Raw genomic sequence first — 72,089 nt, 5'->3', positions numbered from 1 at the left:
CACTGAACGAAGCGTCGTTTAGTGGGTAACGTAAGGGCAACACGCGCGTGCAGCGCAAAATGCGCAATGTTAGCCCAAAACGAGTAACGTAAACTCACGACGCGCAACGTTAACCTAAACTGCGTAACACACAAAACTAATGCAGCAATTTGTTGCAAAACACGATTAAGAACCCCGAACCCAATCAAAATAAGTGATAAAAATGTGATGTTAAGTGTAAGTGCAAGTGTAAGAGAATCAACGTAAACCAAAACAACATCAACTCAACTAACAGAAAATAACGCTAAGTCTCAGTTTAGACTGAGTTTGTTTTTGTGTTTGTGTAGGTGCCAAAAGCAATTGAAAACGCAGCAAAAATCTCCTGCACAGTGCCAAAATAAACGCGCAAAAGATGGGAAATATATAAACATAACACGAATGTGCGAGATTTGACCTGTCGAAAGACAGTGCGGTGGGGGTAGGGGGGTCAGTTATCCATAGTTAAAGCAGACGCCGTTATATGTAAACACGGAGCACCGCAATTTTTGATTTGATTTCTCATTTGTTTTTATATTGCGTTAATTTGCGCCCTTGCAAGCACTCTGTGTGTGTGAGTAAAATTCAGCGACGGCTGCTGCCACAAAATTCAACCCCCAATGCCCCCGCCCCAGACGTAACTTAACAACAACAGCAAAAACATAGCAGTAGCAGCACCAACAACAACCACCACCCCCTGGCAATAAAGGCAACAGCACCCTCGACCACCCTCTAAAAAATGACTCGGTCGAACGAAGGTGATGTGTGTTGATTTTGTTGTTGCTGCTGCTCTTGGAGTGTTAAGCTGAAATAACAAGCAGCAGAAGCAGTAGCAGCGGCGCCGTAATTCAAAAACTGTCCAAATTAAACGGCTCTGCGCTCCACTTACTTTCCGCTCTCTTACTCTCTCTCTATCTCCGTCTCGCTCTTCTTCTCCCTCTCTCTTTCTGTCTGTCGCCCACTGCTGCGCGTTTGGTGCTTCTGCGACTCTGACTCTTGTGACGCTGCATAGTGGCGCCTCAGGCCAAAAAAAAAAAAAAACATTGCCAAAATCAACATTTTATTAAATAAAATTCTTAAAGAATTTAGAAAAACGCACCCAATTTGAGCAATTATTATTATAGTTTAGTAACATTTTTTTTTTTTTGGCTTACAAAATATCTATATTTTTGGAGCGCAAAAAGTCAAAGAGCGACACTGTGGCCAAAACTTGAGCTCCAAGCGCGCTGTCCTTTATAAATTTCTGTTCGCCTCCGTATGTGTGGGTGTGTGCGTGTGTGTGTGTGACTGTGTGCGCAAAGACGTATAAGTGTAAGCCAAAAGAGAACAGGCAACGAAAAGTAGTAGAAGCATAGAATAGAACAGGCAAAAAAAACACTTCAGTGTTGCCATTTCCTATAGTTGCCAATCTAATGAGAGATTTTATTTATTTATTTTTATTTTTTTAATTCTTTGCATAAATTCGCAAATATGAAAAATGTTAATTGTGCTGTGTTGAAATTTGTTGATTTAAATTTCCGCAAAGTGAGCGCTGCGCAACACCGGCCGGCGAACGTTTGGCAACACTGTTACTGTTGTTGTCGCTGTGTGCAACCCTGTGTGCCGCACACGAACGAATGTGAGTGTGAAAGCGTGTGGTCGAAAATTAAGAACAGCAACAAAAACGTAAGATTGAAAACGGCTCTCTTTGTATGAGTGTAGGGCAGCAGCAGCAGCAGCAGCAGCGGCAGCGGTAAAACAAAAAAAAAAAGAATGCTCGCGGGGGAGCAAAGCAAATTGACAGCAGCAGGAAAGCAGCGCAGCCGCTAATCTTTGCCGTCGGTCGCGTCGCAAAAGCAAATCACGCTGAGCAATAAAAAGAACACAAATTTCCATACCCAAAAATAACCGAAAATTTTCAAGTTTGACGTTTTAATGGTGTGTGAAAAACGACACGGGAACAGGGCGCAAAGGAATAGGCCACATTAAACTAAACTAAAAGCAAAGCTAAAGAACAAGGCGCAAGCAAATGAAGAAGAAGCAATTGTAGCAGCACCAGTGAGCGAAAAGCGTGCAAAGGCAAAAGGAAAAAGGTCAAAATATGTGTGCGAGATAAAAGCAGAATCATCGAATCAATGAAAATGGAACAAAAGTGAAAAACTTGTGGAAAAGCTAAAATTAATTTTTTTTGTTTTTGTTCACGCGCGCGTATTTGCCATTGTATGTGTGCGCCTGTTGTCTCTTCATATATATATATATATGTGTGTGTGTGTGTGTCAGAGTGAGTGAGAGAGCAAGAAGAAATGAGCAGAGAAGAGGGAACAAATGAATTTGTAAAACGCATTTACTTATTAAATACGAAAACAAAATGTGAACAAATATTTATAGATATGTGTAAATTTAAAATACTCGCACAAATTGCATAAAATAAAAACAGAAGCAACTACACAGCTGCACTTGATGAACAACAATTCAAAAAGGAAATCAATAATAATAATAACAATAACAATAAACGCTTTTAGTGGCTCTTCTTCCTATAGCAGTTGCATTGTCTTTACCCCAAGCAACAGCAACAACAAACAAACAAACAAAACAACAAAAGATTAATATTTGAAAACTAAAAATAAAAAGAGAAAGAACAACTAAAAAAGAAAAAGACGAAAAAAAATTCGACATTAATTTGGCCGCAGCGGCGCAGCAGCAACGGCAGCTAAAAAAAAATGTGGAAAGACAGCGAATGTGCCGCAGCAGCAGCAGAAGCGCCAACAAGCGTCGCCGTCGCAGCAGCCGCCGCCACCGCGTGGAAAGCATCAAAAAGCACCGCATGACCGACCGATGCGATGAATAATAAGTGAATTAAAAACATATACACAAATAATAATAATAACACACAAATAACAAAAAAAAAAAGAAAACAAAAAAAAAACGCCAACAACAACAGCAACAGTGTGAACATAGAATAGAAGTAGAGGTAGAAAAACAAAAGCAAGAAGAAGCAGAAGCAGCACTGTAACGTGCACTAACTACAGACAAATACAACAGCAACAAGAGAGAAAGAGAGAGAGAGAGAGTGTGCGAATAAGAAGTGGATAGGGGAAGGAAGAGAGAGAGCGAGAGAGAGAGAGCGCAAAAACACTCCAACACCTCCGCACTTTCCATCCCCCCTCCCCCACCACCATCCACTCAAGATTTGATTATTGTTGTTGTTTGCCGTTGATGTTGTCGTCGTCGTCGTTGTTGTTGTTGTTGCTGTTGTTTGTGCATTGTTGCTGTTGTTGGATATTGTTATGAGGATGGCCAGCATCAGCAGCGTTTTAAATGCAGCCAGCGTCAGCAGCAGCAATAGCAACAGTAACAGTAGCAGCAGCATTAGCTCCAACGCAACCGGGCTGCCATCACTATTTGCCGGCAGTAGCAGCAACAGTGGCAGCAATAGCAACAGCGGCAGCAATAGCAGCTGCAGCATCGGCATAGCATCGGCAGCAACAAGCCACAACGCCGTGAACCACAACCACCAGCACCAACACCAACCACAACACCACAACAACAACGTTGCCGCCAAAGATATGGACGGACTGATTGCCATCAATGATAGCGCATTATCGCAACAAATCGAATTTATACTACAAGATGCTCCCATGGAGCAGGATGACGAACAGCATCATCACCATCATCACCATCATCGTCATCATCATCACCATCATCTGCAACAGCAGCAGCAACAGCAGCTCCACATGGCAACGGCAGCGAAGCTCGACAACCACCCACCGACAACAACAAATGCAACAATAACGACAACAACAACAAACAGCGCTTCCGCATACATCAACCATAATAATAATAACATTAACAACAACAATAATAATAATAATAATAATCACAACAACAACAACAGCCTGAGTGTTGAGGATCAACATCAGCAACTGTTGCTGCAGCAACATCGCGCCCAACAGCAACATCAGCCGCATACACAACAACATATGGTTAATGGCCGCCGCGTTGTAATACAAACATCAGAAAATGGCACAACCACTGGCGTAATGGACATTAGCGACATCAAGGTGGAGAATCAAGAGGTGGACGACGAACAGCTCGACGAGGAGGAGGAGGAAGATCCAGAGCTCAACGATGAGAATCTCCAGGATATTGAAGAGGAGGCGCAGGCAGCCGAAGCTGATGAGGAGCCCGAAACGGCGACACATTTGCAACATCAGCATCATCACCAGCAGCAGCAACAGCATCATCTTCAGCAGCAACATCATCATCAACATCAGGAGCAGCAACTTCATCATAACCAGCCACAACAGCAGCAGCAGCAACAAGAGCAACATCTTCACACGCAGGTCAAACTTGAGCTGGAAGATCTGCCCGAAGATGAAGAGGACCAGCGGGATGAGAATGGACAAATGTCACAGTCAGCACAGCAGCAACAACTCGAGGTATATAATAAATAAGACAAGCAGCTAGAATAATCATTACTAATGGCATTTAATTACTTTAAGATATCAAATTTTATTTTATTAAATGTTTGCCAGACAAGATTCGACCCTTCTTCAGATGCACCAAGAATGCAACAAGTACTCCTAATTAAAAATTCAGTTCCCATCAAGTAGCATAATTTAAAAATGTTATTTCAATGTTCAGCTAATTGTTGAAATGCTCGCAATATATTTTTATGTTGGTTACTAACTCCTCCTGTTGAGCAACAATTATTGTTTTTATAATCGACAAATTGTTAATCTGAATGTTCAATCTGGTTTGTTGTTTTTCAGCTACAACAGCAAATGGATTATGCGACAGCGGCACAGCAGCTGGTGCTGCCCACCGGCAGCATAGTGAGCACCACAACGCGTGCCCCATTAAGTGTGCCCGTTTCGGAGGCGGCACTGGTGCAGCTGCAACGTCGGCCCGTCTACATAAGCAATGCGACAATGAGCAGCCTGGCGGGCGCCACATATGTCCGCATGCCCACAGCGGCTGTGATCAGTCGCAGTCCGATGACGGTGCTCAATGTGGTGCAGCAGTCGGGTGCACCCACTGCACAGCTGATCTTGCAGACAACTGCTTCAGCTGCGGCTGCAACTGGAGCCGGAGCTGGAGTTGAATCGGAAGCAGCTGTTGCTGCCGCTTCATCGTCGTCCAGCAGCAACGAGCAGCATCAACAAATGGCGGCGCTGGCATTAGCACAACAACAACAACAGCAGCAACAACAACAGCAACAACAACAGCAGCAGCAACAACAACAACAGTCCATTAAGCAAGTGACGACCACAAACACAGTGGTGGCATCATCGACGACCAGCTATCAGTGCATGGAGTGTGTGGAGAAATTCGATTCGAAGGAACTCTTTGACATCCATCGCAGCGGGCATGCGAACAACATGAAATGCGCCATCTGCAATATGGTGTTGAAATCGTTGAAGAACTATGAGAAGCATTGTCTACGCTGCAAGCCCTACGAGTGCCAGATATGTGGGCGTGTCGTACGCTTTCGCCCCAATTTCATAAAGCATATGCGCGTGCATACGGGCCAGCAATCGGAGCGGCATAAATACAAATGCGAGGTGTGCCACAAGGAGTTCATGAGCTTTGAATATTTCAAGGTGCACAAGAAGATACACAACGAGAATGTGAATCTCACGTGCGAGATATGCGGCAAGGTGTTCAGTGCGCTCGCCTCGTTGCGCGGTCACTCCAAGCTCCACTCGGGCGTTAAGCTGCACAAGTAAGTAACTTTCAAGACTTCTTCTTCAACTCTAATTCACACACAATATCTCTCTCTCTCTCTGTCTCTCTCTCTTCATTCTTTCTCTATCTGTGTGTTTGTCGTCTGCAGATGCGATGTGTGCGGCAAAGGATTTGGACAGCGTTACAATCTGAAGATACACGCACGTACGCACACCGGTGACTTTCCGTTTGAGTGCAAGGTGTGCAAGAAGAAGCTGCATACGCAGTCCTCGCTGCAGACGCACATGCAGGTGCATCTGCGGGATCAGCCCAAGGGTGGCGCTGCTGTGGCCGCCACTGCTGCCGTTGCCGTCGCCGCCACAACTACAACAACCACCGCAGCCAGCAATGTCGCCGTCAGCAGTAGTAGCAATAGCAGCGGCAGCAATAGCAACATTGTTGTCACGCCAGCAACAGCCATTGTCAAACTGGAACCGGATCTGGAACAAGCCGGCACAAGTCTGCAACAGCAACAGCAGCAACAACAACAACAACAGTTGCAGCTGCCGCTGCCGCACGATATGGATATGGACGATCAGTCGGGTGTGAGCGATGAGGAGACTGAGAGCGCTGTTCATAACTTGACCAATAATCGCTTAACCGGCGAAGACTCCTCGAATGGGTCTTCATCGAATGCCTCGCTACAGCAGCAGCAGCCGCACTCCTCCTCAGCCAGCTCATCACAGTCGCAGCAGCAACAACAACAACAACAATTTTTAGTTGGAACGCCTGCGCGCTCCATTGTCATTAAGAATTACATGCAACAGCAGCAGCAGTCGTCGTCGTCGTCGTCGACGACAGATCAGTCAATTGGTAATGGCAATAGCAACTGTTCGAGCGTGTTGCACACACAGGTCATACAAAGCGGTGCAGGCACCAGCAATGGCCATCACATCATCAACAATAACAACAACAGCACCACCACCACCACCAACACCAGCACTAATAGCAACAACAACACCACCACCAACATCAACAGCTGCAGCAACAGCAGCAGCAATCCGAACAGCAATAGCAGCAACAGTTGCAGTTCTGCACTGCCAGCAACAGCTACCTCGGCCAGCAATTTGGCACAGCAGATGCTGCGCAAAACGCCAATCATACACTCAACGGGCACGCTTAGCTCGGCGCTGGCCAGCGTCGTCCAGCAGACGGGCGGTAAGTGTAAGTGGCAACTGGCAAGTGACTTGCAACGTTAATTAACAATAAGTGTTGCTCCTACGCACAACTTACTTGCTAAATAATATTATTTAAAAAAATATCAAATCTTTAAAGTTAGCATCTGAGTCTGTTTAGCCAGCTGAATGAATTTCACGTATTAAGTATGGAATAAATATTTCCTTATCATTTTATATTGTATAGGGTAAACAAAGATAACGCATAATATTCTAGCAAAGTTGAATAGAAGTGTCACAGGTCATCTATCGATTGTCAAAGCTCAATCAAAGATCATTTTGTATTTCATTATGATGTTGATGTTGTTATTCTTATGCCCAGATATATATATATATATAAATTAGAAATATGGTAGTTTAATATGCGATTGTACATGTGACATGTGACAATATCACTAATGATTGGCTTGATTTGCTTTTCAGTTGGTTCGCCAGCGCAGTCGCCCTCATCGTCATCCACATCATGTTCCTCCACCATGGTGGTGTCCAAGGCGACGTGTGTGCCAATGTCAATTGCCTCATCGGCGGCGCTGGGTGGCTACACAATAATTCGCAGTACGCGAAGTCATCATCATCACCATCAGCAGCAGCAGCAGCAGCAGCAGCAGCAACAACAACCACAACAGCAGCAGAGCAACTGTAGCAGTCAGCGTGTTGTGACTGGAACGCAACATCATCAGCAGCAGCCACAACAGCAGCAGCAGCAGCAGCAGAGAACCAACCACCGAAACCACCACCGACGTCGACATCTGGCTGATATGGACGACGAGGATGATGATGACGATGATGATGAGGACGAGACAAGCGCTCAATTGCGCGCTGTATCCAATGGACATCATCCTCATCATCATCAGCAGCAGCAGCAGCAGCAGCAGCAACAACAGCACCTGAATCAAAATCATAATCATAGCCACAGCCACAGCCAGAGCCACAATCATAATAGCCACAATCATCAAAGCCATCATCACCATCACAATCATTTTGATGATGATGATGACGATGAGAAATCATCACCGTCCCTGGCCACAGCGGCCATTATCAAAGTCGAACCGAATCTCTATTCATCGGGCTCCGGCGACAATTCCAACGACATGTTCATCAAGGAGGAGGTCATGTTTGAGGATTCAGTTGTGCCGCATTCACCACAATCGCCGCCCAGCTCCAAATTTCGCATCTCGAATTTTGACAGCGATCTGGTTGATCATCATGTCGATCTCAATCACTCGCTGCCGCCATATGGTAATCTATTTGAGTCGCATTCAATACCCGACAGCATACCCGTACAGCTCTATCCGGATGATGACGATGATTTTCGTTTGGATCACAGTTCGCTGGGTGGCCTGCATAATACCTCATCATCCACCACCGATGGCGATTTCATTAAAAAGGAATGGGTCTATGGCAGCGGCACCAGCAACTATGCCATGAATGGCAAATTCGATGATGACAGCGATGCACTTTGCGATGCCGCCAACTTCATCTACAATTGAGTGGTCAGCGGCGTGTGATGAAGACGATGACGTCTGACAATGTGACGATGTGGCCATGTAAGGTGTACACCTATGCTGACATATAAGGATATAAGGGGGCAAATGCATCAAACGGGTGCAGCAGCAGCAGCAGCAGCAGCAACAGTAGCAGCAGTAGCAGATCCAGCAACAAGTTCGAATTCTTGACGCACAAACCATAAACAAAACACACATTTACACACACAAACACACACACACCTACACGACTTATCCTTTATATGCATATATATATATATATATATATATATATATATATATATTTGTGTGTATATTGCGAGATTCTGTTTTTTTTTTTTTTTTAATATATATATATATACATATATATGTATAATTATATGTATAGTAATTTGCTATCTCTGTCGCGCTCGTGATCTTAACGTGATCTTAAACTAAATCAATGTGTAAAACGTATTTATAACTGTATTTTGTAGTTGTTTCTATATAATTGAAAAAGGCAAAACAAAAAAAAATCCAAAAAAAAAAAACAAAAATAATAAGGATGTATGAGAATGATGCAGTCTGTCTCTTTCACACACACACAACAAACAAACACACACACACACACACTCGTAAACACAGTGTCTGTCTGTCTTGCTCACACACTATCTCTCGTCTCTGTCTGTGTCTTTATACAGCTCGTTTGTCTTTCGTTGCATATGCAAAAAGTTGTCTGAAATTTTTACTTAAAGTAATAACTACACGATATAGTTATATACCTTCTATCTCTGTCTACTGTCTCTCTCTCTCTCTCTTGCTCTCTCTCTCTCTTGCTCTCCCTCTCTGTGTTCTCTATGCACGCCGTTTTAAAATTTTAATTTTTGCTTTGATCTCGCTTCCAGTTGAAATTTAACGCTATTTTTATTTTTTTTTTTGCATATTCTCATATATACTCAGTCCTAGCTATATAGACGCCTTGAAATGAACATAAGAAAAATAGGAAAGATATTTGCTTATACGAATTCGAACACACTGTCTTTGGAGCGTGCAATGTATCTAAAAGATTCTGTTTGCGTTTTATTTTTTTTCAGTATTGATTTTGATTTAATTTATGTATGTTTTCCTTGACTGTATTGCTTTCGAAACCAAAAATGCATCATTTAGTTTTGTAACTCAATCAAAAGATCATCAGGAAACGCGTTCCAAAATTCTCAAATATATATTTTTTTTTAAGTATCCCTTTGTCAGTATTTTTGTATATTGTTATAAACCTCAAACAGTTGCGCCGTCACTTCACCCTCCTGCTGATCGCTGCTACATGTCACAGTAGACTCTCCGAATTGTTGTTGCTGAATTTTAGTGATTTAATTTTTTTGATATCGATGAAATTCTGTCCAAAAGGCGGCATCACAATACGAATCTTAAGTCAGTTTGGTATCGCTTTATTTACAAAATATATATATATATATATTTTAATTGACTTATTCGGGTTAGTTTTCTTTTTGGGCGACTTAACTGTTTCCGAGAGTCTACTGTATACAGATTGGAAAGGATTTTCTTCATTTTTATTTCAATCCTATGTGCAATTCTCAAAACACGCCTGCAGCTGATAGAAAACTATTCGAATTAATATTAATGAAATGTGTATTATTATCTAACTATAAACTATAACAAGAAGAAGAAGAAGAAAAGAAAGCTTCAAAGTTGTTGTGCTTTAAAACTTGAATTGAAATTATTGTGGTTTCCTTAATTAGCAGCTAAGTTATAGGTTTTAATTAATTTCGCAAAAAAACACATACATATACGAATCCATATATGCTACTTATTTGTCTAATACATTATATATATATATATATATATTGCCAGTTATATATGTATATATATATATATATATAAGCACCTTTTTTTTCATAGTCATAAGCTCGAGAGCATGCTTTACAAACACACACGTACACCCACACATCCACCCACACATACACACACACACACACACACACACACACACACACACATACACACACACACACATGCACATACACAGACCTACGCAAGGCAACTCTATACATACGCATACATACATATATATATATATACATATTTAGCTTATATAATATTAATAGTTAAGTTCATGATCTTTACATATATAATACATTATATATATATATATATATATATATATATATATAGAAATATATAAAAACTTATGTTTTGCATTTAATGAAAATTAATTTTGCGAGTTCTTTTAACTAACGTTCTTTTTTTTTTTTGTTTTGTTTTTCTGTGCTAAGTTTTGCTTCGGTTGAATATTTTCATATAATTTTTGTTTTTTGGAAGCATGTATATTTACTCCAAACAAAATTGCATTAATTATATATACGTACAAAGAAAAGTATATATAAAAAAAAAAAAAGAATATGAAAAACGTATAAGTGTATGCAACATGTAGTAACGTTTACGAAGCTGCGTGAAAACGCGCAAAACTTTGACAGGTTGACACGAAGTATTTTAGCGCAAATTGAAATTAACAAATTTATTCAAAGCATTTAATGTTAAAATAATATACGAAAATAAAGTTATTACAAGTAAGAAGATGAAAAAGAAGCAGACACATAATTATCTCAATGTTCGTTTACATATATATATATATATATATTGGACGCAATTCTTTATTTTACAATTACAAAATATGAGTTTTTTTTTAGGGACCTGCCTGAAAAAATAAAAATCAAATAAACGAATACAAATATATATATATATATATTTGTATATATATATATATATATATAATATAGTTATCATAATTATTATGTAGCTGCAAATTTAGCCTAATAGTTGACCACACCCACACACACACACACACACACATATATATATATATATATATATACATATGAAATGTTTCTTTTTCGTTTCCACTTTGTTGCGCCATTCTTAAACGTTTTAGTGTCGCTTCGTCAAAAGAGCATAATTAAGCATAATCATGTTTGTTGTTGTCTAACTTTTATTTGTTATGCTAACGTTAAATTAATAATCATTGTTGCATTTAAGCAATGCTACACACACATACACACACACGCACACACAACTGCACTTATGCATACGAGTATATGTATTATACGAATGCTTGCAGCATTTAGATGCTTGTGGCATCTAAAGCCAGACACTTGCTGTGGCATAAGGCTAGTTCCACGCACCCTCAAAAATACACCCACCCACACACACACACAGAACATGGGTAGTCTTTGAATGTCTTCCGCACCGTCTTAAGTTGCTTTTTAAAGATGGTTTGTTAATGCAAGTTCAGCGCAAAATGAGACAGACAAACACACGTCTGTCTGCCTGTTGAGACACATATGGGAAAGAATGTACAAAATACGCTTAGTGTTCATAAGCGGAATTCAAAAACAAGCAATACAATTTAGAGAAATAATCGGCCTTTGAGAACTTTACGATTTGGTTATACCAGAGACAGCTGTTTGATATGAATGTTATTTCTCCCCAAACTACAGATATGTTCCGATCTTCGCCAAGTTAGCTATGTAGAAAGTACAATATGCCAAGGTATGCCAAGATACTTATAGAATGCATGGACAGAAGAGCAGTACACACTTTAAATGTTTCCAAATTGGCTACATAATACCTATAAATAGGTAAAAACATTTCGTAAATAAGCTCAACGTTTTCATTATCACATCTGTGTCGTCTATCAAATATTTTGAACCGGTTCGGTTGGCTCCGCCTTAAACTTACAACTGTACCGACTTTCATGAACATAGCTTTAACGAGAGACCAGTTAACATAGAAAATATGGATGAACGGATACATATAACTATCGAGTCAGCTTGTCATATGGCTCAAGAATTTTAATCAAGGAAATGACTTGAATAGGTTTTTAAATGAAAATCGTTAATCAAGAATCGATTATATATTTTGTGCAGGATACTGAATGTGTACTCCTTTCATGCAAAAACTCCTATATTTCATCAATTTTATGAACTCGCAATCAGTATCCCGACAATTAGCACACAAAGAGAGAGCGAGAGAGAAAGAAAGAGAGAGAGAGAGAGAGTGAGAGTGAGAAAGAGAGCGGTGAAGCGATAAATCGAGTTGCAGACCGCATTCTGACCACACACACTTGAAATACATTTGGTTTTACACAAAGAAAATAATTCATACACCAAACAAAAGAGAAAAAAAAAAACAACTCATTTTGTATATGAAATCTATTTTATATACTGTGACTAGAAGGAGAGGAAAACGCAAGCGGTGCAACAAAAAACTAATAATGCAGAAACAAATCTTTATCTCGGCCCACTGTACACACCCACACACACACACACACACACACACACACACAGACACAGATACAAAAGCCCCGCCCGTAAACACCACAAAATACTTGAACCTGGGCAACAAGAGGATGGTAAAAAAAAAAAATGAAGAAAAAAACGCCAATGAATCTACGAAATTCTAGCACCCAAAACAAAATAAACAACAAGAAGATAAATCTCAACGACTGCGCACACAAAAAGTGAACAAATTTTTTTGTATTATATAAAAAAAATCGAAACTAAACAGAAATTCTCGTAAGCAAAAGCAAAACGAACACCTTAACTGTAATACTATAAATGAATGAGAAAAAATACTATTTTTTAAGTGTAAACCAAGCCTTGAAATTTAAAAAACAAAAAGAGGCTTGGATGCCAAATTTTTCTGCAATAAAAAACAAAAACAAAAAAAAAACAAAATGAAAAAAAACTCAAGTATGGTAACAAAGCGTAACAAGAACTTTATAGGCATATACATACATACATACATACATGCATACAAATATGTACAAATACACGCACACTCACACACTCACTCACACACACACACACACAGTCAGTCGAAAATAATGTACTTGAAAGCTAATTTAACATTTTGTGTAGTTTTTTTAACCCAAAAACAATGGGAAAACTTGAGAACTAAATAGTCTAGCAAAAAAAAAAAATAAAAACAGTACCCGCCCGTAATGTAACGCCACGCCCCCTATAAGAACACACGAATACATTAGACGAAGCGCAATATTTTATATTCAATTTGTTTTCTTTTTCTTAAGTAAATGTACCTAACAAAATTTCGAATGAAAAAGAAACACAATATTGATGAAAAATCATAAACAGAAAATAAAAAGCAGTAGTGAATGGAAAGAAACGAATAATTCAATTGAAAATAGATGTTTACACAATCACAAATTGATACGTCTTCGATTTGGAATTAAAAAACAATATATAATACTAAAAAAAAAAAAATTAAAAATTTATAAAAATAATATTATTCATATATACACATACAAATAGTATATACATACATACATTTAATTAAATGTGTAGTTTCGAACTAAAACGTATATATATAAAATACAAACAAAAATCGCATATACTTCTATTACATATTAATAATAATAATAAAATTAACGTATAAAATTGTTTTTAATGGCATAAGATTTATAAAAATAATGATGGAAATTGGTAATTGACAGGCGCAAGCATGAAAATTATTTTTAAATGAGCTAAAACATAAACAAAATTTGTTGTTAAAAAATACTATGAAAAAATGAAGAAAAAAAAAATAGCACAAAAGTCGACAGCCCTGAAACTTGAATTTTGTTGAAATTTATTATGAATATTTGTCACAACTTTTCTAAAATCTTTATGTTGTACTTATTTTTCTACACTGAAAAACAAAAAAAAAAGAAATCAATTGGCCTAATTTGCTCAAACAAAATCTAAAAAAAAATAATTATCAAAAGATTTTATTTGGAAAACCCTTTTTAGTTATACCGTTTTTTTTTAATAGTTGAATATTTGAAGCATTTAGTTTAACTAATGAAAGGCAGCTCCACACAAAAAAAAATAAACACACATGCTATTATAATATATAACAACAACAAACAACAATATACATATATTAAAATTCTTGATAATAAAAAATGATATATAAAATTATGTGAAACAAGCAACAACAAATAAAAATGAAGAAAATTTAGTTTTTATTGTAATTCCGTGTCTGTGTGTGTATGTCAGTAATTAATGTAAAAAATATAAAAACTACAAAAAAAAAAACACAAAATCACAAACAAAAAAATTGAAAAAAACAAAATACAAACAAACAAAACACTGAACATAAAACATAATGAAAACTAGCAAAATAAATAAAGTGAAAACATTTGAAAAAAAATGTTACCCGACTTTTGATTGTAATGGAAATTTATTGGCTTTTATACTCTGATATCGATATTATGCTATATACTACTAGGCGATCCGTCCATACGGGGAAAGTTATCGGTACAATAAAATTCCGTTTTTTTAATCTTCGAAGTCTGTTGTTCTTATAAAATGTAAAGTTCGTGATTTAATGGATACGAACATGCATAAATCATCTCGGCTGATAATGAATACATATGTTGTACTGAGATGAATTCGAGACTTGGGTTCAGCTATCTCGACTACAGCTGAATTTATTGTAATTACGTTGTGATGCACAAAACGATAGTTGACGGAGACGTTCCTGATCAGCATAACTAGTCGAGTCGATATAGCCATGTCCGTTTGTCCTGCATCTGTAAGCTTAAGCTTATAACCTTATTATCAAAACTAAACCGATTTATAAGAGCAGTGCCTTCCTCATCAAGTTTTATCGACTCTCGAATAATACTGCGTTCCAATTTGGAAACACGATTTACCTTTGGAATTTCTTGTATCCGAAAGAAATCACAATTATGGATGGGTCGAGCACATAGGCGGACCAGTAGAAGATATTGTTTTGATGCTTCTTGGCTGAAACTATACAAATTTGAATTTTCTGTTCGAGTAAAAAGAAAAACTTCGTTCGCTTTTGTAATATTCAATATTTATTATATATATTTTGCATTTCATAAATTTTTATAGTATACATATAATAATTATGTTAAGAAAAAAAATGTGTTTAAAACTAATTTAATGAATTCTCTTATACGAATTTTGGATACACTTGGTATTTAATTCAAATTTTGACAAGTGTACTTGAAAAATTCAAATGAAAATTAAATAAAAATTTGCAATATTCTGTTCTTTCATGGAAGTACATAAAGTATATGTGTGTAAGTGTTAACATATAGTTAAGGCCGTTAAATTACAGTTTTCGTATGTTTTTTTTTTTTTTTTTTTTTTTTTAAAGCTAAGTAGAAAGTTGAAAGAAAAGATGGAAGTTAACTATTTGTTATAGCTTAGTGATATATAAACTATATGTAAATAATTATGTGTGTGTGTGTTTGTGTGTGTCAATGAGTAGGTTGTTTGTGTGTGTTTGTGTGTGTGTATTTTGAGGCACACGCCAGTGCGCCGCTGCTGATGCTAAATACGAACTATAGTTATTTATATGTATTTATTTTTTTTCTTTTTTGTTTTAGACCACACCAAGCGATTGCACAAATAACCCGTTGTTGCTTAAAGTACTATGCAAAAAAAAAAATTATATAATTTTACTGTACGCGTGTGTAGTGAGGGAGGGGGAAGAGGTTGAGTGTGGAACCTATAAATTTAATGTAGTTGATAACTGTACGGAATTCGTTAGCTCCATAATATGTTTCAAAGATTATGCAATGAGTTATGATTGCATAGCTTATCTTTTCAAAAAGCTGTTCACAACAAAGTAAAACTTTTAAACAAAACGACATATATATATATATATAAATATATATAAAATATTACAAATATAAATATATATATATATATATATATATATACATAAAATGTTGAAATCTTAACTAATTTATAATGTTCTTGTTCTTTCGTGTTCTCAGTACAAATTGGTGGTTGCTCCAGCATTTTTATTTTGTTTTTAATAACTCGAAAACTAAAATAAAATATTAAACTAAATTCAATAAATGTGTGTGCGTTTGTGCGTGTTGAGAGGGTGTGTGTGTGTGTGTACGTGTGCCTTACAAATACATAATAATTAAGATATGTTACAAATGTGTGTGTTGTGTGTTTGTGTGTTGTGCTTTGACTTCATTTATGAACAGCATAATTTACCATACAGAGTTTTTCTTCATCTTAATTAATTATTTAATAAATCATACATTATTAGACTGCTTTGAATAAACTAATTATTCTTACATTTCATCATTGTTGTTTAATTTTTTTTGTTTTTTGTTTATGCCTCTTTATAATTGCATTTTCTCGTGAATGCTCAAAGTTTCTATAAAAATAAGTACAAATACAATGCAATATTATTTGTATATATGTAAACTTAAGATCTTAAGTACTTGGACTTCTTTATATATGTTTAAATAAGTATAAATTTTTCTCTTCTTTTTCTTTTGTAAATAAATGCAAGGGTTTTGCAGCTTGTTCATTTAGCTAAAACAGTAAACAGCATATTCAAAATGTGAGAGAGTTAAAGAAACTAAAACTTATTCGTTCCTTACTCGATACTATTCCAATATTTGTTATGTTTGCTTAAAGCATTTTTTTTTTAGAAACTAAGCTTAATTTTCAGTGCGACAAAATGTTGAAATCCAAAAAAAAATATATAACTATATAAATGAAAAAAAAAACTTTGACTATGAGCATAAAATTAGTTTTTGGACTTGCCAAGAAAAAAACTTACGATCTAAAAATTGTCCGTTTTTGTTTTCAATATCAAACTAAACGAAATGAAATATTTAAAAATGTTATCAATTATTCGTTTTTTTTTTGTTGTTTTTTTTTTTTTTTGTTTGCACAGCAAAGTGTTAAGGACGAAAGAGAATGCTTGAAAATGAAATTCTTGAGCTAAACTAAAAAATAAACTTTTCTTCGCTTACGCATCTACTATCCTAAATGAAACTCTCTCTCTCTCTCTCTCTCTGTCTTACTTGATACATATATATATATATATATATATATGGATATATATTGATATGTTATTATACATATACAAAACATTAATCTCTCCATTTTCGTGGGGCAGTTTTCATAAAACTTCAGCTTAAAGTTGAATTTGCATTTACGGTACGATTTCCGTTAGTAGAAGTAGTAATAGCTTATGTTTAATCTTAATTTATGTTATGTATGTAAATTTAATATCTAGTTAGTTATGCACCGGCATCGGCAGCTGGCCGAGCAAATTGTTGGCGAACTGTGAATTCGTGAACTTGAAGTGACGCTTGTCGTAAAACTTCAGCAGCGCCGGTGAAAATGGATGATTGTCCTTCAGATGCAAATAGTGGACCTCCGGCTCACAGGTGGTGTGACCGCATTCCTCGCAAACGTACATCTGCACAAAGAGGAGGAAAGGCGAAATATATTAAAATTGTTTAGCAGCAAATGATTCACAGTTCGCTTCAAGTCACTTCAGATATTTGAATACATTTTGTGCTAACATTTTCATTTAGGTAGTTTGGCGTTGAATTTGCGAATGTGACTCACCTTAGCGCGTCGCTCCTTGTACGCATACTGATGCTGTACACTGTGCACCTTCTGGCAGTGTGATTCGAGTGAGCAGCGCTGCGTGAAGCTCTTCTCGCACAGGTTACACTTATAGGGACGTACCCCTGTATGGGTGCGCGTATGCCGCTTCAGATCGAATGTATCGTTGAATCCCTTGCCACAGAAGGTGCACAAATATCGCTTGATGTCCGAGTGGCATTTCATGTGGCGATTGAGCAGCCGCTGCAGCGAGAACGTCTTCATGCAGACGCGACAGACGAACTTGTTGTTCGCATCCTCGGCCCCACTGTTGTTCGGGCAGAGGGAGTCGTCATGGTTGCTACTGTTGCTGCTGACGCTGCTGCTGCTGTTGTTGTTGTGGTGGCTGCGATTGTTGCTGTTGCTGACATTGTTGCTATTGGTATTGTTGTTCAGTGAATGCTGGCTAAGCGAATGATGCTGTGCGGCAACAGCAGCCTGTTGCAGCTGCGACTGTTGCTGCTGCTGCGGCGAGTGTTGCTGCTGTGGCGAGTGCTGTTGTTGCTGCTGCTGCTGCAGAGATTGCTGCTGTAACGACTGCTGCTGCAACGACTGCTGTTGCAACGACTGATGCTGCTGCTGCTGCTGCTGCGACGGGTGGCCATGCTTGAGATCATCGATGCAATCCATGTTGCGTATGCGGTGGTGATGATGGCCCCCGTGCGTATTCTCGACGGCCAACGGATTCTTAATCCCATGACCTCCATTCACAAACTCCAGCTGCAAATCTGGCGGCAGGCCCAACTACACAGGATAACAAAATATAATTGATAAATTAGCACAATGTTGTTTCTAAATACATCGATACAAAAGAGAGACGCAGAACGAGACTACTGACAAACAAACAAACAAACAAAACAAACAAACAACAACAGACAACAAAACATAGGATAACGAAGTGATGCAGGTAGGTGGAAGGTGGGCAGCATAGAATAAACAAGACTTACGGTAACTTCAAAATGTCAACACGAACCTAAGAATTACAAACTAAAATTAAACTAGTTGGAATGACGTTAACGGCTTCTCTTAAGTACAGTTTGAATAGTACCTTAGATAAACTGATCATGCTTTGAGCTGATATATATCAGAAAAAGCTAAAGAATTGTGTTTTTTAAAAGCTTAACAAAATAAAGAAAATAATATACAAATCAAATGATTTGCTATAAAAATGGAATATTGGAAACATCTATCTAAAGAAATTATGTTAACAATTATTGGAATTAATATAACTAAGCACACATATATATATATAAGTCCAACTTCTCTATCAGTTGACCTTATCCATATATAAGTTTCATTGGAACAGTTTGTAGAAACGCTTAATATAAATTATTAAACATTAAATGACAAAATGATTGAAATCTGGTAATTTTTAATTTAGCATATACATAACGAGTAATCTGTAAAATGGCAAGGAATTCAGGAGGCAAGGATGAAGAACAGAATCAAAAGACGAGACAACAATTAAACGGAGACAGCAACAGAGTCGAATTTTCATATAGGGAACAACTTTGCTACGATAGAGTTATTCCACGTAGGAATTGATGAAGTTTTCGTTGCTATACGAAATTTCGACTTTATATACACATACAATATAACATGTAGGGGTAGCCCCACCCTCCCATTCCCTTCTCTCCCTCCTCTCTCACCCGCCGCTGTAGCATTTTACTTTCGTTGAGCACCGAAACGGTGGGCGATGGTGGCAACAGACCCACTGCGGTTGCAGCCGCTGCACTGGCCAAGGAGCGCAATGTGGTACGATGCACATGTTGCTGGGCGGGCATCTCGAACGAGTGCTTCACCGTCGAGACGAACGTGACCATTGTGGAGCCATAGGCGACGGCTTTGGCGCGTCCGGTCAGCTTACTGGTATTGCTATTACTGCTAACGTTTCTACTCACGTTGCTGTTGCTGTTAATGCTCATGTTGCTGTTAACATTCATGTTGCTGTTACTAATAATGTGGGTGTTATTATTTGTGCTGTTAATGTTAGTAATGTTGCTGTTGCATATGCTGCTGCTGCAAATGTTGCTTATGCAAATTTTGCTTGTGCAAATGTTGCTGTTGCAAATGTTGCTGGTGCAAATGTTGCTGCCACGAACAATGTTAGTGGTATTTTCGCTGTTTAGAAATGTTGTTGTGTTGCTGATGTTGCAATTGTTGCTAAGATTGTTATTATTGTTGTTGTCGTTGCTGCAGCTGGTGCTCTTATTAAGCACCAGATGATTCCGCGGATCCACGTCCACCAGCTCAACTGGTGGCTCATCGCTGACGCATTCGATGGACTTTAGTATCTGTATGGAACTTACGCTTTGAATGAGCGGCTTTGTGTCGAGCAGTGCGGCAGCAGCAACAGCTGCCGTGTTCGCATCGAGCAGATTTGAGCTGCTGCTGCTGCTGCTGGACATGGGACGTAGTGCTGCAACAGCAGCGGCTGCAGCAGCAGCAGCTGTTGTTGGTGACGGCAGCGATAGATTGCTGTTATCGTTGTGGCTATTGTGATGTTGCTGTTGTTGCTGCTGCTGCTGTTGTTGTTGGTGTTGCTGGTGCTGCTGATGGTGTTGATGATGATGCGCATGTTGCTGTGAGTGATGCGAGGGATGTTGTTGCTGCTGCTGCTGTTGCTGATGGAAATGATGTTGTTGCTGCTGCTGCTGCTGTTGTTGTTGTTGTTGTTGCTGCTGCTGCTGTGCATGATGTTGCTGCTGTTGTGCATATAGATTATGTTGCTGATAGGCATGCTGTTGCTGCTGCTGGTGATGTGAGTGATGTTGCTGCTGCTGCTGTTGTTGTTGCTGCTGCTGCTGCAGCAATTGCTGCTGCGCCAGCTGTTGCTGCTGCTGATGGTAACTGTTGTTGTTGTTGTTGCTACTATTATTGCTGCCATTATTGTTGCTATGTTGCTGCTGCATTTGCAGTAAATTGCGCGTGGCATGCTGATACGATGGTGGCGGCTGTTGCTGTTGCAAATGTTGTTGTTGCTGCTGTTGCTGTTGCTGCTGTGCATTGACATGTTGCTGCATATTGTTGTTACCAACAACAGCATGTTGCGGAGCGCCATAACCATTGTTGCCGTTGTTGTTGTTGTTGCGCTGCATGTTGTTGGTGAGCTGCGTCAGCAGATTCTCATGCAACGCATCCAACTGGACAGCATGCGGCGTCACCGACACCGACACCGACAACGCATCCGAATCGGGCGTCAGAAATGGCGTCCACACCAGCTCAAAGTCGTGGCGATGATGGGGACTGTTGTTGTTGGTCGAGTTACCGTCATCGTCATCGCCATTGACATCGACGCAGCTGCGCTGCAGAAACGAACTGAGATCAACGGCATCCGACAGCTGCTCCAGCAAATGATCCGTCTGTGAGCTGAGCATCAGCGTTGCCGTAAATTGCAGGGGATCAACGACGGCCGCACCCCCTCCTCCGCCGCCGCCACCTCCACTCACATTTGGACACTGGGCCGCTGCTGCTGCCGCCGCCGCGGCCGCACTGTTGGCCAAATCGGACATGATCGCATCCTCGTAGGCGCTCGCCGAGAAACCATTGCTGTTGGCGCCGCTGCCAACGCCGGCAGCGCTACCAACGTTACCCATTGTTGCCTGTATGATATTCTGGGCAAATGTACCAATATCGATTTTCGCCTCATCATATTCAATATCAGGCTCATCCTTGAGTATTATGCCATAAGCTGATGGATTGCCACCATAGAAGGGATGCGTCACATTTGTGCAATGAAATTTGGAATTGGAATTGATGTCATTATAATTCGAGTTGCCCAAACCACTGGCAAAGTTCAAAATGTTATTACCATCGATGTTAACAGCAGCATTTCCTCCAAGTCCACCACCTCCACCTCCACCTGATCCACCACCGCCGCCACCTCCTCCTCCTCCGCCGCCCGTTCCATTGTTGCAACTGTTATACTGCTGATTCGACATTAGATATGCAGCGGCTGCGGCGTTCTGTATGAGAAACTGTGAGTGCGAATTGCTGTGCAACAATTGTTGCACATTTCCAGTGGGCGTCGTCGCCTGGCCGTCGGCACTTTGGCCACTCTTTAGGCTCTCGTAAAACGGTGGCAAGGCGCCGGTGGGCGGTGAATTTGGTCCGTAATTGCCGCGACCGTCACGACCGCCGCCCATGCCTCCTCCCCCTCCTCCGCCGCCGCTGCCAAAGCTGCCAGCACCGCTGCCGCTGCCGCTGCCAGGTGAACCAGCACTGCCGCCGCCACCTCCGCTGCTGCTGCCGTTCTGACCACCACTGCTGCTGCCGCCGCCGCCGCTGCTGCTGCCGCTAAAACCGTTATTCGTTTGAAAACTCTGACCAGAGTTGCTGCTGCTGCTGCGACCGTGTCCGGCAGCCGCTGCCAAAATGCCAGGCAAACTGCGCACAAGTCGCGGATTCAGCTGCAAGACGCGCGCTGCCAAATAGCTGCTGCGTCGACGGGCCTCTCTAACGCTCTCGCGACGCGCACGCTGCAGTCGCAGTGCGTTCAGCTCACTATCGCTGTCTCGCTTCGGCACGTGATAATCGATCGGCTCCTGTTGCTCCGGTCCCAGCTGCTCAAGGTCAAGTGTACGCTGGTATAACAGTTCACGCTCACACTGATATAACAGTTCCCGTTCACGCTGCTGCTGCTGTTGATGATGATGCGGTTGCTGTTGTTGTTGCTGTTCTTGTTGTTGGTGTTCTTCTTGGTGTTGTTGGGCCTCTCGCTGGGGTGCACGCTGTATAACGCTGCAGCGAACGGCGGGAATGCGGGGCGGCGGTGGACTGGGTCGCTGATCGGCACTGGGTGGTGTGCTGCGGATGCGCAGCGACAACGGCTGGTCGACGGGCAGCAGAGGCTTCTCGTCAACGATTAGCTTGCAGCCGTCATCAGAATCGTCGTCGTCGTCGTCGTCGCTGTTGCTGCTGCTGCTGTTACTAACGCTACTAGCGCTGCTAATGCTACAGTCGATGTCGACGTCAACGTCAACGTCGCTCGATTTGTTGTTCTTGTTGTTGCGCTCAAGCGGATATTCTTTGCGCTGCGCCTGCGTTAGGACAACGCCAGCGCCGTAATAACGGGGCTTTGGTGTCTCAAGACCAACGTCTACGTCGACGTCAACGTCAACGTCGTCGCTTTCAGCTGGCGGCGCAGTCGGACTGTAGGCGTTTTCTTTTGGTATGCTGCTTGTTGTTGTTGCTTCTGTTGTTGTTGTTGCTGCTGCTTCTGTTTCTGCTGTTGACGAATTTTCGTCGCAGTCTTTTGTGGCTGTTGCGGGTGGGGTTGGTGTTCTGTTGTTGGTATTATTGTTGGTGTTGGTAGTGGTAGTGGTAGTGGTGGAGGTTTCTGCTGTGGAGCTGCTGCTGCTGCTGCTACTGTTGCAACTCAATCGCTGCAACAACTCTGCTGGCGTTAAACAACCATATTTTTCTGCAAAAAAATAAGGGGAAAAAAATTAGTTAATGAAATGCAGAAAACTTAAGCAAATTACTCAATATTAATGGTTATTTTATATATTTTCTGTCTTTTGAGAGCAGAGAGCAAAATCACTCCCAAAGAAAATAAGAAAATGGTGATGTTAATTGCATTCGTGTAAGTTGAAACATTATTTAACTATCCTGCGTTTAATTTCAGATACTTCATTATATATTTAAGAGTTATACTCATTAAAAATGTTTATCGCGTATTATGTATTGGATCAAATTGGTTGTGAATCACAGCATTTATGCTGTGCCTATAATTTTACATACGAGTACATTCTGAATGTGCAGTTAAATTTGCAAGAAGCGGCACAAAACGAAACTGGAAAAATGAACTAAACGCGAAACGCGAATCAGAAAATCGAATCTAATATTGAAGACAAGAGCCGAAAATAAACCGTGCGATCGCCACGACGACTATTTGGTAACTGTAAGCGCATCTCCTTTATCTATTCTATGCACCCACAATATTTTATCAATCCTGTCTCGCATCTCCGCCTCAGCCCCTGTAGCAGATACTATAACTAAGTCGTCAAGTTTGTAACGCATTAAAGGATACATCTCTGACCATATAATATATATATATATAAACCTATTTCAAAAGTTAAATTCACAGCTTTATATATATAGATATATATATATATTTTTGATCAGCATCATTAGGCAAGTCGATATAACCATGTCCATAATTCTGTTTCTATGTGTACATTAGATGTGTAGTTTGCAGGGGTATCTTATTTTCGGCGTGGCTTGTTCTTTTTGTTTTATTGATCACAGTCGACAGTCACACAGCACTCAGAGTGCGCACCATAACGGTTTTTAAGAAAGGCAGCTGGCGTCATGTACACTGCAACGATAATATTTTTATTTTTTGCCGCTCTATTCGTGGTCTACTTTACCGTAGAAAGTACACATATCAGGATAAAATTCGTTGGCAAAAAAATACATAAATAAAAGTTCAATATGTAACTTAAAAAATCTTAAAACATTTTCTGTCAAAAGTGGCTTTGAATATTATATTTTGTGTGCGGGAAAAATCAGCTTTCGAATTCTCTTTAAAAAATATCCCATTTTCGTCAGTCAAATCAAGAATGATTTCAATTTCAAACATAAACGAAGCACCGATTTTTACAAGTGCTGAAGATCACTGGCGCCACAATGTAGCAAAGTGATCGAAGGTGTTGAACACATAAGAAACAGAAAATGCAAAATTGTTCATGTATTTGTGACTGCTTATTCTGAGAATCTCTCTCTGTCTCTCTCATTGTAGTTGCTCTCAAGAAATTATTAAAAATCATAAAATATTATATATTAAATTATCGTAAATTAGAGCCACATGTGACTGTACGCAGTATGTTAGAATAGCGCACAATATATATGCACATACATACATTCATACATCATACATATGTATGTACGTATGTAAGGTTTTGTTAATTCTGCCGCGCTTATTTCTGCGAAGGATAATATACGATGAAAAATCTAAAGAAAAACGCATAAATTTTGTGCCCTGTTTTAATGTGCTATTAATTAAAAGGAATAATAGGCCGCCCACTGTCTTAATAGATGCAAATATGTAAATGCAATCGCGAAATTACAGAAGAGCAAGTACAAGTGCGAGGTGCCATTTGCGGTCGCCCTCGACGTCGGCGCCGTCAAAATGGGCAAAGACAAGGTTGGCCAACAAATGAAAAACTTGTCTTGGCTGCAAATCAAATTAATTCAAGTGTAATAAATAATAGCAACAACAATTGCTGTTCGCTGTTGCGCCAGCTCTGTATATGTATAAGTATATATATATATATATACATATATAAATATATGAGTGTGTGTGTGTGAATGTACATATGTACATGTGTATGTACTACGTTCATGCGATCAAGATCAAGGCTTTTTGCAATTGCTTCGAGTATGTGTGTGTGCATGTTTGCTGTAATGCAGCGGCATTTGTCAATGAACAAGTTTGTGTGCGTGGGCGTTCCTGTTGTTAGCCCTTCATAAGCACACATGCATTCACAGATACATACATTCACAGATACATACATTCACACATACATACATTCACACATATATATGTACATACATACAAACATTTTTTTTAATTGCATGCAAAGCGCGCAATAATAATAATTACATGTGGTAGCACTGGCTGGCGTGTGTGTGTGTGTGCAATTTCAAATGCCTAACACGCACACCACGAGCATTGCTGACGCTGACGCTACCTGTTGGTCATGGTCGCCAACACGTGCAGTGCGCAGCTCAGTCAGCTGCGCTGCTCTGCTAGTAAATTCTAACTGTCGCATGACACTTAACAGCGCTCGCCTGGGCCAGTTAACAGCATAGCCTTGGGCTCGCAGCCATTTAACATTTGACGTTAAATTAGTTTTGCACTCTATCCCTCCCACCGCCCCCACACACAATGATTTAGCATAATTGATTATTTCGTGTTTCTGCTTTGGCACATTTAAACGCATATTTCGCTATGGTTAGATATACATACATATACATATATACATGTACATAAATGAATTTAATTTGGTTTTAATTCATTAAATTCGTATGCGAAGTTCAGCTGTCAAGCGTTTATATTTAAATTGACTGTAAAAAGTTGGCTCGGCCATTTATCTATTAATAGAGCCACCCGCTAGCGAATTCCATGCGAATGCCACGCCCATTTACTACATTAGTAAAACCTACTTACGTAATGACGATCTGCCAACTTAACATGCTTGCAAACTGCAAACTGTAAACTGTTCTACATACACACATTCACCTATCCATATATGGAATTTAACATGATCAACTGCATAACGAGCTGTTAAACGGCTTTTGCCTTTCAGTATGGTTGTTGTAATTGGTGTAATTTATTTTATTGTGTTAAGGTCAAGGCAATTGTACAATGCTTTATAATTACATACATATGTATGTACATATGTTCGTTTAATATATAGTGAAATGCGAATATGTATGTTATGCGTTTGTTTCTATTTGTTTTGTGTTTGTTTGCTATGAGGAAATGAATTACAATTGGCATCTACAACAACAACAATTACAGAAAAACGTTGACCTCGCTAACAACAAAAACCAACTAGAACTCAAGTTGACGAAAGTACACACATACATACATACATAAATACATACATATGTATGTGCATCTTAACAGCACGCTGTAAACTAATTTCAACTGTTTTTTTTTGTATCATTCTACGCTCTGCTAAGTTCAATGCACGTTTTATCCTTTACACGCTAATTGATTAACATGCGTTTGTTTTGTCTGCTGTCGCAGCGTGTGCATGAACTCTTAAGATATTCGCGTTACTTTTACGCTCTTTCCCTTTGTCTAGCGCAAAATGCGTCTTAACGAAATATCTATGTATGTATGAATATCTGTATATTTACATACGCACACACACGCACACGCTCATGCACGCATAAGCGATAAAACAAATCAAAGCAAATACATCAAATGTCTTGTTGCTGTTCTTGTACGTGTGTGTGTGTGCGTATGTTAATGTACATAAAGCGGCGTAGTTGTTGCCTAGAATTTGTAATACTTTTTGCGCCTTTTGTTTTTCTATTTTTTTCTTTAATGCCTCTGTGCAGCGATTATGTTGGCAACATTTAATAATATGCTTCGTATGTAGCAAAATACATAATTTTTATATGCATGTCGATTCAAAGCCCTGTTAACAGGACTGTGACTGTTAGCGTAACAGGGCAAGTTCAAGCTGCTGTTTTGCATTCGTTAAGTGTTTTTGAGCTTCGACTGTTGGCAAGACAAAACTATTCTGTTTGGTTATTTTATTTTATTTTATTTATTTATTTTTTTCTTTCATTCCATTCATTCCATACTTATGCGGGTGTTGTGTGAATGTGTTTGTGTGTGTGTGTTTTGTTATTTACGAGCCGCCCACCGCAAACAGCTGGGCAGCACCCCCCATCCCCGCCTCAGCTGTAAAATTAATACTTAAACGAAACTTATACGTAGTAGGTGTATGGATGAGTTTTTTTGTTGTTTTTTTTTTTTTTTGATGTTTTGTTTTTTAGCGGATGCTATTATTACTGTTATTGTTGCTGTTGCTATTGCTGCTGCTGTTATTGTTATGCTTATGTGGGGGCAAATTCCAAACGCATTCTGTTGGTAACATATATGCACACATACATACAAGCATATGTACATATGGATGTACATGTTGAATTCCCGGCATGTACATACAATGGATGACAACACTCCTCGCTGCGTCTTCCATCTATCACCAAAAAAAAAAAAAAAACACCAGCAACAAAAATACCCAAAGCTTAGTTTAAGCATCTTTTGCTTGCGGTTGTTGTTGTTGTTGCTGTTGCTGTGCGTTCTCTGTGGCATTGCAAATGCTAAACACGTAGTCGAGCAACTCTGCCCATATATAAATTATACACACAAATACACACACACATGCAAATGCATACAATGTAAGACACACACACACACACACACACACACACACACACATCGACAGAAATAGACAATATGAGCAGCTTCAAGGGTCGAATTTTGTGTGCTTTACCAACTCATCCAGAGGGGTTAAAGTGTCTTTGTCATGGGTTAATGCAAGCAAAGTTGCCATATCTTTTGCATGCCATTGAATAATTCATATGCACATAAGTGCTTTAAGTGAGTTACGTTTTCTTTCCGTTGTTTTTTTTTTTTTTCGTGTATTTTGTTTAAATTGACTTTTTTTTTTGTCTTGGGAAATATATTTTGAAGCGCTTTGGATAAAGGAGAAGCTGCATCAGAGATCTCATCGCTCTAGTTGAGCGACTTGGCAGCTTAGGCAATCTCTTTCAATTCCTTGCAGCAACGCTAAATGGCTTTTAGTCGCTTGAACTCGTGGAATAATTGCGCCTCTTTTTGTGTTTTTGCATAACCCATAAACGCTTTATTAACAATGTCAACTGTAGCTGGCATCTTGACATCTTGGCCCTGACCCGAAAGGCATCGAATTGTAACTGGCAAAAATGTTGACATCTTAACTAATCGGCGACAGTGCAATGGGCCAACTCAAGCTACACACACCCAGGCACACCCAACTAATGATACAAAAAGAAAAACAACAAATCCAACAAAAATTAAAACCAAAAATAACTTTGCAACTCCACCCAAAAAAAAAAAAGCATAAAAACCACCCACTTGTCCAGTTATTTAATAGAGCATGAAAAGCACGCAACGTTGACAGCTAAATTGAGGCAGAGGTAGAGAAAGGAGGAGAGGCAGAGGCACATGGAGAGGGAGAGGGGGGCAGCAGCAGAGGTGGGTAGATTGGTAGTGTCAGCGATTAGCCGACAGCTAATCAATTTCGCTTGTACGTTGAGTGGTTCCTTTGATCCGCTGATCGCGCTGCGGAATGACAAGTGCGTTTTTTCAAATGTGCAAAAACTAAAAAAAAAACCGAAAAAAAAACAAAAAACAAAACAAACGAAATATGTGTTGTTGCTGTTGTGTGTTTGGCCACCTTTTGTTTTGGCCGGTGGCAGATGCTCGACCCTTGTCAAAGACTGGGCGCATGATTTGCCAAAAAAGAGACGCACACACAAAACTAAAAGCAGGCGAACCAGGAGGTAGAGTCTGTGGCTTCCTGTTTGGCTGCCAAATTGATGAATGCATCCGTTTGAATGAAAGGAAGTTGTGTTGGCCACATTTGGCAGGCACAGGACGTCTAACAGGTGCTTTTTAGCCTTCATGACCAAATGACCTAATGCGAATCCAGCGATCCTTTGCAACGATCCTTGCAGCCACGGGTGCCACAAATTATGTAGTGCTGCTGCCACTGCCACTGCCACGGCCACTGCCACTGCTGCTGCTGCTGCTGCTGCTGCTTGGTGTGTAAAAGCTTAAACAGCGCCCCTATTTTTGCCATTTAGCAATTCTAATGCCAGGCCACATATGATATCTGTGATCCTTTTCCCCCTTTTTCTTTTCCCCTTTTTTGTTTTATTTTTGTTTTTTACATATTGCTTAAGCTGTCTCTCTTCGGTTTCTAACTGCTTGAGGGCAGTCTATAAATTTATTGCCTAAGCGATCCAAGCTTAAATGAATTTGTCTCTAACGCCCCAGCAACAACAACAGCATTAACAACAACAACAACAACAACATCTATAAAACGGCTTAAAGGTTAGTTTTTTTGTTTGGGTCTTACTGTCTGGGATTTGGGGTTTTTTTTTTGTTGTTGATCGCTTTGGGTTCAAGTTTCGGGGCAGCTGTTGATAGTTCGATTTCTAAGGGCGAAGGGGCCGTTCCAAGGTCTTTATTAGTCTCAATACAGCGCACACACACACACACATACATACGCTGTTGTGTTCTCAGGTTTCGGGCGCAAACTTTAAAATGCATTAAGTGCCATGCAATTAAGTTTATCGATGCGCTCAAATCAGCCAAGTCAAATTTAATCTTGTTTTTGCTGTTGCTACTGCCTCGCTCCATCATCTTCATCATCATCATCTGCCTGCTCATCTTCTTTATTTAGTTCTCCTTTTTTTTTTTTGGTTTTTTTCACTTTTTTTTTTTTTGGGAGGTTTATAAATTATACATTATAAATGCCGACGCGTTACTTTTTGGCAACTTTATAATTTTTGGTGCAATTTGTTACTTTTGATTGTTGCCGCCTCACATCGGTGGCCAGAAACTACGTGATCAATAAAACATACATATGTATGTATATATATACATGTATGTATTATGTTAAGACTGATGCCCGAAACATTTAAATCAAAACAGTTTTGTTGTTAAATGAACAACATCTAAAAGATATTCTTTAGCATATTATCACATCCTTGGCCCATGTACTCGTCTCTCTCTCTCTCTTTCTCGCTAATGCTACTGCTCATTGTGCTGCACATTTCAAGTTCGTTGCCTAAGTCTTTTGTTTTCAAGTGGCTCAAAGCAAAAAAAAAAGACTGAAAAGATTTAATACAACGCTTAACTTAACATTAACCCAGTAATTCCAAATTGAATGACACAGCAGCCTTGCAGTCAGCCACAACCCACGCCCCCCTCCCTCTCCCTCCCTCTCTCTCTCGCTCTCTGTCCCCCTCTGTACATACACAGCCTACACACAAATTGTTAACTGTTTGCAGCGCTGCTGTCGTCGCTTTTCAAGGTCAAAATTGCAGCGCACATGCAAGTTGAAATACTCGTATGTGCACACACACACACACACACTCACACATATGTAGCACCTAATATGCTTGCGTGTGTGTGTGTGTGTGTGTGTGTGTTGAGTTATCGACAGCATCCAAATGCCATTGCTTGATAGATTCGAAGCTGCAGATGGTGACTTGACACTGAGTTGGCGAAGCCACGACTGAAGACTAAAGATTGAAGAATCGAGATTCCAAGATTGCCAGTTGTTTTGCTCGCATCTAAGGCCTCAGCTGCTGACTGCCGTCAGCTTTCAAGCTCAAAGCGCGTCTTAAATTGCAAACCACATGCTTGACAACAACAATAACAACAACAACAACAGCAGCAGCAACAACAATTACAACAACATGTGCTACGTTTTGTGCAGCTGCTAATTACAGTTGCTTGCTTTTTTTATATTTGTTTTTTTTTTTTTTGTGTTTTGTATTTGTTTTTCCATTTGCCGCTGTATTCTAGCTATGTATGTGCTTCAATTTGTTTGTTTGTTTGGTTTGCTTTTTTTTATCGTTGTTTTTTTATATGATATTTTATTTTTTTTGTTCTTTGCGGTATTAATGTCAATGTTAACCTTGCTCTGTTTCATTTTGCCTCGTTAACTCGTTTACATTGTTTATTAAGTGGCCAGGCTTTTAATTTTGCTAACGATTAAGCTATTTTTTGTATACCCTGTGCCGGATGCGATCAACGGGACTATTCGTTCGCATTCAGTAAATGCTACTGCACTTGGTATGCTATTGATGCCTAATCCTAACAGCTACAAACTCAATTCGAAATTGAGCTGTTTTGCAAATTTTGGACAACATTTGTTAAGGGATCAGTTGTTCGTCCTACGAATGTGAACTGAATGCGCCTCATACTTGAGCAGCAAGGCGGCAAGGCCTCAAATGCATCGCTATCAGTTAAAGGCTTTCGCAATTGTTAATGCATTTCCGTTAAGCACGTTGCACAAACAATGGGGCACATAAAATGACAGCAACAACACTAGCAACAGCAACAGCAACAGCAACATCAGCACCAGCAGCAGCAGCCCGCAAACAAAACGCAAATGAGTTTGTCAACATATTTCTAATTCGACACGCTTCAAAGTCACCAATACTTGCACACATTCACACACACAAACACACACACACACACGCACACACACACACACACACACACACACACGCACACACATGTGTGCGACGCTTTTAGAATGAATATATTATATGCGTTGACCTAAATTTTATGACTGTTGCTGTTTACCATTTAGTTGCAAAAAGCAACAACAGCCACAATAAATAACAACAATAATAATATCTATTGCAATTGCTTCATACGTGTGTGTGTGTGTGTGTGTGAGTTGCTCAAAGAAGCATGCTAAATAGCTACTAAAATACAATGCGACTGCTGCAACTGCAACAGCAAATGCAAACAATAAGCGCTGAATGAGACGCAACTCATGAACTGACCGACTGACTAAATGACTGACAGACTGATTGTGGCGTTGTGACAATGTATGTGTGTGTGTGTGTGTGTGTGTGTGTGTGTGTGTGTGTGTGCATGTGCTAATTGCTAATGCCAATATACATACGTCTATATGGGGTACAAGTCTATTGACAATTGACAATTGGCAATTGCCATAATTGCACACTATCCACCTACGAGGGTGGCTCATTTTCGAAATTGTCTCTTTGGCCTGGCATCCTTAACTGAGTTGAAACATTTTTACTGACAGGTTCTTTGAAATTGTTGATGAAATCATTGCTTTTTTCTTTGCGTGTTTTCCTCCGACTTTCTTTGAAGTGGTCGATGGAATCATTCTTCGATTCATTGCTTAAGCATTATCCTTAAACATTTGATGGGCTTCAGCTTTGAAATGCCTCTGTTCGAGCGCCACAACTGTTGTTTATACAACCTCGTTTCAACCTATACAACGTGTGTGTGTGTGTGTGTGTGTGTATGTTTGTGCGCGTCGAGTGCATATAGTAATTGAACATTGCGCATACAAGTCCATTGGCCCACAAGTCATAGAACTGCACCGTCGCCTCGTGCATGTCTCATTAACATTTACAACGGGGCACCACAGAGACAACAGCCTCCTCGCCCAATTGTTGTTATTTGTGTGTTTTAGTTGCTTTTTGGCATAACAAGAACAACAACAACAACAACAACAATAATAACAAATCATTTAACGCAATTGCGTTAAAACGTTGACCATTTCAAACAAAAGTTTCGTTTCGGTTTTAGTTTCGGGCATTTTATTTTGTTTGCTTTTAGATTTTCGCGTCTTTGTTAAACAGTTTGTTGCACTTTTTGTTAACAACGGCCTCGATCTCTTTTGTCTCTGCCAGCTATTGTAATATTGTTGTTGCTATTGCTGTTGCTGTCGCTGATGCGTTGTAAATAGCTGTCAAGTATTTGACTCAGTTTTCGTTTAGAACTGAATCTGAAAGCTTTATATTTGTTGTTATTGAATAACAAAAACTCGAGAGTGATCTCGCATCGAAATTGAAATAGCTTTCAAGTGAGCAACCACATTGAGTTTCAACCAAATGACTTTCAGAATTAAATAGCATGTTGTTTGTAAACTACACAGCACATGTAATTGAGCTTGAATCACTTTTGGGTAAATATATATCACATCATTGAAGAGTGCACAGAGGTTTTCCTCTTTGTGTGTGACTCAGCTGGCCGTGGGTGGATGGGTATCCAAAAATTGAGAGCCTCAGTTGAGTGACATTCAATGAATGCACTTGCCTAATTGATAATCAGGTATTTTCAGTTCAGCTGGTTGAAATGAAAACCGCATCTGGTTGACCTTCTCAACCGTTACAGGCGTTGATGATTACAGCATCAGCCTTTATGCCATATACATATGTGTCAATATACTCCGCATACATATGCATATATGTATATGTACATACATGAAATATATGTAAATATGTATATACATTTATATGCGAAATTAGCAGAATTTAATTATGATGATCATCATGATCATGATGATGAGCAACGCTTCGTTTCATTTTAATTCGTTGCCGTTGTTGCCTTAATATTTATTGCTACACGGACGACAATTTGCAGTGTTTGTTGCTTTTAACTGTAAACATATGAAATGATGCAGGCGACCCATTTTAAATATATTTATATATATGTATATGTAAATATACTTGTTGTTGTTGTTGTTGTTGTGCGATCTACCTACCTGTTTTGACCCACATTTTAAATGCTGTTGTTGCCACCAACAGAAATCAATGGGAAACAAGTTAAGCATCCCAACAACAGCAACACCAAGCTACAAATTTGTATTAAGTAAACTCCCACTTACAACATTATGCATATAAATGAAGCTATAGCTGTCGCTATCTCTATCTCACCCACTCTCTGTCTCTCTCGCTCTTTTACACTCTTTCCGTTGTATTTTGTTACAAATATGAAATTATGCGTAAAATTTGTATTTTTTTTTGTTTTTGTTTTTTTTTGTTTTTGTATCTGCAGTTTTGGTTTCAGTTTTTCAGTTATTTTTTTTCGTTTTTGATCAGCTTCCAAATGAAATGAGCCAAAACCGCAACAAGCGCAACAAAAGTTGTCGCCATCTTTTGCTGTTGCTGTTGTTTTTGTTGCTGCCGCTGCGTGTGTTGTTCATTTATGACGTAACTCTTGCTGCGGCTGCGGCTGCGGCTGCTGTGATTACGGCCCGCTGTTAATACAGTTAAAGCGGCGCCTAACCTTGAAAACCGGTAGATTTTTTATTTCTTGACTTTACTCAATTTCATGTATGTTGCGGCTGCTGCTCACTGTGAGTGAGTGTGTGCATGTGTGTGTGTGTGCGTGTGTGTGAGAGTTGTGCTTGCCTCTTAAGGCGTACAGAAAATCAAAATATTATTTATATATATGTATATATTTATATATGTGCATAAGTATACACATAATTCAAAAGACTCAAATTTATAAATAATATTTATTAAATTTAATGTATTTTTGTTTATTTATATTTTGTTGTGATAATTAATTGTATGTTTTTTCTTTTTCTTTTGCAACTTTATGCAAAGCATTCAATTAAACATATTTATTTTTGGAAATTTGTTGATTTTTTTCTTTCTGTTTTTACTTATCTTTTGTGCAAATTTCACTTGATGAAAACAAAAGACTTAGGCAACGAACTTGATATTGATATTGAAATTGCTGACATTGCTAACATGATAGCTATTGCTGCTGCCGCCCTTGTGTTTAATCAATTGGGGTGTGGTCAAGCAAATACGCACAGCACTTGGAAACTCCAATTGGGCAATTCTGTTGCGCTAAAGATTTGTACACGAAATTAGCAGCAATTTAACTAAACTGATTTTCAAGTGTTTGTTATGGCAACTTGAAACGCTGCCTCACGTCTTGTCCATACAATCAGACATAATTCCTACACAGTAAACAATTAATAAGCTGCACTTAAATTTGTCCAAATGTGTGTGAAGTAGAAAAGAAGTAGCAGCTATTAATCCATCAGATGTGGATCAGATATCGGAACTACAAATTGCTGACTATGCTCTGATATGAATCGCTTCTATCATGCTACTAATTTGCATAGGGTATTTGTCTAGTCGAACACACGCTCGACTAGATCACTTTTACACACTTCATTTACTTTCATTCGGGCCGGATGACACATCATGCGCCATAATATTGAAACTGCCGTTTTATGCTAATCTTATCGACAAAAAAAAGAAGTCAAATCAAAAAAATTTCATATACAAATTTCACAAATTCATAGGTCAAATATTGACCAATTCAGGCCGCAAAACTGTTCAACGGCGGGATGTGCAAAATTACACAATTCCCCCCAAAGCGAAACGAAACGAAATAAAACCAAATGAAACGAAACGAAACAATGGGAATGAAAACAAAGCGCAACGATTTTTTTTCGTTGAAATCTCCGGAAAAATTTCACAGTCACAAAAAAAAAAATCCAATTTATTGAATGTTGTTTTAATTTTTTTTTATTTTGGGTGATTTTGTGATTGCCAAAAAACAAGAAGAAGAGGCTTTTGGTAAACAATATGACCCTAATGAGATAGCACCACCCCTTCACCACCTCCCTGCGCCTTAGCCAGTTGCACTTTAATGTGTGACTGGGGCATCTGCAGACTTATTGTTGTAGTTGCCAGTTGTCAAGTGCATAACCAGTTGAGACTGCATTGGGAGCGAAAGAGTGAGTGAGTGAGAGAGAGAGAGAGAGAGAGGGAGAGGGAGACTGAGGGAGCTAAAGGGAGAGGTTGAGCTGTGTGGGGGTAGCTCATAGCGGTTCAGCTTTGTTCATACAGTATAGCTACAAATTGTCAATGTTTTAGTTAGTCGGGCACACACACACATACACAGACAGACAGGCAGACACACACAAGCATATGCATACATATGCAGCAAGAGCGGGACAGTTGGTGGGGCGCATTCATGCATTCAATTCATTCATTCATTCATTTAGTCAGTCACAAGTCAACCCTGACCTGAAAATACATGACACTAGTGTGTGCATTACATGTGTATATATATATATATATATATATATAATATATATATATATATGTGTGTATGTGTGTGTGTGCATGTAGGTGTAGGTATGCATGCAACCGCTTTTGTAGCTTCTGAGCTGTTTAATCTGTTTATGTTGAGAGTCATGTAAGTGTGCGTGTGCATGTGTGTGATTATTGAGATTGTCATTAATTTGTTGTAATAGCTGTTGTTCTCCATCTTCATCATCTGATATCAACTTGTTGTCAGACAATGCATGACAATTTCTTTGGAATCTTTTCTTTTACTTAAGCTTTATAATGTTTAGATAATTAAATATGATATTCGTACTTAGGGAATATCTTGTAAAGAAAGAAATCAACAAACAATATGTTTATCAACTGTAGATCGGAGATTTAAATTATTTAAAATCCATAAGAAGCTTATAACAAGTAGAATCAATTATTTTATCTAATCAACGCCCAAAACTCTCTCGTAATGAACAATTCCATAACAAGTAAAACATCTTCCCTTGATGATTTCAAATTGAAATGCACTTGACATTGACATTAGTCAGAGCGGAAACTGTTTAGCATATAGCAGCCATAAATCATGCTAAACGAGCCCATGATTTGCTTTAGTCAATAACTAAATGCATTTAATGGTTATTTAAACAATGCCATTTTATGTAAGTATTTATTTTTTACTCAATTTGCATTGTAATTACAGCAGCCACAATAAAATTTGAATAATAATACAATTCGCACACTTGAATTAAACGTAATAAAGCTAAATAAATGAATACAAAACATAAAACACTTAACTGTCTGTGTGTGTGTCTATTTCTCTGTCTATCTCATAAGTAATATCTTTAAATAAGCAAAGCTATGCTTTTGATAAGAAACTTGGGATTAAAAATAAATTACAGTAATTAAAAATATGAAAGTATTTACTGTTAACAACATATTATAAAAAGACAAAATTCACTTTGCAATATATTTGATTTTTATGTACAAAGATATATATATATATATCCAATTCGATTTATCAAATGATGCACATATGTTGCTTCTTCAAGCACTCTCTCTCTCTCTCTGTCTGTCTGTCTCTCTTTCTACCTCTGCGTCACTCTCCCTCTCAAGTTTGGAGCAACCACATCTCAGCATCAAGAGAAGTTTCATCATATTAGGAATCAAGAATCGAAATTAAAATTCTAAAGCAAGTGGTATGCGAAACTCGTTCGTCTTTAGCGTTAATCAAAACAACAGTTAACTTTTAAAAATAACAATAACAACAATAAAAAGGAAACAAGTTCTATTGTTGGTGTTATTGTTGTTTTTGTTACGGAATGTTAAACGTGTTTCAATCGCAAATTAAAGAGCCAAAAAAAACAAATTGTATAAATATCAAATATATTAAACAAAATCAAATGCAAAAATAATTTTTTGTGGTTTATCGCAGTGCTACCCCAAAACAAGTTTCCATATTTTTAATAATAATACCAAGAAGGAAAGAAAACACAACAAAGTAACTGAAATTCAGAATACAGTAAAACAATTTACAAGTTATTGACACTGAACACACACACAGAAACCGCAAAACCAGAAAATAAAACCGTACAAAATGAGATTGGCTATAAATGCTGAGAATGCGACAATATGTGAAATAATTCTCGTATATAAAAATACATATATATATATATATATTATAAATATTATTAGATTTGGAAATAAATAGAGCATATGCAAGAGCTATTTTATATTTAAGCACAAGCTCCCAGCTAAATGTGTGAAAGAGCTTGGCTTGATTAATGTGGGATGTGGATGTTGCTTCTCAGGCAGAGCCTAAGACTTCAAAATCAATTGCTGACGTGCATTTGCATTGGTATTGTGTAGTTGCAGTCGCTGATTCTAGGAGCCACTCTAAGGCACTGGGTGCATATCAACTGTTTTGCGCTATTGGCTAGGCAATTGTTTGGGCATTAATTCAATTAAGACTGCTGCAAGCGAACGAAGCACAGCAAAGCCGATAACAGAGAGCAGAACAAGAAGACGAAGAAGAAGGAGATGAGATGAAGGCGAAGACGAAGACGAAGCAAACGATGAAGAAGCTGCTGTTGCACAAGAAATGCATTTTCATGCTAAAACTGAAAGATGACTTGGGAGACAAAGGCCGTGGACAGGGGCACACAAAGGCCCATGGGCCAGGCAGTGCAATCAATACACACACACACACACACACACATAGAGACTCACACACACACACACATTTTACGCAGCACAGGGCTGGGCCAAAGACAGAGTCGAGAGTTGGAGAATCGTGAGTCGTTCAAGTCTCCAGAGGCGAGGCCTCTGGTCAGGTATTTGAGCTCCAACTGCTGCGTCGTCATCGCATACCAAAAAGAGAGCCCAGCCAGCGAAGGCAGAAGAAGCGAAAAAAACACGCTTCCTTTATTATTATTCTTTATTTATTTTTATTTTTTTTTCTTACATTTTTTTTTTATTCTTTTCAAATACACACAAATACACACACACAACACATAAAAAAAAGTGTATTTTTATTCTTAAGCGCGGAACGCAGTCGAGCGCAGCACTTGAGACCAGTTTCTCGCTGGGCATGTGTGTGTGTGTGTTGATTCACTGCACAAATAAATCTCAGCTTTGAATTTTATCACAGTGTGTGCTGGTGTGTGTTTGTGCCTGTGTGTGTGTGTGCGCAGGATTCTTGCCCTTTTTGCCTTTGCTTCTCGCTTCGTTTTTCTGATTGTCAAATCTCTGTTGTATTTCTTTTTTGTTTTTGGTTTTTGGTTCCCCCTTCTTTTTTTTTTTGCTGTTTTGTATGATTTTTCGAGCGATAGAGATAGAGACAGAGACAGAGCCATATCCCAAGCGAGAGCAAGTGTGAGCGTGAGACAGTCGGGCGAGTCAGCCCTTAAACAGGTAGAAGACTGCATTGTTTATCAGTCAGGCAACAGGTAAAAACTAATGCCAGACACAGTGCAGAAAAACAACGAGAGACACACAGAGAGAGAGAGAGAGAGAGAGAGAGAGAGAGAGAGAGAGAGACAGATGGAGGGATAAAAAACAAATGACTTAGGCAACGAACTTGCCTGCAATTTTCAACAGGATCGTACAATTCAAATTGTCCAGCTAGCCAAATTGCTTGCTGAGATATCCTATTAAGTATTTCTCGATTTTGCTAAACTGAATGCTGAAGTTTCATTGCCGTTAGAATTGCATTCAGATTTGAAAAGAAAACTTAATTTTAATGAATTTTTTCTGCTATATTTTGATAGCTTTAAGCATTGATTATTCTCAAAGTGGTTATTCAATAACCACTGATTTATATTAGATGTGTTTTTTCACTTTTTCAAAATTACAGAGATCTCTCCAGCTCCTGACAGCAATGTTAAAATGCTTTTAGTTGTTAATAATACGATTCAGTTTGAAATTAGCTTACTTCGACATTCCGTTGAGTTATGTACAGGGTTAGTGGTAGAGGAGGGAATGAGGGGCTATGGCCAGAGGGCAGCGGAACTTTTGCAACCTTTCGCTAACTTCCGGCCGTGTGTTGTAACATCTGCGTGTGCGTCAACTGAATTGAACTCAAACAGTATTATTTTTTTTTTGGCTTGACTTGACTTGGCTGTCTTCTAACAGCTGCCATGGCCTCTGGTTGTTGTGACTGTTGTTGGTGTTGTTGTTGTTGTTGTTGTTATCAAGTGCTAAATGGGCAATGTTGACTTATCGCAGCGACTTTATCAATGAATTTCCTTTGAATTTATTGACTTTTACTTTGGGTGCCCCGCAGAAAGAAATGAAATGAAAAGATGGCTAAAAAAGCGATTGTGAATTTTTTACGCGACAGGAAGTTGGGCAGTTATTTTGGGTAGCAGCAGTAGCAAAAGCAGCTGTTGTTGTTCTTCTTGTTGTTGTTAGTGCTGTTGCTGTATCTGTTCTAGGAATTTTCAAACAGTATATAGTAAGTGCGCAGCAGACCTTGTCTTAAGGTCGCACTTCGCATGTATATATATGTACATATGTAGGTATATATGTATGTGTCTATATATTTCGTGTATGAATATTTATGGTTGCAACTTTTGCGGCACGCAACAGTTGAGAAATTTTTTTATGAACTAAAAGACTATAGACTCGAGCAATATGTATATTTATGGGGTAAGTTTTTAGCGTGTGTTTGTTGTGTGTGTGTGTGTGTGGTTGGGCTTGGGAGCAAAATCACAGACGCTGGCAAACAGCAATTATGGCCGTGGCAACACCACCACAACAACAGCAACATCATTATGTTGCACTTGAGACACGGCTGCCTTTTGGGCTTCGTTCAGTTTTGCTTTGGTACGCTGCTTGTTCTTGTTCTTTTTAGATGCTATAGACTCGTCGTATTCTGGCCATCTACATCTCTCGTGTGGCATGCCCTTGCCAAGAATCGTGTTGCCCGCTGTTGCTGTTGTTGTTGTTGTTATTGTGTTTGTTGTTGCTGTTGCCTGTTTACTGGTTCTACCACTTTTCTGTTGCCTTGACTTTGCCTTTGGTCTTGTGCCTTGTGCTTTGTGTTTTGGACAAATGGCAGCTCCAGCTTCAGCTTTAGCTCCAGCTCGAGCCCAGGCGCTGGAGCAACGCCCAAAGTCAACTTGGCCTTATGTACACACTGCGCGAAACGGCATCCCAGCCCCAGCCCCAGCCCCATCATCATCATCATCAACATCATCATTCTCATCATCATCATAATGATCTTTGACTAGCTGCAACTTTTCTGCTACTTTTGCTAGCTACCTATCTTTGGCCTTTTCCACTTCCACTTCTGCTGCTGTTGCTGTTGTTGCTTCTACTTCATCTTCTTTACCCATTTGTTTTACTGCCCATTCGAGTTGTTCGCAACTTGTACTTTTGCTTGGGTCAAAAGAGGCAAATCTCTTCGGCTTGGGCGCTGCTCACATTGTTATATAATTTGCCCATTGCTAACTAACTTTATATGTATATATAATATATGTATGTATGTCTGTCTGACTGTGAGTGTGTGTGTGTGTGTGTGTGTGTGTGCGTTCAAGTGTGTGAAGTTCTTGGCCGCTAACCACCGCTAAGACAGAGACCACTGAGCCACTGAGTCAGGCCGTAATGCAGTATATGCTGCAAGGTCTGCAAGAGGAACGTTAACAACTAACGAACTGTTTGTGTGTATATGTTTTGCCACAGGGTGGCTCAAGTAATAGAAAAAAAAAACCAGGCAATATAATAATTAAAATTATCAGAGATGAGCTCTGGAAAATGCTGACTTATAAAAATAAAATAGGTGAATTATAAATTAAAAAAATCTTCACTCTGTTGCACAAATTCGATCAGATTTTCTTAATTTAGCTCCAATATTTTGACTTTCTTCCTCTCACTCAAATTGTTGCAGCAAGTTAAAGAAAATTTAAATAGCAGCATTTCGAATTATATGGGATATGATCATAGAACTTTTTCGTATGTGAACGATCAACGAAACACTCAAGTTTATCTTCTATATTATGGGTAATCTATATTATAGCTAAAAGAAAAACCCAGACACACACACACAGAGAGTAATAAGAAGCTGCGTGTGATTTAAGCTGAGGTTGGGGTACCCAAGAACGACGAGCAATTTCCACTTCCACATCCACTTCCACAACAACACTTGCCACTCTACTCCATTCCATGGCACTTTATTATACCCTACCGAAGTATACAATTCCATTCTATCCATTCCATCCATTCTATTTTATACGTTCTATGTTATGCCGTTTATTATACTTATTCCTACATGTAATTATGATATTTTTGCGCAAAGACAAAGGGCAGTTAAGCCGCAGACGCAGACGTCGTGGTTGCCGCAGTTGCCGCGTCATGTGAAACAAAAGACTTAGGCAACGAACTTGACAGCGAATTTGATGCGAGTGCGAGCACAACAAATCAGTGAAGCGAACCATAAAAAAATCTGTGCATATATATATATATATATATATATATATTTATATATATATATAATATATGTATATATGAAACTGAAATCTGACTACCCAAAATCGTAGCATCATCGAGAACCTAACCGAAAATTCACTTTCAAGCCGCAAACGAGAAATTAATAAAATTCTGATTAGTCCCAAAAGAAAGTTATACGATTTGAATTTATTGATATGAATATTTCTTTTCTTTATTTTTATTTTTAGTCATGGTCAAGGGTGAATCGAGCGACCGCCTGTTGCGCTCTCCCGTCTTCAAAATGACTTAATAAGCCGCCTCAGCGATTATATAAGCCAAACCAAATAGATGCCGGAATAAACCAAAACATGGAGAACTAACAGCGTTCTTTCGTTCGTTCGTTCGTTTTTTGGCAATTCAATGAAAGTGATTGATGTTGGCCAAAGATTCGGCGTAGAGTTTACAAATATAAATACAAAAACAGAAACAACAACCAGAACAACATCAGAAAAAAAAGCCAAGGGTCGTGTCGTGTGGGCGTCAACAAACGCTCGACGCTGCTTAATTTGTTGCTGTTGTTTTGTATTTGGCTTGAAGCACACTGAGCTACCAAAGCTTTTGGTGTGTTTTTTTTTTTGTCTGGTTGTTGTAGATTTGTAGAACTCCAGACTGGTGTAGATAGCCATCAGCATTTGTCTGACTGATTTGTAGCTATTATATGGTCATAAGCATTTATTTGCCTGTCAGCTTTTCTTCTAGCACGTAATGAGCTGGAAGTATAACAAATGCACAGGAAATGTAGTTGTCCTTAAGGCACAGCTCGATTTCGAATACGAAAAATGCTACTCGGAGCGATTCTATCTGATTCGCAGAAACCCAAAGAGCATGCCAAATAACTATTAAATTAGTAGGCGAGAACTACTGTGGAGCTCCATGTATTCGTGGGTGTATATAAAAATCAAATTATTGTTCTATTACGTAAATTTATTATATATGTAGCTATTTTCACAGGAGTACCTATTGAGAAGATAATTTATGCTTATACTGAGATTGTGCTTTATAATTGCATTATAAATTCATAGCCACATATGAGAAACTCATAATTCAGTTCGAATTCTAAGGCTCATGAAATCCTAAGGCAAAAACTTCAAACTCGATATTCTAAGGAATACAAGGTAAGCTCGAGATTTGGAGAAACATTAAATTGTTAGCCAGATCCGCGTCGAAATTGGGGTGCTCCGTCCACTAGTGTGCCTTGGAAATGAAAATCGATAATCGCAAATCGATAAAGCCATATGGGAGATATATGCCTTTAATTTTACAGCTACAAATCACCAAATTTGAAAGGTATATTGCTATGCTATTATTGCTATTCTAATATTTTCTTTCGCCCACTCCCGCATCCAAAATTCTCAAAGGCCCACATCTCCCGAAATTTAGGCGCTACAGTTACCAAACTTGGAAGGAAGATTGTATGGTAGATTACTAAAAATCTCTTTTAAAGAGTCATCTGTTATTAGATGATATTACTTATAGTATCAGAGTATTTTGCAGTCGGTTACGACTTGATTTTTGCTGAGTTTTATTTAAATAAAACTCGAAAAGCGAAATGAAGTTTACTTTTGATGAAGAATTCTCACAATAGAATCGTAAACATAAAAGCTCCAAAGTTTTCATTCAAAAAAGGGAAATGTTTTTCTTTTTGTTTCTTTTTTTTATTGTTATGTGCATTCATTCTGGTGTGCAAGTTATTTGATCCGATAGTTGAGTTGAGTGGATTTCAGTTAAATTTACGTTGCGTTCACGATTTGCATAGGGCTAATAAAATTGTTCTGCTGCATGGCAGTCAATGTCTTAGACAGCGAACTGAACAGATGTTGGGTAGGTTCGCTGCCTAAGTCATTTGATTGGAGCATTTAAAACAAAATTTGAATTGAGATTGGGCATATCAACTTACCATTTTGAACTTGCTCGGGTATCGTTTGCGGTTTGGTCTCGACATTCAAATCGGAATTGGTATTGGAATTGGAATTGGAATCGGAGTTGGCGTTGGTGTTGACGTTGACGTTGGATTCCTGCGCCAACTCGAGACTGTGACGCGTTTGGCCAAAATAATGTCGCCGATGATGAAAACGTTTGCGCGCCGACGATGGCGCCGCTGTTAAACTTAGGGGCTGATCATCGCCTTGAACTTGACCCTGCGGCTCCGGTTGTTGTGGCGATGCAGGCGTTGGTGTTGTTGGTGTGGGTGTTGTTGGTATTTGTATTGGTGGTGATGGTGATGGTGATGGCGCATTATCCCGATTGGGACTAAGCGGCGGCACCAAGCACCGTTCATCGTCCTGCGCCTTGTGCTGCAGCAGATTCTGTGACTCGAGCAAACGTTGCTGCTGCTGATGCAGCCGATTCTTGATCAAAAAGATTTTCGGCATTTTGGCTGGCTTTTAATTTAAGTTTAGCTAGTTAGCTGTTTCAATTGGGTTCTTTCATCTATTTGTTGCTGTTGTTTCAGAAACCCACAGACACACATATGTACATACACGCGCGCGAAATAGCACAAATCACATATACGACGGATACACACACAAACACACACACATACACACACACACAGGCACAGTAAACAAAACACTAATCCAAGTGTGTGTCTGTTTATCACTGTGGTGTGGCTGCTGCTGTTGTTGCAATATGAACGCAGTTTTTTTTTTATCCTTTTTATCAGTTATGCGTTGTTAAAAAAAAAAATACATTTGTATATAATTCAAATCCAGAGTTGCCAGAGATTTGTATTTGGATTTGTTGAGCTTGGCTCAGTTTATTTTTTTGTGTTTCTTCATAATTTCCAAATGTGATTATCCATATATATATAAATATATATGTATGCAGCGCACTTTGAAAAACAAAACAAAAATTTGCAAACTTATTTTTTTCTTCTATAATATATAAATAATTATATATATTTATAGATTTTTTCTGCTTCAGCGTGTTCTATATATTAACTGTTATTTTTGTAAGGCAGTTTATTTGTAGTCTATTTTTCAATTATTACAAAACGCGAATTTTTCGATGCTGTTGTTGTAGTTGTGCGTGTGTAAATGTAACCGAATTGCCAAAGTTGTTGTTATTGTTGTTATTATTATTGTTGTTTTGTGTGTTGTGCTGTGCTTGGCAGACTTTTGTGCAGCGACAAAACACGTGCATTCACAACGCCGGTTCGCCTCTTACTGTATTCAAGCGGTGCCAGCCGCTGAGCAGTTAGGCCAAAGTCAAGCAATACCGCTGCGCGAACAACAGCAGCAGCAGCAACAGCAACAGCAGCAGCAGCGCAGCGATACAACAAACTCAGTTAGTTTTAGAGGCGAATTCGAACGACGAACGCAAAACACCGTAAGCCGCACTTGAAACACACACATACGCACACACACACACAGACACATAGTGAGAGATAGAGAGAGAGAGCGAGCGTGAGAGAGCTCAAGTTCGCTTTCGTCTGTGAGTCAGTTGGTGTCGTCAAACAAAGGCACACGCTTCGGCGGAGCTCGGCACAGCTCGGCTTTGGCAACGGCTTCGGTTTCGCTCTTGTAACTGTGTTTTAGCTGCCGCTCAGCGCTGAGCACCTGAGCTGACGGACACGACGCGATGATCGAGAGAGAGTGAGAGTGTTTTGGACTGCGTCTGCTGCCGTTGTTGTTGTTGTTGCTGTTGCTGTTGCTGCTGCTGCTTCATTTCGCTCACATAACGTTTCTCATGCAGTTTTTTTTTGTTTTTCGCTGCGTCTCTTCTTCTTTTTTCGCCGTGAGTGTGTGTGTATGTGTGTTTCTTGTTAGTTCAGAGTCAAGGTAGAGGTAATGTTTTATCGACGCTGACGTCGCTGCTGATCGCATGTTGTTGTTGTTGTTGTTGCTGTTGTTATTGTTGGTTTAGCTGCCTTTGCCTGTTGCTCGCTTTGGTTGCCTCCGTCGTCGTCGTCATCGTCGTCGCCGTTGCTGCTTTTGCCATTTGCCGGTTGGGATGTTTTACTCGTTTTGTGTGTTTGTTTGGCTTGTACTTGTTGTACTTAGAGCTGCTTAAAGCTGTTGTGGCTGTGGTTGTTGTTATTATATTTTTGTTATGTCTTTGGTCTTGACTCTGAAAACCGCATTTGGCTGCAAATGTTATAAAAATACTTACGTTAAATGATTTTACAACAAATGTTGTGGCTTTCGGCGTATAGAAGCCAATTAATTAATATGTGTATATATTTAGATGTGGCAGATAATCGGAACTTTCAGAAAATATATACAGCCCAATAGTGGTTAACAGATATTAGTTAAGAACTTCTTAATGCAACATGAAATTTATTCGAAGTACCATAAGAACATTCTGAGGCACTTCAAATCTAATTATTACATATTACCCATTAAAATCATTGTGACTATATGTGTAAGTTTGTTGTCTTAGTCTTTTGTTTGTGTTCGAATTACAAGCCTGACATATTTCTTTATGTATATATTTAGCTACAACTTTTTCAGCTTGACCAAAGTCTGTTTCTCCATAAGACCCTTGAAGAATTTCATTTCATCATTATCGACAGCACTTTACGTGTGTGTACATGTGCGCGTGTGCGTGTGTGTGTGCGTGTGTGTGTGTGTGTGTTTGACTCCGAGAACGCGTAGATACGCCAGAAGTACAAGAACAGAACAGCAGTAACAAGAACAACAACAGCAACGTCAATAAGTACCATATAAGCGAAATTAAACGGCAAAATAGTTGGCAACGCGCCTCGTACTCATATACATATGTGTGTGTGTGTGTTTATGTGTAAGTGTGTGTGTATGGGCAATAAAATGAAGAAGCAGCGACGTTGTCGGCTTGTAATAAGCGCTTAGAACGCGCTTAGAATGGCAATAAGATTGCGGCAATATTCGCCGCAGCCACTCAATCTCTCTCTCGCTCACGCTTTGCTGCGCTCTCTCTCTCTCTCTCTGTCTTTCTCCCTCTCCCTCTCTCTTAAAGTCCATCTCTCTCTCCCTCTCTCTCTCTCTCTGTCGCTGTCGCTGTAGCCAGCACAAGTGCGAGGGCAACGGCAACTAACGTTATTTCACACACTTTGCGCTCGTATGCGTGCCTGGGTCGTGTGATGTAAGCGCAGCTAGCGAATTCGCCGCAGCGCACACCTGTGTGACACACACGCACACATGCGCATGCAGAGCGGCGACGTAACAAATTTACAGCTAGCTTTGTAGCTGTATGTGCCAAACACGCGGCGCAAAAGAGCGCAAGAGCCAAAAGAGAGCAAGAATTGAGAGAGACAACACAAAAAGTGAGAGAGAGAAGAAAGAAGAGAGAGAGCGAGACTCAGAGAGCGAGAGCACACGCAACAAATACCTGTTGGCAGTGGCTTTGACTGTGACTCTGACTTTGCCGTCGAGGCAGCAACACAAGCAGCCGCGGCAGCAACAACAGCAGCAACAGCAGCAGCAGCAGCAGCAGCAGCAGCAGTGCCTGTGCTGCATTTGTGGTGCCTTTTAGCTGCTGCGCGCGCTTCTTAACTAATTGTTGCTGTTGTTGTTTCTTCACTCTCACTCAAATGCCGCTGCTAACCAAATGCAAGTGCTGCTGCTGCCGTCGCCGCCGCTGCTGCTGCTGCAGCCCTTTGCAAAGCAGCAACAACAAGCAAGTGAAGCATCCTGCTGACTGAGATTTTCTTCTTTTATGTGTATACATACAAACAAGATGCGTTTATCTTTTTTAAGCGTTTTCTTATGGGTCACGCGTTGCGTTTAATTTTGAAATCAAGCCTTTTTTTGTTTGCGAATTGCCAAAAAGTCCCTCATTGGGCGCCATAAACTGTTAATATTCATTTTAAATATAATATTATTTGTATTTATTTCGCAGTAATGTTATTCAAAATGCGATAAAAGAAAAATAATTTGGATATTAACAATGTTTTGGACTCAATGTTTTAGAATCTGTAGTTTTTATTTAATTTATTTGTTTGTATTAGATATTATCTTTGTATGTATACCTTAATTGTATTAAATGTAATATGTTCTTTATAGTTATTACATTATAAATATTATTATTATTATCTTATGGGAGTCTAAACTACACCTTCATTTTTCTTATAATCGAAAAAAGTTTGCTTCAAGGCAGCTCTGCCGCTCTATGCTATTGAAAAATCCTAGAAAAATAATCCAGACCTAAGCCAGGGTCACTTGTAACTTACCTTGATAGGTGTATGCGTGTGTGTGTGTGTTCTTATCGGCTCTCTAATTGTGTGTGTGTGTGTGTGCGTGTGTATGTTGTTGCCTGAAATTGCGCATGAGTGCGCACACACACGCACACACAATTTATGCTTTGAGCCACAACTTCGGTTACTCCTCATTATCATCAACTTCATCATGAACTAAAAAATCATCATTATCACTAGTGGCAACATAATGATCTTTGGCTGTGTCTACTGTGCGGTAATTGCAGTCTTTAAGAATGTGTTCTTTTGGGCCTTGCTGCTCTCTCTCTCTCTCTCTATCTCTCTATCGATGTCTTTTACGGCTCTTTTTCTCTCCTTTTATCTGTGTGTATGTAGTGCTGCTCCTCCTCCTACTCGTACCTTGCGCTGTTTCCTTTTGCTTGTTCTTTCCGTCGTTTTTCTCTTCGCTTCTCTTCTCTTCTCTTTTTTTCCTCTTCCTCAAAAAATTTTTTTTTTTTTTTCATTTTTATCTTTATTTGCTCAATTGTCGTCATCGACGGCGACGTGCCGCTGCCTCGGCCTGGTGTTGTTGTTTTTTGCTAAAATAATGCTAAAGTAAAGTGAAGTAAGAAGAAATATAAGCAGCGCTCGCAGCAGTGACGACGACAGCGACAGCGACGGCGGCGGCGGCGGCAGCAAAGAAAATAAGGTAAATGAAGAGCGGCCAGAATACCTGTTTTACCTGTTTGTATACCTACTAACGTACTAACACTGTTATAGCGGATTCACGGCGCACACGCCTGACAACAACAACAACAACAACTACTACTACAAAAACATCAGCAACAGCAACTACAACAACTACAGCAACAGCCACAGCAAAAGTGCGCTTGAAGACGCAACCAAGCTCGAAGTCGACGTCGCAGCCGCAAACCCAGCTCCCAACAGCAACAGCAACAGCAGCAGCAGCAGCAACAGCAACACCAGCAAAATCCAACCCAAGCCGCAGCCCAGAACCCCAGCCCACTCCATCCCCTCACACCACATCGCCCTGCCTACCCGTGCCACTACCAGTGCTCCCCATCGTGTTTTTTTTTTCTTTTTTGTTGTGTGCAGATTCTGAAGTTCTTGCGCATTCGGACTTTGGTTACATCTTTCGTTTTGGCTTTTGCTTTTGCCCCGTTGCCCGTTTTTGTATTCAGTTGGGCAGCTTCGCAACTGCTCTGTTGCTCAGTTCCTCAGTTTCCTTTGGTACCAGATGCTGGAGCTTGTTGGTGACGTTGTTTGTTCTTTCGTTTTGTGCCGTTTTATGAACGCTTCACTTTTTTTGACGCAGGAATTTTGCTCACCTTACTTAACTCCCCATGCCGCAATCTCTCCACTGCTCCCCGCCTTGGAGCAATCCATTTTACTATGTCTATTGATTGCTGCTGCTCGTAATGAACTGTCAATAAATATATATACAAATATATATATATATATATATATATATATAAGTTTGTAGTAGTGGCTTGCACAGTGGTTTTACATACGCTAATTTATGTTGACGCTCATATGGAACGAGCCGATAGCTGACTAGAAGAGTAACATTGGCGTCTTGGACGTGCCAATGCTTAGCCTTAACTATTTGTGGGGAGATTAGTGAGTGCGCCCTGTTCCTGCTTATATTTCTGACTCTGTTTCATGTTCACTTTGCTGCTTGTCATTGCTATAAATTGGTCAAAACTAATACAATTTTCGCTCGGTTAATGGATGCGGTTTTTGAAGATAGTTCAGTAAATGATAATTCTATGAAATGTTTATAAAATTATATTATTGTATCTCTCCATATCAAATCGAATCGTTGATCTATTTGTATATAACAAAAAGTTTTAACTTTTACACCTGAAATGCACCTTCATAATCCGAAACTGTCGACACTGCGGCTTATTGTTGCCACAAATTAATCCAAATTTTGAATTGAAATTAAATCTCTAAAATGCTCTTCAATTCTAAGAAGTATACTATCGTATTTCTGAATATCGAATCGAATATTTGAGCGATTTGTAGCAAAGCTGTATATTTTGGACACTTGCTAAGTGGTTGTTATGGTTCTTCATTATTAAGACCAATGAAACAACTATTTAAGTATTGAACTTGACGGCTCAAGCTGAAATTATTTATGAAAAACTGAAAAGAGAATAGCAACAACAGCTAAAGCAACGAAAAACAGTCGCAACAAATTAAAAAACGATAACAACAACAGACCCATTGGCCACCTCACGTCTTGCACATTACAAAATGCTCATCGTCGCACTGTCAACACCTCTTTTCCTCAATCGACATTGCTTCGCTTAGTTGGGGAAAAAAATTAAATATATATATATATATAGATAAAATGTACTCTTATGTATGTATATGTTCGTATATATAATAATAATTGACGAAAATGTGGCAAAAAATATTTAATTAAAATTGTATGCAAGGTCGAAATTAGTTGCCAACGTGGCCATCAAGTCGAAAAAAACTTAATTCATAATTCATTTAAAGAGCGCACTTTTGCCGCGCCACACTAGGTTGCCCCGATTGCCCGCCACCCCCTTCCGACCTGCTCGTAGTGTCGTTGTACCTTCAAGAGTTGCGAGACGTTGTGCACGTTTTTATTTTATTTTATGATAGTTTTTTTTTGTGTTTTTTTTTTGAAGACCTGTTTGCCATATTAATCAGGCGATGCGTTAGCTCAGAATGGGACAGATCGTATGCACGAGGAGCGCCTTTCTAGCACCTTAGTTACTTGGTGTTGTCTTGATCACATCTCGAGTCTTATATCTCTTTCATACTGTGTTTTCTCCCAAATTTTTAAAAATATCCTTTCTTATCTGCATTCTCAAATTACTTTTAATTTACCATTTACCATTTACACTTGTTATCTTTCATTTCAGATTGATAAATTGGCCATACTTGGTGAATATTAACTAAAAATTGGTGTGTTAATAATATGAAATATTATTATTCTTGTTTTCCTCTTCTTTTTACACAATTTACAAACGATAGCCAAATTCTAAAAATCGGTTGCAAAATTCAGTTAACAAAAGACTTAGGCAACAAACTTGCTGTGCATATACATTTTCTTGTTGTTGTTGTGGGGCGTTGTATGCTTTGCATATGTGTTTGTGGGCGTTTTTGCGCATGCCAGGTAGCAGGCTGCTTGGGTAGGCGTGGCAGGGGCTGCCTCAGCCATTTCTGCTTGGCAGTTATACAATAATGCACAGAGAGGAAGAGATAAACAGATAAACGGCTAAGGCGATAACAATGCTGAATGAAGGTAACAAGTGCAAGTGACAAAAACCAACAAAAACCAACAAAAAAGAACAGAGACTTAAGCAGCAGCAGCAATTTTTGCTATTTCTTGTTGCTGCTGTTGTTGTCGCTGCAACATTTCTGGCTAAATATTTTGTGAGCTGCGCCGTGGGCAACGCCTTTTTGGCCCAAGTCGCAGCGAGCTCAGCTCAATGGTAACAAGTGCTCGCAAATTGTTGCCTGCCAGCCACAGTAACAGCCACAGACAACGGGTCGCAGCAACAACAGCAGCAGCCACAGCCACAACAGCAACAATAGCAAACCACCACCAACAACAGCAACAACAGCAACAATGGGTTTACCATTAAACTTTAAATTCAAATTCAAGTTCATGATGAATGTATCACGTGCAGTCGCCGCCGCCGTAGCTCTTTTGGCGGTTTTTTTTTTTTTTTTTGCTTGTGTATATTCGTCTGTGTTTGTGTGTACTTGAATCTGAACACGACAAGCGCACAGCAACAGCAGCAACAACAATACCCATACTACTTGTTGGTGTTTCAGTACTATGCGGTTGCTTTTAAGTGCCTGAATATTTCGGGCCCATTCTGTTGCGCTACGTTAAGTAATTTCAATTAGCTGAAAACCAGCTGAAAATTTAGCTGCACATTGCCTTATTTCTCAGCCACTATATATTAATGTAGTTATATGAATAAGCAGTTTTTTTTAGATGGTTGACACACTTAATTGACAAAAGTGGTAAAAAAAAATTGGAAGCTGATTGAACTTAACATAAATTCGCAATATCAGCTTCAACTATTGGCTCAGAACTACGAATTATAGAGTATTGCGTAGTTGTGTTACACTCGCGAGTTATTTCAGTTCCTACTTGCTGCTTGCCTTTTAGATTTTCGATTTTTTTGTGGCTTGCTTTTTTTTTTTGGCTTTTTTAATTCACTTGAATATATTTTTTTGCGTTCAAGTTCTCGGCTGCCTCGACTGACTGAAGATATTGTTGTTATTGCTGTTGTTAATGTTCTTTTTTGTTGTTCCTCCTCTTGTTTTTGTTATTGTTTTGTTACTGTAGGGTCGCAGTGTTTTCTTTCTCTTTGCAACTTTTACATCATAGGCGCACTCATATTCAGACTAGTTACCTAAAGCGTTTTTCTCTCTTTTGGGTTGGACTTTATACGCTGCACATATTTTAGGGTATGCATAGTTGTGAAATTGGTTTTGTTATTATTCAGTGGCTCAAGACACTGCGACCTGTCTGATCTGAGGATTCATTCAGCAGAGTTCGGTACTGGCTGTACCTAGTTTAGCTAGGTGACTTCTTAGATATAATAATAAATATATAATATAATAAACTTCAACATTTTGGAACTGATTGATTTGTTTTTTTTTTTTCTGGGTTTCTTCAATACTTGTTGTTGGATCCTTTTAATACGTTCAGATATCTTACTTACTCTATATCTTAGTATAACGTTATAAATGTAAATTTTACTATTCCTTTTTTCTCGTAAATAATTTAATTTAATTTATTTTTTTGTATCTTTTAAAATTTGTGCATCGTCTTATTATATAAAAAATAAAGAGATTCTTGCAATAATTAATCTGTATAAAGGGCATCTCTTAGTCTATCACTTTACGTCGAGAACACTGTTGTTGGTTTATTTATTGCGTATTTTTTCATTTTCTTTTACTTCTGACTTATGTAACTTTAGTGTAGCTGCTGACCATTTGGCAATAATTATGCAGGAGGGCATTTGTTGCTGGGACGCACTTTGAGAACGGGTAATCAAACAGTATTTAACAGGCGGTATTCAAGCAAGAGAAGGGCGAGGGGGAGCGCTATGGAGAATCTGGCTTTTAATGTTCAAGGTAATTCCGAAATTAAAAAACATTAACTCTGACTTTGAGATCTTTACATGAGCTCGCTTTGATAATTGAACTCCGGTCACTTGGCCAGCACTTTAATTGTGTCATGTGCGGCGCTTAACTTTTAATTCGCTAAATAGCAAATTTCCTGCCTACCCAACTTCCTGTTACTCTACAAAAAGTCTCTCGTTTCTAATCGATATAGATACATATATTATAAATCTAGCAAATGTAATATGCAAAGCTGAGGGATCGGGCGACCTAAGCTTAGGCTTATTGTGACACTCCCTAAAGAGGGACACACAAGGCATCAATGGCACTGTTGGCCACATAATGGCCTCTAATAGCTCTAATGCCTCATAATTATGCTTTTGTAATAAGAGAGACGTCAACACGCCGCACCGCAGGGCGTCTGATTGATAAAAAAAGATCGAAATGAAAAGAAAGAAAAAAAACTTCAACTTAAACTACAACTCCGATTCCAACTCCACCTCCAACTCAAACTAAAGCTGAAGCACAATTTGGATGCTGGCCCTATTCCATGTGCTGCTCCATTCATGACACCAAGATGAAAAAAAACGAACTCCCGCCTCATTTGATGATAAATGCGATCGTTTACTATCGCGACGGCATTCACAGCCTTTCCCCGAGTCTCAGCGTTGTCAAAGCAAACAAATAACACAAAATTAAGTCAAGACGATGTTAATTCTTATTTAGTGGACAAGTTTTCGGAAAGAATACGTCGCATGAAAGGCCAAAATTTCTATGAATGAATTAACACTGTAATACTAGAGCAACGACTTAAACTGTGATTGACACTGCTTCACAAATGTGGGTAGATAGTTTAAATTCTAGATTGTCAGTCGAGTTACTGAAGTTAAAGCAACATTTTTTTTTACAACATTTCGCAGAAAATAGATTTGAATGAATTTTAGTAATGCTTAACATGAGTTACAATTGAGATTTATGGGTAATTGAAACTAAGCTGATTGATGTTCAATTTCAATTGGAAGTCGGCAATTAATAGTGGCCCTAATTCTCATATTATAATGTTGCGCGAGTGAGTTCTTATTGCAGTGCTTCATGGTCGGTGTGTCTGTTGTTTTTGTCCACTTGTGCAAGCAATCAAAGTACCGTTTGATCGGCAGCCGATACATAAACTATTTATAAAAATGATAAACATACATATGTATATAACGCATCCAAATGATATGCAGTCCATAGAATGCCGCCTTTATGGATAGGCAGCAGTCCCATAAATTTATGCTAAAATTTAAATTTTCTTTAAAGTAAAATGCATGGTGTCATCTGTGTGTGTGTGTGTGTGTGTCCGCTGGCTGTGTGGGTAAGTCGCCCCGAGGCCCAAAATGTCATTTCAAATGGAACAGAGAGCGGCGACAAAATGCCACATAAATTTTACTCGAAACGAAGCTGATAGGCAAATGTCACTGTTATTAAAATGAAAAGAAAGAAAATGCTAACAAAACTTGCATGAAAAATTACTTTGAAAGCTGTCAATGCTTCTGCTATCAAGAAAGAACTTCCGAAATGTTTCGAAAGTATCAGTTTAAGAAGAAGAAGAAAATCCAAGTCGGATGCCTAAACAAGTGCATCAGAAATATGATAGATTAGAAGGGCTTTTAACCTTAAGGCAGTAAGCAAATGTTGAGAATTGCTCAACAGATAAAATAATATGTTGCTAAGCGGTAATAAAGTTCAAAGTTCAAGTTCGAGTCCCTGGGAATGCGGCAGTCTTATAGCCTGATTTCACTATCAGTATTTCCTACATTCTTAAATGTCTAGAGTATGTAAAGTATGTTGCCTGGACATTTTCCCATAAGGCACAACATTCTGCACATTTGTAACGAATGTTTTGAATACTAGAAATTCGCCCTGTTTGTTTTGTGCTTTTTGCGATGGATTCGCGAATTGTTAAGAATGTGAATGTATTGGGCATAGTGGAACCAGGCTATTACTTCGAATACACACAGAAACAACCATAACTTTGTCACAGCTGAACTGAATTTTGATTATAGTTTGACCTGTAGAATAACAATAATAATACCTTTGAATTGGGAATCCAGATTGTGGCTCGAAATTTTATCTGCACCGAAAATGCTTCCCTGTTTTTGTTGGTAGCTGGAGTCACTTCCTTTCCAAATCGGTAGCAATTATTGGATGAAGCTAAGCCAAGAGCTAATTTGATCTCGTATCGCTGGCAAACAACAATTTGGGACTAATTGTATGTAATCTGAATGTTTTTGTCGCTATTTCCATTAGCTGCTGTTTCATATCTAAAATCTGCAAAACGGTCAACTAATCGCCTGACTTTTAGCTGTTTTTTTTTTTGTCGTTTGCTGGCAAGTTAATTTCTATTATTGTTGTTGTCGTTGCCATTATCCGAGTTCTTGGCTAAGCTCGCACTTGTCGCAGCGTCATACAACGGCAAAAATAGCAAGTGGCAAGTAGTCAGTAGTAAGTAGCAAGTAGCAAGAAGCAAGTGGCAAGAAGCAAATGGAATGGACTCGCTCGGTTCCCAGCTGTGAGCGTGTACTATTCGCAAATGTTGCTTTGATTGAGTTGTTCTCTATGCCCTGCTGTCTCAGCAGATCGCACTTAGCTGTACTATATATATATATATATGCATATGTATATATATATATATATATAGTGTATATATAGCGCTTGACCATGGGAAACACTGCGTTCACACTGCTGACCATCATCATCAGCAGCTGGGGTAGCGCTGCCTCATCCCAGTCAAATGTGACAAGAGTTGTCCCCCCCCCAATCTGCCCTCTTACTCTCTTCTTTTAACTGCTGTGCAATACTTGTGACGTAATCAAAGTAACAGCAACAACAACAACAATAACAACAACAGCAACAACAACAAATAAAAACAACAAATAAAACAACAAATAAAACAACAACACTAACAGCGACAAGTACAGCACATGCAAAAGCTACTTTTGTTGCTGGTGCTGTTTTGTTTGCCAGACAAATGACTTCCGTTGTGGATCCCATCGTAATAAAGCAAAAAAATAAAAAATAAACCTGTAGAATTGTTTGGGGCTCGGCTGTGGCGAGCTTGAAGAGCTTGGGGAGCTTCTATTCCAAAAGTAGTTGCTGTAATATAAAACTTAAGTTCGTCGCGCGCTTTTGTGTGCGTTTTTTAACAGTTCGTCTTGCTTCTTCTTCTTCGTCTTTTTTTTTTTTTTTTGGTTTGAAGTTTCATTCGAATTTTGACACTTTCCATTATCATTTAAATTTTGTTCGTTTAGATGGGAAACTGATATGCGGTTCTTTAGGAACCCATAAGTATTGTATTATCATTGTAAGTACTAGAAGTATGTTTATTTTGATTTTGGGCTTTTTTAGTTATTCCTATTTGGAGTTTCGGAATTTTATTGCATTTCCTCATCTTGTTAACACATTTATTTTTATTTTTTCTGATTTTTGTCATTCTAGCGGTTTTAACGTCAATTTGATTGGGTCGCGCCCCTTTCGTTGAGTGTCAGTTGCATTTTTATTGATTTCCATGCTGTGTGTGAAAAGTGTGTTGTTTGTGCTCCCAAGCAGCTTTAATTCTCATCGTTAGAAACTACGTTTCTGTCACTAAGCCACAAACAAGCTACCGAGCTGCGGACCATCGTTAAATGGTTGTTGAGTCCAAAAATTTAGTTCAAATTTTGGCCATAAAATTTTAAACTGGGCTCAGGCAAAAACTCTACTTCAACACAAAGGTTTCACTTCCTGGTTTTACATCAATCGATGTGAATCGCATAGGAATGGACTTAAGCCAGTACAACAGAAATACCACTTATAATGCTGAACATTATCATTAGTTTGTGCGACAAATCAATAACGGTATCAAAGTGCAGCTAAATGCAGTTAACATCATGTCAAAGTCCTATGCACATATTTGTTTTATTTCCATGTCATAGTTGTGGTTGTTACCATCTTGAATTTGTATATGTATATATTGTTTTAATTCTCAATTTAAGTTATGATTTATTTGCTGAAAAATTAACCTTTTTTTTGGGAACACTGCAAAATGTTTTAAGCTTTTAAGCTACATTAACAAATTGCCTAAAAGCGAGGGTGCCTGGCGAACAAATGCCGCAACGAAATGCAGGTAATTTTCTTGTTGTTCAGCAATTTAATGATAAAAATCGAACACGATAAGTAGCCCGTTGATTAGCATGTTGACCTAATTTTCTGTGCATAGCCTTGCATTTTCGATTAATAATCGGTATATCGATCGGCACATAAATCTGCCAAAATGCCTCAAAAGATTAAAGCCAATCATAACGAGCCCGGCGCCTAGCGCCCAACGTCTTCTCTTGTCTTCGGGCATTGGAAAAATTAAAATATTTCAAAATGTGTTGCTTGCATTTCTTTTGCCTTCAGTGTTTTTTTGTGTTCAAGCGTCCAATGCAAATCAGTTGTCATAAAAAATTAACCAAAAACAAAAATGGAAAACATTTTAAAGAAATTTAATTTGTGTGTTTTGTTTTTGTTTTAATAATCAAAAGTAGAAGTTGATTTGCATAGGTAACGCAGCTTAAGCTACAACTAAAAAATCCCCCTCCCCCCGTGCCCCCTTTATATAAATACAATACATATTTATAAATACAGTATCTACGTATAAATTCTACGAGTATCTGTCTAACTTGTTAGACCAATTAGTGTGCGTATTTCGGTTGTATTTTGATAAACGAGTCGAGATTACGAGCTGCAGCTCTGGGCAGCTTTTGAGTTTTTTAGTTGCCTTGGCACACACACATTAGAATTTACTTGCTGACGGGTGTATAAACGTCCAGAGAAATGAAGCATGCTTAATGAGCGAAGCGGATAACTGCATATACTTATGCCTGCATATTTTTTTATTTTTATTTTAGTATACTGCATATTTGTGAGTGTTTTGTGCATAGATGTTGTTCTTCTTTACGTTACTGTTTTAGGGCCCCCAGGGTCGCTTGCCTGGCTGTCGGCAGGTGTCTTGCATTTGGTACCAATTGAAATGTGCTTAAACGCTTCAAAAATACTTCTTAAAGCTCATTTTATTGCTGGAATATAAACTAGACTATGGTAAAAATTCCACGTTGTTTTGTTTTTAGTGTATATACTTGATTTGATAAGTGGGCATGTAGTGCAAAATATCAAACAGTTTAAGAGCATTTGCATACCATTCGATATACATATATATTCGTGAGCTGAAATCAAATTTCATTTGTTAATCAATTTGCTCTGCCAGTATTAAGATGCTACAATTGTCTGCAGCATTTCGAACTAGCAGCATTATTATTAGCCTCTTGTTGAAGTGTGCTTTAATTTCCTGAAATTTGTGAATTGAAGGAGTTTTGTCATGCCTAAAATAGCCATTCTTAGATGCTTGATTTGAAAGAACATGTTTGCATTTTTGTAAATATATATTGAAGATATTATTGCTTGTTAAAATTTGTTTAACTTGGCTAACCACATAGTATTTTCATATATTTTTTTTGTTACAGAACTTAAATTTTGCTATCTTATATACATATATTGTTCCCATAGACCACAGTGGTGCGCCATGTGACTGTTTGCTGATAAAAGTTTATTGGTGATTGGTGGTGTGTGTGAGTGTGTGTCCCATTTGATGGAACAGCCCCCCCTACTCGAATGACCGTTGTTTCGATTGGTGCATTGGTTGGATTGGTTCGATTGTTACCATTACATTACATTACGTGCATTCACATTGTCGGCGTGGTGTTATTGGTCTGGTGCGCTCGCATATCGCATCGCATCGAATATACTTATAAAAGGCCATAAATTAGTCACTTAAAGCGGCCGCTCCCGCTTTGATATGTCCACAAATGGCCTTAGCTCGAATACCAATTCAACTATCTAACTATCGAGCTGTCCAGCCATCCATCCTCTGGCTGGACTGGCTATCTATCACTGCCAATCGTCGCGACGCGTCATTCGTCGTCCCAGTCGCTGATGGTAACTTTAAGACAAAAACAAAACAAAAAAATGATTTTTCCTAATGATCGGCGCTCTTTCGCGCTCTAATTGAAGCAGTCTTTTTAGAGCTCCTGATCATTTTTTGTATTTGTTGCTGTTGCATTTTAACCCAAGCCAAGCTCATTTGGTCAGTTGGCCATTAACAGTCCACTTCCCACTGTTTTTGACACCCACAGTCTTTGACACTTGCCATGCTGCACGCCCCCATTGCTTAGAGTGTTTTTAGTTTTCTAACTGTTAACCACATAATTTACAGGGTATTCAGGATCACTCTGACAATATATAGACTTCACATGTGTAAAATACCTTTTAATATCCTAACAGTTTGTATCTAAATGCTTCAATGAAATGTGAATATATTATTATTTTGATAAAACCAGTTGCAGCTGCATTTTATTTTTAAAACTAAAGAGTAGAAGTAAATTTAATTTTTTAAATTGAATGTAATTTGAGATGCCTTTTATATAAATATATAAATATTATAAAGCCGCGAGGACATCTAATTAATATTGAAACGCAAAGCTTTGCAAAGTTTTCATACTTTGAACAATATTTTTTATTTAAATTTGCTGTTGCTGTTGCTAATTTTAGCATTGTTTTTTAGCATTGTCTATTTTTGGTTAGCTTTTTGGTCAGGGTAACAATCAGCAAATTAAGAATGTATAACAACTGTTATTAGATCTGGCAGCTACATGGAATATATACGAGTAATTTTCTTTGCTCAAATAATTCGTTCGTTGTTGTTTCTGCTGCGGCTGCCTCTTTGCACAAATTATTGTTATTTTATGTCTGCATTCATTCACAAATTGTTTTTGGCGCTGTTGTTAAAGTTGTTAATGTTGTTGTTCTTGTTGGTTTTGTTCTTGTTCTTGCTGTTGCCAGTTGCCAGTTGCTGATGATTTTTGGCATTTTGGTACGGCTGAGTCTTGGACTTATTCTAAGTGATTAACTTAGTTAGGCTCCATGGAACGGGTGAAAATCTATTTTCTTTGCTTTAGTTATTCGCTTTAAACAGTGCCATATTTTTAAACCATTTGATATATATTTAATTTTATACAATAACCTTAAATTTCTGATTCGTTTGCAACGCTGTAGCGCATTATGGTAGTCAGCTATGCCGAATTTGTAGTCAATTGGCCTGCAGATTTGCAGTTCATTGACTGACTGACTGAGTGGTTAGGCCCAACTTAAACTACCATATAACTTCGAATTGGGCTCCGACTTGGACCTGAACTGGAACCTGGTATCTGGTATCTGGTATCTGGGCACTGGTCGATGGACACCGATGACTGACTAAGCTGACTAAGTGAATGAGTCGTATCAGTGCTGAATATTGTTGGTGTTGCAGCGCATCTTGTGAAATGGAAACGCTCATTTTGAATTTTTTGGGTATTTCTTTTCTTTTTTTTTTTTTGGTTTTTAGCGGCATAAGGCGAAATTTATAAAAGATAAATAAGCGCGATTTCCGAGACACACACACGCATCCGTGTTTGGGTATAAGTTGAAAGTTAAAAAAATGACTAATGATTTAATGTGTTCCGAAATTAGTTGGTTCGCTTCTTGGCTGCTGAAATGTTATGAGCAGAAAATATTTGATTTCCACGCACATTCGCATCTCTATTAACTGAACAAGCTGAGTTTTTTGCGTAGCATTTTTTTTTATTGAGATATTATTATTGAGTTGTATAAAGTTGCGCCACGAAATGCTTGATTGTTAAATTTTAACCTAATGTCAATGATATATCTATTTATTCTAAACACTTCAGTTGTTATAGTCAGACTGAAAACTCTTTTATATTCATTAATACCAAATTTCAATAAAATATAAGAAAAATTTATTGTATATATGAAATATTATTTGCGTATGGGCTGTCTAGTCATCATGGCATTCCTGTTCGTTTTTTTTTATTTGCAGTATTTCATGACACTCTTTTTATGGATGTAATTTAATATTCAATTGCAGTTCAATTTCATAAATTGCATTTAAATGATTCGATTTATGGCGCTCATAAGATGATTATTGCAGCAATTATGAAACGAGCTGTGGCTGCTTTTGTTGTTGATTTCCTTATTCCCTGATCTCACTCTCCTTCTCTCTCTCTCTCTCTCGGTCTCTGTCTCTTTTTCTCATTCTCTCTCACTCTCATAACTGTATTTTGTTTAATTATATTCAAGTATAATTATATTTAGCAATTTGTCTCTTGTTTTGACGCTCATTTTCTCTGTCTCAGCTTGTCTTATTTCATATTTGGTATAATTAATTATGGTGCGTATAGTTTATATTTTCTAGTTCATGTTCAATTTGCACCTGATATATCGGAATAAATAAAAACCAGAATTTCCTTTATAAGCAAGCCAAGCATTCTGCAAGCTACAATTCCAAATGCAGCTCAGCCATGCAGCTATTCACAAGTGTCGCGGCATCTTTTAAACTGTAACTGACCGAACGCACACCTTGTGTGTGTGCTTTGTACATTGCCCCCTTAATACTATGTAAGTATTTTATAGCTGTCCTAAACACAATTGGCCAACAAGTGTGTGTCTTGTTTTAATTGCGCCCCCATAGAAACCGTTATTAAAGTGGAATCAATTCGTTAGTGTTAAGTTTTCGTTACCGTTCTGATTGGCAATTTGCTGGCAAAATCGCATTGATTGAGTTATGGAGCTATTGACAGACAAACATGACGTTTCGCATTGCTACCAATAATTAAGGAGAACATACATAATATACACATTCCGAAAAGCGGCTTAAATAGAACATTACAGTTAGAAGCCAATTGGCTTTATAACTTGCACAATTTGAACAGCAAAAAATATTTGCTTGGACACTCAAAACAATTAAATGAAATACATATCTAGTGAGATAGCTCTATTGAAAAACTACTCGAATAGCAGATACCCTGGGGTCAAGTCTGAGTTATTATATTGAAAAAGCCTTCCAGCCTTCAAGCTGAATGAACAATTGAGGTATTTGTTGCGTGGTATTTGACAACCTCCGTTTTTACTGTCGCCTATCCAGTCTAAATAGATTTTTTGGATCAGAGCCTAATAAGAGATGTGGCTTTCTTACTTATTTCGATAGAGAAAGGGTATAGGAAAACAAACATAAATTGTTAATATTTTTACAATGAACATCCGTTAAGCGCATTTGTGTTGTCGTCCAAATAATTTGAACATCTTAAGTCACTGCTACTGCTTATGAATTTTGTTTTTTTTTTTTTATTTTTCGACAACGAATTAATTAAACATTTCACGTGTGAATTTCCTGGCCGGACATCGTGTGCTGTGTGTCGCTCAGCTGGGCAGCTACATCCGCCTTATATCGATATGTTTATAATAGAAACGAGTTGGGCTAAAATCGAGCAGAGCCGTTTCAGAGATGAACTTAGCCATTGCCTGGTTTGATTTAATTACTCGAGTTGTGTAGAGATTAATGCCTTGCGTACTATATATCTTCGGTTTTGCTTGAGAAAAAAAAAATAAATAAAAAAATGATTTCGCTTTATTTTAGTTTATGAGCAGCCAATAACCGACGCCAAGGCCAAGGCCGCTCGAACAAAAAAGTTTTTTTTTTCTTTTCTTTTGGCTGCCGGACAGCACCGAAACGTAACAAAAAGCATCGTGTGTTCATTAACTTCTAAGCTGCTCCAACTACCCCACAACAAAACAGCAATCATACACACACACACACACACACACACGTTAAACATTAAGACGAGTTAATGCCACGCATCGTCCGATTTTGTGGCGGCTTTTGTGAATGTCTCTGCGGTGCCCAGTTCCCCCCTCATCTTTCCACCCGGTATAAAAGTGCCGTTTGTGCGTGACTGGTGTCGCTTAACGTAGCTCCCCTCGTAAAATCCGCAGCACACTGAACATTTTTGCAAAATTGAAACTCATGTTCCACGTTAAGAAACAGCAAATGATGTTTGTTCTAATTGGCTCAGCTTTATTAAGTCTCTCACATATATTATATGTATAAATGTCAATTTCTATTTTACACATCAGCTAGTTAGTGCAAGCCAGTTTCGGTATCCCCAACAGGAAGTAGCAAAAATGCAAATTAACACGCGAAAATTGTGCAAAAGTGAGGAAGAGCACAGGGGAGAGGCAGATAGAGAACTTAAATGTATATGGCCTGGAGCAGCATACAGACATATAAAGTTTATACAGATGTGTAATATACTGTTTTCAAACCAATTACTTCTTCAAATAAATATTTAATACAACTAATATGCTTGATAGATGCTGACGAGCCAATCTCAAGTTTTTGTCTGATCTTTTGTTTTATTGATGTGATTTTAGCTACGAAACGCAGACGTGCCAGCAGCTTCAGCAACAGGCTATATAAAAGAACATAGAATATGTACAAATGTGCACATACATATATAATAATAATTATATATTATACACAATATGCTTATATGCATGTATTTGTGTATGTATTACTTTTTCAAGTTATTTAAACTGCCGCACAACATGCGAAAGTCTCACGCAACAGAGCAAGACAAGACAGCAACAAGACAATAACTACTAAAATACAACAACAACCACAACAAGAACAACAACAACAACAACAACAACAACAACAACAACTTTGCGCGCACACACAATAAACATAATAAATTTCAATGTCACTTACACTTGATTTATAAACAACAATAACACAACTGAAGTAACTCCTAAAAAATAAACCTGAAATCAGCCCTGGAAATTGCCCTATAGTCTGAACTCGGAGCTCAAAGTAATCTGGTAATGTAATAATCTCATCAGATCAAATTCAATTTAATTACTTCCTCATTGATTTGCCGCATTGTTGTCGCTCATTGATGATGAGGTGCTGAAAGAAAGAGTGCTCCAAACTGAAATGGAATTGAATAAAGCACAAGAAAAGCCTAAGTGGCACAAAAGACACCACAGAACCCGCAAAGCGTAAACACTGCAAAAGGCGTCTTAGCCGAGCTCAAATCCACAATAACAACAATGGGCCAATACTGCAGTTCCTCAAGACATTGTTAGCAAAGTAGTATGCAAAAGCCGGCTAGATAAACAAAGGTAGAACAGATATCTGCATAGATCGAACGAAGTACAAAATACCCTTACAAAAAAGTTCTCAACGCAATTTCTGTTAAATGGATTCAGTATTTATATTAGGTATACTTATCAGAATAGTTAGACGATATTCTTCGTCCTTTCAAGCAACAGATCTGTTCCATTACCGTTATACGAACTCTTAGATTACTAATAAACTTATAACTTTTACTTGTGATCTGGCAGCTTAGTTTGGCTTCGTTTAGCAGAAGTTAAAAAAAATCTGAATATATATTTCAAAAGCAAAAAGTGTGTTAAAAAAGCAATGTTAATCTTTCGAACGATTATTTATTTGATTTATAAAAATGAGGAAATTTGTTTAAACCTTCTGTGAAAACTAAAAACCCATCTGTATTCGATATTATTAATAATCATCTAATTCGATTCGAACTTTTACACTAAATTTAACCATAATAATCAGTCGTACTAAATTTAATCAACATAGCTTAATAGGGAGCTCAGTTCACATAGCTGAGTTTGTCAGGGTCTGCGGAAATGCCCTCTTCATTGTGTCTGAATCTTAAGACCTACTGCGTGGGCATTGGGAATTACAATGTAACTTTTATAATGGGGAATTGTGGCCAGAAATGGACAAGTTGTAGGCGTCATTGTTGTTGTTGTTACTGTCTGTCTCGGCCAAAAACAAAAACAACAACAACAACAAGAAAAAGGGGGGGGGGGGGAGGAAGGGATGGGGAATACTTACAAAAAGGCCAAAACACTTGTTGCCCATTTGATTGCAATTGTTATACAAAGAGCTTTCATTGTAATAACACAAGCAAAACAATGGCAAACATTTTTATTTGTCTTGTTGTTGTTGCGGTTGATGCTGTTGTTGTTGTTGCTGCTGTTGTTGCTGTTGTTGCTGTTGCTTTGGCTGCTGTGTTGGGTCGCGTCGGGCACGATAATGATGTTCAGCAAGAGCAACAACATTCACACGAACTTTAACACTTAGAGCGCGTTTTTGTTATTGTTTTTGTTATTGTTCTTGTTGTTGCTGTTGTTGTCGTTGGTCTTCTTGCAAATCTCGCACAATAGGCGCGCACAACAAACACTAACATTGAAATCTATTTCCATTTCAATACCTAGCAACATTCTGTGTTTTTTTTTTGTATCTACTTTATTTTCTTTTTTTTCTTTTTGTATATTTTTTGTTTGTTCTTGTCACGCTGCTCTGCACAGCGCGAACTCTGCAGGCAGGCAGGGCAGACAGGGCAGCCAGGCAGGCAGGGGCACATAGAGACAACAAATTAGCAATTCAGTAGATTTTCGATGGGGTGTACGCTTTGGTAATTACTGAATTTTTGATCTCTTCAAGTTATATTCCCCGCACAAACGTTTCGTGCCTAGTCAGGGCTACTAAACTGGAATTTTAGATACCCGCTTGATATATGAGTGCTGGAGCCTCTTCTGTTAATGGCTAATGAGTTTCAGTTTGTGGATGACAAACTTGCTGATTTGTTTACAATTTAGATTAATGAACTTCGTCTTCTTCTGCATCTGTTTCTTACCCATGCGATATACCGGTTAATTAAGAGCTGAATTGAGTTGAGTTGTCTTTGGTTAAGTTGTTTAAAGTAGGTAGTAGGTAGTTGCCACTCATTCATGCCAGGGGGCAAACAAAAGCGCATAGAACACTCACAGGACACATCACACATACTCTAATGCGACACAGTAGCGCCTACCATTCAAGTTCCTTGTCTAAGTCTTTTGTTTATGTTACAGCTGATTGCCACTTTTTTTTTAGCTTATTTGTTTTTGTTTTGCGCTTCAGTTTAGTTGACTACAGTTAGGCACTAGGTGCCAGGTGCTTTGGCCCCCGCTTGCCCTCTCCCGTTCTACACTAAGCTGGGCGGCGCCGTTCATAAAGTACAAGTTCTAATGAAATTTGTCAATAAAAATTCGCAGAATTTCGTACAACAACAGAAGCAGCGACAGAGCCAAAAACGGCAAAAAAAAAAACAAAAAATAAATAAAGAGCAACAAGCAGCCATAAAAAGCGAGTAAACAGCAAGCAGCAGCTACAACAACAATAAAAAAAAAACTTGTATTATAAACAAGCGAATATGTTTGTTGCTGCTATTGAATCAAATTTACTTTTTTACCGTTTTCAGCGAAAGGAAGATACAAACACGTACTGAAAACAGAACAGTGAGCGGTCGGCTATAAATATAGCCTTATATGTACATACACTCACATATACTATATACTAATACATATTGATATGTATAGTCGCGCCTAATTCACTGTGTAAACAAAAAAAAAAAACAAAAAATAATATGTGAATTTTTGCGTTGAGTTTTGAGTCGAGTTGAATTGAATTGAGTATGTGGACCACTCAGTCATTGTCATTGTCAAAGAATTTTATTTTTGGCTTTATTTACTTTAGGATATACAGAAAAACTGGTTAAGCGTGAGCAGTGTAGGTGTCACTTCCCTGCCCCCTCTCTCTCTCTCTCTCTCTCTCTCTCACATCCCTTTTCCATGTCTCCATCTCTTTCTGGACGTATGAGTAAGTCAAGTAGTAACCGAGGGCATGGCCACCAATGATGCGATGTGTTCGCACACTCGACCAAATTCAAAACAATGCAATTTGCTGTTAAATTCTCCAATTAAGAAACTGTGTCATGAAATGCTTATTTCATTGCACAAATATAAGTATTATGCCTTGTTTTGTAACTCTTACCAGCCGAGTCCATTTACAAAGGCAACATTTAATCCTTGTCTCTGTGCGAATTGACCCTTAAGCTCGGCCTTAACTTTAACTTTTTGAACATTATTTACTAGAACTTTATCAGCTGAAATTTTATTGTTGTGTTTCAATCCTGCATATAGAATATGTTGAGTGTGTTTAGAATAATATCTAGCACTAAACACTTTTCACATGTGCATACATCTTGTGAGATAAGAACTTTTGATAGAGTATATTGAGGTCTTTGTAATCGTAATGCATTTCGCTACACTTGCTTCATATTAATTATTTATGCATTTTACGCGATTAAAACATTAAAAATGCAATGCAGTCAACTGGGGTGCGGAGGACGCCGCTGAGAAGGTGTGGTTCAAGGGAGGAGAGGGCGTAGACGGGTGGCTTCTCTGCTGAGACTCCCACGCCATTGGCTTTGGTGTGGAGAACAGCGCAATGAATGCATCAAAAGGTGCCACAACAAAAACAACAACAACTATCGTGTCTGTGTGTGTGTGTTCATGATGAACTCATGGAATAATTATCCTATGAATGAGCAGTTTGCATGATCATTGCCAAAGCTTCCGCTTTTGTTTTTGCGCTCAAGTGAATTTCGCTGGCTGTGTTGCTATTGCTTTTGTTATTGTAGCTGTTATTGTTATTGTTGGTTGCTTCTTTGCAATTACGCCATGAAAATGTTGCATTTAAAAGTCATTTTCTTATGTCATAGCCAAGATGTTGTGTGGTTTTAGTTAGTCAACTAATTCCAACTAATTCATTCTGGCAACCAGAATTAACAATTCGGAATGTTACGGACGAGAGTGTTCCACTAAAATCTACCTCGACTAGAACAGCTCTTAAAAATAGTGTTGGTTGAGGTAGATAGGACTATACAGCTATAGCTTTTCTTAGGGTCTCTTGACAGTGTTGGCCTTTATGAATTCCGCTCAGCTGTTTTGTTGTTTTCAGAATTTAGAATTTGAAAATTCCGGCACCGAACACTGAAGAATAATAGAGTCGAGAGTTGAGAGTCGGGTGCTGTTCTAAGTGATGCGCATATAAATGTCGAGCACTCCACTTGGCCCTCAGCCAGTTAGCCAGCGGGTTGCCAGTTAGCTAAAGTTAGCCCCGTCTTGAATTCTTGTGCAATAAAACTATGCAAAGTTATGTGTAGCATTCCAAGTACTTTGCCATGAATGTGTGAGTGATTGAGTGTGTGTGTGTGAGTGTGTGTATCGTGTACTCCCATGTTGTAATACATATGTGAACCCCAGGAACAGAAACAGAAACAGCAACTCAAACACGAGACATGCCTCAATGGCCATGCAGCGCAGGGCATACGGATTTGTATTTTTTTTTGATGCATGCTGCATTGAAAATGATGGAATGCCCCGACTTTTAGTTTAGCAACTTGTATATATTGTATATATTTATGCAATTATTATTCTTGCATGAAAAATGTTCAATAACGTTGACATCGCCAAGCAGCTGACTGAAGCACAACTAATCATAAATGCTAAGAATACGCTGCCAACTACAGCAACTGCAAAAACTGTTGCAACTGCAACAATGTGTGGAACGGAATGCTGTTCATATGCTCATAACTTGCAATCATTGATCATGTCATCCAAATGCGGCTGCATCTCCAAACCAAAATGGTTGCAATCGCAGGTGTTTCTTGACACCTTTTTTTTTTATAGCAAATTAAATAAGCACCATAAATTGTTAGCTTGGAAGGAAATTAGTGAAAAGTATTTAGCACGAGCATCGATGGATAGAAATCCTAATAGGTGCAAATAAATAAATATTTATAAATAAATAAATTCACTTATTTTATCAATGGCGTTTATCTGTGTTTTTACTTATATGCCACAAGCTGGCAGCGTTGTGTTGCAGGCTTTGTCAAGTCGTGTAAATTTTTGAATCATGCCAAAGGCTTTTAATTGCTTTCACGCATTAAGTTGACAGCATTTCTTTTGTTGTCTGTCTTTTTTTTTGGGTTTCTCGAAATTTTAACTTTAATGAATCACAGGATATACTGACCGCTGTTCTTGTTGTTCTTAAAAAACGAGCTTAACGCAGTCGCACAGTTCAAGTGATATCTGGACAAACCGAGAATCGACACTGCCCCAAACTGAATGTGTTGAGAGAGAATGAGAGAGAGAGAGAGAGAGAGGGAGGTGGAGGTGGAGATGGAGATGGAATAAGAGTAAGAGAGACGAAACCTTTTTTTTTTGCTGCAGACCGTTGTTCAAAATCGCATATATTTCATAAAGCTCTGAGAGTCGAACAAAGAAAAACGTTTGTCATATGATTAATGAACAGTCAAAGCAGCCACCCTACCCCACATACCCTCTTCCCTTTCTCCAACCAGCTTCCTCTACTGAATACCCTACATTCTGTATGCAGTGCTCAGTCCCGCTGTTTTTTTTTGTTTGCCTTGGCTCTCGGGCGTTTTGTCTCTTGCCACAGCTGAAAGTGCGAGACGATGAGCTTCGTCCTGCCCCAAAAAAAAAAAAAACCGCAAGTGTGACAAGGACAGCGCCCACTCGAACCGCAGCCAGGGGTTCGATTCAATTGTGTGAGTGTGTGTAATTAATTTGCAGTTCGCAGTGTGTTTGGGCAACGGAATTGGCAACGGGAATGGTTCGGATATTCAGGCACTGGCTGAAGCTGCAACAACAACGAACGAAAAACGACAATTGCAATCGTCATCGTCACCGTCATCGTCATCGTCATCGCAATGGGCGTTGTCGCCAATTTGCTCAAAATGTTTGTCGAAAGTCAAATCGTCGTCAGTTCAATGAATTTGCTTGAGCATTTTCGTTGACTGACCTTGAACATGGCTGCTTTCTTGCCTTGTTATTGTCGCTGGTTAATATTGTTGTTGCTGTTGCTGCTGCTGCAGTTGCTGGTTGGTTGTTCCTTTGCCGGCAGCTGTTATAAAATTACGATTATTTTCAGTTGTGCAGTGCATCAGCCCATTATTTCGTCTTAGTTGCATATACCTTAACTGAAGTAGCTTTTCTACTGCATTCCATCTGTCAGATACATTTGCTAGTTCGCTCTAAGCCTACATAAACAGGAAATTTAACTGTAAAATAACTTTTGTAAGGCTTTCATTATTTTCAGATTAGTGCAGAATTGTTTTTTCTTAATTAAATATTGATTAGTTTTTTAGATTCCGTTGATTTTACAAATTTTACGTTGCTTTGACTGTTGTCATTGCAAAATTGCACTTATCTTTGTCTTGTTCCGTCTGCAATGCACTAAAGAGTATCCCCTAGTCGTCTGCTTAGTTTAAAATTTGATGCAGGTTCGTGTCTTTTAATTTGCAACCATCCGAAAATACAAAATGCAACTGCTGCACAAAAATTGTAACAATCAGCGCAGCGCAAATCAAAAGATAAAAAAAAAACTCAAAAAAAGTGAAGAAAAAAATTGAAAATTGGCTAAATGCCAAGCTAAATGAAATGTGCAACAGAATTCACAATTTTGTTGAACGCCGCACAGCTGCCGCCAGGTTGCACCTTGCATTCGTGTCCGTGCATTGGGTGCAGATTCGTTTTCGTTCCGTTCCGATACAAATTTGGCTCTTTTTCTGTACAGAACGCCCCACAAACAATCACTTACAAGCTGCTAAATTGCATAATCATCCAGTGCAATCAGTTGACTTTGGCTTTCTTGTTCTTGTTTGCTTTTTCTTGACTTTGACTTTGGATTTTGCCTACATGCGTTTTGCCACTACCTTCTCGTAATTGCTGCCATTATTTGCTCAAGGAATGACACACACACACACACACACACAAAACATACACATTTGGAGAGTGCAGGCAGCTGCACAGATAAGAAATCATAAAGCACAAGATCTCATCCACTACCAGCTTCAGCTTGAGTCTCTCTCTCTCTCTCTCTCTCTCACTCAGTGGCACTTTCAGTTGCGCCATCCAAAGCTTCCACATTGAACTTGTCTCCTGCCTTGGTCTCTTCTTCAATCACTGTCTCCAGCTCAGCTTCAGTCTCAGTCTCAGCCTCTCATCCCTCCAACCGCAAACGTTGGCTGATCCTCTACCTCAGTCTCTCATCCGCAGTTACCGCCTTCGCTTCCATCCAAATACTCATCCTCCTGTATTGCCGCGATTCTCTCATTTGGACGCAATTTGCAAAGCAAATAAAAACCAAAATCGCTGCGACGCGTTGCTCATGAAATGAAATGCAATCAAAATGCCTCCAACAGTTGTTGCGGTCCACCTAACTTTACCCGCCAGTTTCCACAGCCCAACACTCTCCACTCACGTCACCCACCTCTCCTTCCGTCGTTTATGAATTTGAGGATTTTTCTGTTGTATGTGTGTGTGTGTGTGTGTGTGTGTATGTTTTTCACGCGATGCTCTTTAATTTATTTGCACTGGCCAATGCCACACCCCATTAGTTGGTTTTTGTTTGGTTCTTGTTTTTTTATTTTTTCGGGTAGCAGGCAGGTGGCTAGGTGGAGGGTTAGGAGTGGAGTGCTGGGGGAGGCAGCGTTCGGCTGACAAGAGGTGGGCGCACATTAAGTGCATCTGTGTGTTTTTTATGTGCTCTTTGCTGGCTTCACGGTGCCCCCAGCAGCCTCGATAAGCAGTTGGCTAACTTTTGTGCGGCTCGCAGCGCCCAGCCTTTTATTAAATTTATGTGCGGCAGCCGTGTGCAATGAAATTTGCTCTTTCCACTACCCTGTAGATGTGTGCAGGTAGCATGCAACAGTTGGTAGCTGCCAGCGACGTACTTTTGATTACAGTCAATCCAGTTATATTGTTTTATATTTATTGTTGTTCCCAGAGCGCCATATGAGTTCATATGAGTCTGAATTTATAGATAAAGAAATTAAAATTGATAGTATTTTATACATGCATTGCTTTACTTTTAAAAATATAATTGCTGAAATATAATTGAAGTAAGAAATATTTGGAAAATGAAAGAGCCTCGTTAACGGCCAGACTGCAGACTGGGTATCTGCCAGTTACGCACTCCCGACAAAAGTTTTACTCACATGTTTTTTATTGTGTGGCCAAATGGCATGAA

The 72,089-nt window shown here is 38.7% G+C and overlaps 3 protein-coding genes across 3 annotated transcripts; 2 read left to right on the top strand and 1 right to left on the bottom strand.

Moving 5' to 3' along the window:
• Positions 1-3,287: 3,287 nt before the first annotated feature.
• On the top strand, positions 3,288-3,824 carry LOC116805645 (protein roadkill-like; the record flags this gene model as incomplete). The annotated part of the gene is made up of 1 exon (XM_032738891.2): positions 3,288-3,824. A coding segment is annotated over exon 1 (537 nt), but the record flags the coding sequence as incomplete, so codon positions are not given.
• Positions 3,825-3,911: 87 nt separating this feature from the next.
• LOC6565705 (uncharacterized protein DDB_G0283357) lies at positions 3,912-8,628 on the top strand. The gene is made up of 5 exons (XM_032739004.1): positions 3,912-4,433; positions 4,767-5,719; positions 5,831-6,669; positions 6,766-6,879; positions 7,320-8,628. The coding sequence occupies exons 1-5, from the start codon at positions 3,975-3,977 to the stop codon at positions 8,384-8,386; spliced, it is 3,432 nt and encodes a 1,143-aa protein (XP_032594895.1). The 5' UTR covers positions 3,912-3,974; the 3' UTR covers positions 8,387-8,628.
• An 8,652-nt stretch (positions 8,629-17,280) lies between these two features.
• On the bottom strand, positions 17,281-44,713 carry LOC6565704 (transcriptional regulator ovo). The gene is made up of 6 exons (XM_043216007.1): positions 43,874-44,713; positions 21,713-23,257; positions 19,485-21,670; positions 18,370-18,579; positions 17,797-18,309; positions 17,281-17,644 (listed from the first exon to the last, which is right to left on the bottom strand). The coding sequence occupies exons 1-6, from the start codon at positions 44,346-44,348 to the stop codon at positions 17,459-17,461; spliced, it is 5,115 nt and encodes a 1,704-aa protein (XP_043071942.1). The 5' UTR covers positions 44,349-44,713; the 3' UTR covers positions 17,281-17,458.
• Between the last annotated feature and the right edge of the window lie 27,376 nt (positions 44,714-72,089).

This window comes from Drosophila grimshawi, unplaced genomic scaffold (genome assembly GCF_018153295.1).
Source record: "Drosophila grimshawi isolate 15287-2541.00 unplaced genomic scaffold, ASM1815329v1 contig_848, whole genome shotgun sequence".
Classification (NCBI taxonomy): domain Eukaryota; kingdom Metazoa; phylum Arthropoda; class Insecta; order Diptera; family Drosophilidae; genus Drosophila; species Drosophila grimshawi.
This window is presented reverse-complemented; position numbering and strand designations above follow the sequence as displayed.

Excerpts from the sequence above, each read along its gene's own strand:
- LOC6565705 (XM_032739004.1), top strand. The coding sequence starts at position 3,975 with ATGGTTAATGGCCGCCGCGTTGTAATACAAACATCAGAAAATGGCACA. Across the intron at positions 4,434-4,766 it reads CACAGCAGCAACAACTCGAG|CTACAACAGCAAATGGATTA; the intron begins GTATATAATAAA and ends GTTGTTTTTCAG. Across the intron at positions 5,720-5,830 it reads TCGGGCGTTAAGCTGCACAA|ATGCGATGTGTGCGGCAAAG; the intron begins GTAAGTAACTTT and ends TGTCGTCTGCAG.
- LOC6565704 (XM_043216007.1), bottom strand. The coding sequence starts at position 44,348 with ATGCCGAAAATCTTTTTGATCAAGAATCGGCTGCATCAGCAGCAGCAA. Across the intron at positions 21,671-21,712 it reads CGGAGGAGGAGGAGGTGGCG|GAAATGCTGCTGTTAACATC; the intron begins GCGGTGGTGGAT and ends GTGGACTTGGAG. Across the intron at positions 18,580-19,484 it reads GTAAAATGCTACAGCGGCGG|TTGGGCCTGCCGCCAGATTT; the intron begins GTGAGAGAGGAG and ends TATCCTGTGTAG.